Below are 66,983 nucleotides of genomic sequence, written 5' to 3'. Positions count from 1 at the left end.
GCTCGCCTCACTACGTGCGTAAAGCCCTCACCTTCAATATCCTTCATCCTCATGCCTTTATCGCCCCAAAGGTCGAAGTCCGAGGGAGTTCATAAGGGCTGTTAGATCTTGTCTAGGATTGAGGGCACTCTGTACAGGAACATTCACGTTTGACCGCGCTAGTACATTGGTCAATGAGAGGTGGGCTCTTCAAGACCATCTGCGGTACTCATGTGCTGGGATGCTCACCGGAGCGATTGTTGCCAGCTCGAAAACAGGAGCCGTCATCACAGTTAAAGCCGTCGAGATCTATGGAAGGACCAATACCCATGGCCCTACCGAGAAGCAACGAAAATCGTCAAGGGCCACCCTGTAGCCGCTTCTTTGCCTCTATCCACCGAAATCATGTACCACGACGTATGACCGATAACGTCAATGGGTATTGATAAAACGCAGCTGTTGGCTGGAGCGCAGCCATTCACCGCGCTCATCATCTCATCCATGCGCCTGGGCCAAGAGCAATGGTCCTCTCTCGGGAGGAAACACTGGAGCACTCCTTGGCCTAGACAAAAACACCGAGGAATCATTTAAGACGATCAATATGTTCTTACCAATTGTATGTAGCGACAAGCGAGAATAAATAGAATTGATCGAAGCATAAAAGGGCTACATTCTTGTAGGACTCTTCTGATGAATATCAAGCTTTTGAGCTTACTTACTCGAGTCAGAAATGATCTGACGCTTCATAGGTTGACTTACACTGTTCATTTTTTTTATCAACATCTCTGGGCTCGTTGCCTCTTCGATTCATTCCGGCTATTCCTCAGCGACCGCGTCCTTCATCGCCGATGACTATAGCAAAGTCTCCTCTACTGTTCCTTAGTAATCTCCTATTGTCATCGCCTCCAGGTCCTCCATCACCATCGCCCGAGGGAGTACCAGAAGTGGCATCAGAACCTTTAGACAACAATCGAATTCTCGCCGTCTTTGACAGCGCTGTGGAGTACTCCGGTCAGGTTAGGGCAATACGTGATACTTTTGGATTCGTATCGGTGATATATGGTCATGGTCGATATTCTTCATCATCACTCAGTGAGGGCCTCGAATCAGAAATGCTTTGAGCCGTCCGAAGATATGGGTATTTTGCATTCGTATTGATTATTGTAGGTGGGGCCGATATATTAATGCCCAAACAAGAAGCATATGATGTTGGGAACCCGCGTTTTACGGCTAGACATAGATCTCAATAACTATTCCAGGTTTTCCAGATCCAGATAAGCTGCCTGACTAATCTGTACATAATGAACTCCATCGCGGTACATTTGATGTGAAAAGGCGCCAGGATCGCTTTTGAATTCCATCCGCAGTCATTTCTAAAGCAGACCTTATCTGTTTATCTTGCGTGGATAACTTTTGTTATTCTAGGAGATCATGAAGAGCCCATACCCTTCATGAATCGTTCTACGATCTGATGCGCTGCAGCCCCAGACATGACTTCATTCCGAAGAACCTTGGCCTCAAGCTCGTCCGCCATCTCCCGGACATGAGCATCATCGTTCAGTCTGCAAAAATAAAAATAAGAATAAATATAAAACATGTGTGAGCAAGGAGCCGAAGTGAATCTGCATCTTATTAAATGTTTGAGCCACGGCGAAAAAGGAGACAACTTACAGATCCAGCAACTCTGACGAGACCTGTCGCCACATCCAAATCTTGCGCTGATTGCCTCGCTTCTTTTGCAGCTCCCCCGTCGACTATATCAGATAAAAATCAAGTAGGAAAGATTGTCAGCAAAGGGTTCATCCGGCCAAGAGTTCATGCGCAACAATGATAAAGCCCTGGATCTGCCACTTGCCTCCATGATATCAAAATACTCCTTCATGGTATTCCAGGCCTGCTCAATACCGCCTTCCGGTCCACCCATTGACGACACCCGGATCACCTTGGGCTTCCAATGAGCTGAGATGGCCTTGACAAATTTGAGTGCGCTGGTGTATTCGATCTGTGCGTTGCGTGCTGAGTCCACGAGCGCTCCGTCTGATTTGTTGACAATAACCAGATCCGAGAGTTCCATAATACCCTTTTTCATACCCTATTAACAGTGCGAAATACGACAGGAATGGCAAAGAGAGCAGGAATTCAGCAACCAAACATCCTTGGGACGCCCTGTTCTGTAGCAGCATCCATACATTCCGTGTTTGGCTACAGCGTCTGTGCTACCTGAAGTTCATCTCCGCCTGCTGGAGGTACAAGGAGAACAAACCTATGGTTATGAATATAAGACGGATCTTTGTCAGTATGTAAAGGTGCTTGCCGCCAACACGAAAGACATCATGTACACGATGAGAGTATCCTTACATGTCCACAATATCGGCAACCATCGTCTCGGACTGACCAACTCCGACAGTCTCCACAAGACAGATATCATATCCAGCGGCTATGTTGGGCGGGCGAAAATAATAATAATAATAAAGGGGGGGGGGGGGGAAAGAGGAGAAGGAGGAGGAAGAGGGAGTCAACATTGTGTGTTATTGCTACACTTTCTGAAATTGAATACACGCGATATGTACCTTCACACAAGGTGATGGCCTCCGTTGTGTTTCTTGCCACCTATGAACAACAAGAGTCGACGTCAATGTCCGCCGCGGATATTGTCCATGAGCCTCTGTTCAATTTTACCACACGCAGTTAATGATACATACACCACCTAGACAAAACACCCAAAAGTTTGCCTGTTAGTATCTAAGATGCATTTGATACTGAAGACGCGTTAAGAATAGTAAAACGGATCTAACGGCCACGTACCTAGCGTTCCACGACTTGGAGAAGGTCGTACATATGCCTTGGTATCGCGTGAAAGCTCTGTCATCCTAGTCTTGTCTCCCAAAATCGATCCTCCAGTCCTTGCTGAAGATGGATCTACAGCCTACAGAGTCGTCGCCACAAACAAGCGGTGTTAAGCGCAGAGTATCAAAGAAAAATAGCTTGCTGTGCATATCATCGCTGTCGATCGCCTGCCCTTCCCTACCAGGACCGAAACACGATGTCCCTTTGACAAGAGATACATTCCAAAGGCCTCGATGAATGTGGACTTCCCCACTCCAGGAGGACCAGACAGTCCAATCCTAAAACTTTTACCCAGCCTAATTGGCTGTTCCTGTTGCTGCTCCGACACCATCTGGGCTCCTGAACCGGATGTCGGCCGCGGTCCGTCTTGGGACCCTGTTGTCAACATTGTCGCGGTCGAACCCTCAATGGGTTTATCGAACGAAGGAGTCACATTGGCAAGGGAGGTGCTTTGCTGAGAGGCTAGATTAGACTCCCGTTCAAGAATCTTGGACAGTAGTTTTTGTGCCTGAACACGGTGCTTTGGATTTGAGGACTCAACTATCCAGATAGTATAGATAAGAAAGACGTGATTAGCAGCGCTATGAGAACCGTTCACAGTCATTATCCGTTGACCTTTTGTCTTTTTTTGACTTCTTCGGATCGGAGATCTCGATCTACCTGTATTTCTTATAACTGCCCACACTCATATTTTGTTGTTTTTCCTAATTTTCTCCCACGGTTCTTGTTGCCGTGGGTTTGGTGTGTGGGAGAGCGTGCACTTTATTCTGTCGTTGAAGTCATTTAAGAGTGAAACTAGACTTACCGAGTGTAATGGCCCTTGCCAATGCATATCGGTCGTCCTCGAGAAGACCCGCAAGGAGTCCCTCTACAGAATCATCGCGCTGCTTGACTGGCTGCCGCTGATCCTCGGACAGGGTTTCTGGTGAGGTGGTGACAAAGCTTCTTTGTGCGAGGGGTCGCGTGTCTGGACAAGAGAATGAAGGGGGTTGAGAGAGATAAACAGGTGTCAGAAACAAACAAGCCGGTGGATGCGTTTTTGTTGTTGTCGTCGCTATTGCTGCAGGGTCGAATCGAGGTTAGCAGACTCCCCGGAAGGTGTGCTGAAGTAAACTCACAGGTCAAGGGAGGTGTCGCAGGAAGGGGACGCAGGCGTCCTGCCAGGGTCAAGACAGGACCCCTGGGGAAAGTCATCCTGGCCCTGGCTGCTGAGGAGAGTGCCATGGTGATGGGATTGACTGGAGAGAGAGGAAGGATGCAAGTAATGAGAGATGGGGTATGATTCGAGGGAGGGAATCATAAGAAAAAAAGGAGAAAAAGAGAACCCGCAATTGCATGGCACCTTTGGACCGGGTGGGTGTGGGAGAAGGTGTTCACTTTTCCCCGCACTAAGAAGTTGCCACCAAAAGAGATTGAGGTTTTATTTCGACTCGTCCCTGTTTCTTCTCCTCACTCCTCTCCCTTCTCCTTCGACCTGTTTGCAGTGGTAGTTCTTCGAGCGACAGCAGCGTCCGTTTGCATGTACCTTTTCTGCCCTACGACATCCCCATCCCTCTCCTTCTTCTTCCATTCCTTCCTCCTACCCCATCCCTCTTCTTCTTTCTTTACTCCTGCCTCATGTCTGTTAATGCACTCCTCAGCACTGCCTCTGCTCCTTCCCATGCTCCGTCACCAACAACCAACCTCCCTCCTCGACCTTTGATGCCACTAGTCTCCGTCTCTATCTCTGTCCTCGGTCCAGATCCACACCTCAGTCTCGGGGGCCCTGTCCCTGGCCCTGTCATGTCTCCTTCTACTGCAAGCCACATGGAGGCTACTACCAACGATCGACAGCATCAGGACCAGTACCAGTATCACCAGCAGCAACAGAATCCATCTGGCGCCCTGGCTTCGTTAGTCTCGATACACAAGCAAGGCACACCCTTGCCACCAGATCAATTGCACCAACAGCATCAACTCCCTCACCATCACCAGGGGCATACAGCGGAGCCGGCTCTTTTCAGGGGATCACTCGAGGGCTCGGAGCCAAGCATACATTCCCTCTCCTCTTTGTCGTCCCTGTCCTCGGTAAATAAACCAGCCCTGAGTGTACATTGCATCCGCATCGTCCATTCAGACATATGTGCTATATGCCATCTGCTATCAATCGATCAAACAGCACATCGTTTGTTGTGTGCTATCGAGGTTGCATGGTTTCTGTCTGCATCGATTGTCTGCATAACACCTCTTCGAAAAAGAAAAATCTCTTCAAGGAGATGACAATCTAACCTGTTGGCTCTTTTTTATCTTTCTTACTCTTTCTTTCCTCTTTAAAAAAAACGGCTCTCTCTCTTATACCCGCGTCTATTCTCGTCTTTAGGAGAAACCGCCTCCATCACAGTCCCAGGGCCCAGTTCCACCCTGCGCCGCAATGGCCCCGACTGTCCATGATTATACCCATCCGCCATTGGCCTTGACTTCAGCGGAACCCCGCCTGTCAATGGACCACCAACAACACCCATATCTCTCAGCATCTCCAGACCCAGATACCCGTCGCATTCCCACGCCGTCGTCCTCGCCCTATCGCGGAGAACACCACCGCCAGCAGGATGATAGCGACCACTCAAGATCTTCACTAGACTACCAGCAGCATCAGCACTATCAACATCAACCACCTCCATACTCCTACTCTGCAGGGACTCACGGCTCCACGCTGATGGCGGTCGCACCACCTCCAACAGAAGAACATCTCTTCCAAATCCAAGAACTCCTCACACGTCCCAGCAATTTGACTGGATCGGCCGGTACTTCTGCTTCTTCTAACACAATAAGTAGCGCCTCGATCTCGAGTCAGCAGCAGACCTTCATTTGTGCAAACCCTATGCACGACCAACAATATCTCCTTCTAGGCTCCAATAACGCACTGCACTCCATCGACTTGACTCTCCCCTCCGACCAACAATCCATCCGGACTCATATCCAGGGCCTTGCCTTCAAGGAGATTCACTGCCTTGAGGATGTCGGGCTTGTTATCGTGATTGCAGGACGCAATTCCCGAGTACGATGCTACGACTACGACGCCATCAAACGACTCGTCTCGTATGGACATTCCAGGGAGGGTCAGGGTAGAGTCATCGAGGGCGGCAAACTTGGGGCCATGAAGAATATGATCCAGCTGCGCGTTGAGACCGCGTTCCTGAGAGAAGACAACAGCAGCAATCAGGGAACGACAGGAGGAAGAGCACTAGACGGTCCACAGTCAAGTCCTGGTCCTCAACTATCCATCGCAAGTCGGATCCTGAAGGTCTCTTCTCCATCCACACCACTGCCGACTCGCCCTCACCAACACCAGCATACCAGGAGCATCGATCGAGCGCTGTTGTCACCCCCTGTGCGCTCGGATAGTCCTCCGAAAAACCATGTTGTTGATACCATAGACGAGGCTTGCCAGGAGCATGATATACTGCCAACAATGTTTTCTGCACCAACTTCACCAACGAGCAAGAGAAGCAAGCAAAGGCCGTTGAGCTTCGCCGGTCTGGCTTCATTGGCGCATGAGCACGTCATGAAAAACAGGGGGCAACAGCAGCAACAGCAGCAAGCCCAAACTCAACCCCAGGTCCAGAACAGGACAGCACCTCTATCTCCCTTCTCAACACTGACCTCCCCGGGCTCCAGCAACTCAAACACTGCTAACTCCAATACTAACGCGAGCGGTGGCCTCAAAAGCAAGCGGCTCACACAAATGGCCTCGTACCTGAGCCAAGCAGCCGCCAACGCCAACATGGCCACTGCCGCTACCGCGCCCTCAGAAGAAGCTGTCGCCTGGGCATGGGAGTTCACGAAACTGAAGCAGACTAAGGACGTCCTCAGCCTCGACTTTCACTACACCATGACCACTGTCTTCATGACCATCCTCTCTAAGAACGGCATCGACATCTATTGCAGGTCACGATCTGCCCGTGGACGCAAACCTGGGACATTATCCCAGGCCTCTTCTTCAGAAAACAGCGAATTAAACGGAAGTCCTACGGCTGGTCCAGAGATCTCAGGACGATTGAATACGAGCACGATTGGAGGAATGGCCTCTGCAGCATTTCCCAGCAGTACCAACAGCGACATCGACAATAGTATGAGCAGCCTTTACGAATGGAAACCCTACAAACAGTTCTACCATCCCGAAGCGCCCAGCTTTATGACCGTTGTCAAAAGTCCCCAGGAAGTAACGGACATTATCCTCGGCAAGGGCTCTCGGGCGTGCATCATTAATGTTGAAACTATGTCTGTCACAGACCTTCATCGACCCGACCACACGGACGGCAGTAGTGGTAACAGTAGTGGCTCCAACCATAACAACAACAACAACAACAGCAACAACAACAACAGCAACAGCAACAGCAACAGCAATGGAAGCAGTAGCAGTAGTGGCAGCGGCAATGGCGTGATGCATGGACTCGGCAAGAAATTGGGCTTCAAGTATGGACCACTATGGCATTCTTTCGAAAAGATTCCCTTCGACGTCCCACCCCACATCCTCTACCCTGAAGCCGCGGCTGCATTGTTTGGCAACGGACGGGATCGGAAAGAACAATACTCGGGGCATCCACAACGGGACCAACCATCTCCTGTATACGTCGTCGATCCCCCGCAACTTGACGCGGGTGCCAGCAACAACCGACGCTCGCGCGACGACATTATCCAGCGGCCAGCGGATCAACAGAGCATACACCAGCAGGAACTCGAGGAACAGGACCGCGCTGAAGCTGAAGCTCTGGCCTTGAAACTCCAATGCCAAACACTCCGCCAAAGCAGCCTGCAAGTCCCCATGATCTCTTACTCCCCGGCCTCATCCTCATCTTCCTCGTCAATATCGTTACCCTCCACCACATCACCGCCTCAACCTCACCAGCATCAGCACTACCATCATCAAACCTCTTCTCACCACTCCATCAATAACAAGGCACCTACAACCCGCATGGTCACCTCGGAGGAGGTTCTGAACCAGGCCCTATGCCAGCGGACGGCCACCCGCCTCTTCCTCTCGACTAACGGCTCCCATTCCCGGATCGTGAACTTGCATGGCAAACCCCAATCACCACTCGTCCTTGACTGGGAGGCCTCCCCACCTCAAAAAGTTGAGTTCCTGAAGGCCCCCCAGGACATCTATGTTGTCGGGTTCCAGAAATCCTCTATAACGATCTTCTCACTCACAAGGGCTTGCAAGGTCAAACGTATCCTCAAGAAGGATCTTGTCCACGCTGCAGATGCATCTTTCTCGACTCTGACATCAACGTCAACTAAAATAGCCGCCGCAGCCGGAGGTAACGAAATCACCAACTCAGGAACCAGGACTTCTCTTGGCGACATCAGCGGCAACAACGCATCCGCGGCTTTGGCTATGACATCAATTTTGACTTCGACTTCAACTTTGACATCAACTTCAGCCTCACCCTCGAACATCGCTGGCCAAACACCATCACCGACCTCTTCGTCACTGTCGGCCCTAACAGCAAGCGCGATAGCTGCTGCTACCGCTGCAGCAAACAGCTCATCGATTAAATTCCTGGGACGTGACAACATTGCGGTCGACTCGCTCGGTATCTTTTTCAGCTACCTTCATCCACGTAACGGTACTTCGATCTGCAAATTGGGGATTGTTCCTCTCCCGCACGATGATCTCGAACTCGTCGGCTATTATCCATGACCCCAGCGTTCTACCATGTTATGCATCACTACATGTATACTAGTTAAAATAAATAACGTCAAACCTATAGCGATTACCTTCCAGTTTCAATCATATACAACGCAAAGATACACGAACGAATTGAAGCATGGAGAAAAAGAGGGACAAGAGGCATTACTATTGAAACAGCAATGTGATGAGGATGAATTGTATATGGAGATATATATGTTGCTACATATGCGCAAGAAAAGAAACGCAAAAATGGGGCAGAAAGCATGAGGTAAGATTACTTCTCCAAAACAATAATAATAATAATAATAATAATAATAATAATAATAAGACGAAGGAAGAGATGATGATGATGATGATGATGATGATGATGATGATGAAGGAAAAGAAAAAAAGGTAATAGCGACTCTTTGTTTTTTTCTTTTCCGTCGATGCTTCATCCACCACCAAAGACACTGACAAATCATGCTTTTTATCCTCGTCCCGCTTCGTCGCCTTCTTGCTTCCTTCTCAGTCTTGCCGCTTCCATTCTGCTCTTTTTTAATTTCCTCCACGAATCGAGCCATCGTGCAAGCCGCGTCCTGTTTTCGCGTGTGTATGGTTCGACGAGGTTTTCTGTTAGAGAATAATACAGCATCCGCTTTCCTGGGATTGATTTCCTTGCGTCAACGCTCCACGCGTCGCCGCCTCAAACACATCGTCAACTCCGTCGCCCGTCAATGCACTGCACTCCAAATGATTTCGCGCTCCAATCTCTTGTGCCACTCGCTCCGCCTAGGTCGTTTTCATAAATAAAAAGAACGGGCGGTAGTTTAGTATCTCAAAAATACAATAAAGAAATAATAATAAAAAAGCCTACGCTTTATCTTCTAATGGAGATGGGAGTGATGAAAAGAAGACATACCTCGGCTGTTGTTACGAAGCGGGCAACCTTCGGTTGTCCCGTCGATGATGCCTGATCATCCCTCAAATCCTTCTTCATTCCGACCAAGATCACAGGCGTATCAGGACAATGATCTTGAACCTCTTGAATCCACTACTCAGCAATATACATACCATTACACCAATTCAAAGAATCAGTCAGTCCTCATCTTCCAAAGGGCATTCAACAAATCTCCTCGAGTTAACTCGGTGCAGTACAAAGACATACCTTCGATGTAACGTTATCGAGGGAATCCGGTGTGTCGACAGAGTATCCGATCAGGATAACATGAGCCTTGGTATAAGAAAGTGGTCGAAGTCGCTAATTGATTCCCAATACAAGATGAAGAAGGAATTAAATAAGTATTTCAGTGTCAGCACCGATTTTCTTCCATGAATTTGCTCCGCAATATGTTAACAGTCGATCCATACCTCATATGCCTCCTGCCCACTATGCAAATTTTTTTTTTTAAAAAAAAAAAAAAAAAAAAAAAAAGTAAGTTAGCGCCATTAGCATTAAAAGTATGGACGCCTTTTCATCTTAACGTGAACTTCGTTCTGGCACGTACGCTGTATCCCATAGTGCGAGCTGCACAGGCTTGCCATCAATCTTGACATCCGTTACAAAGTTTTCAAACACCGTTGGGTTCTATAGTTATAGATAAAAAACAGAAATGCAATGGGCGCACAAAAAAAAAGGAATGAGAAAGAAAGAAGTCAGTATGGTGCAACAAGTATATGGACGTTATTACAGTGCAACATTCATCGTTACTTACATAGTCCTTGAGGCCACAAAATACGGCATCAGGTTCAAGTGGACAGGGGAGTTAATAAGGACGTTTATGCACACACACGCGAAAGCAGAAACCAGGTTTCCGAATCGACAACGTAGTGCGTTTGAATAAATGAGCAAAAAAAAACACAAACAAGGAGAGTAGGCACGGATCATGCGGTTAGTCAGTCGTCAATCGAGTACATATTTGGCCCAACCCATAAATGCAATCAAAATAAAGTCCCAATTTCGTCCATGAGTGCCATGTCCGTTTCGTTTTCGCGCACGCGTCCCGTCTGCAGCTCGATACAACAAATTTCTATAAATATGAATCCTGCACCGTGTATATATAGACACCCGCTCCCTCAATGGTTGTCGGTCCTTCGACTTGGATCCGTGGAACAGTCGAACAATCCGTTGCACAATCAAACGGAGGGATGGATCCGCCCACATGCACATCATATTCAACTTCAGACCCATCCCACACCAGCCGTTATCAATTGATCGTGAGTGGCCTAGGGGGAATATTGCTTTTTTTTTTTTTTTTTGGCTTGGGCTTACATAAACCCCCTCCTTCCCCCAACCGCATCACATTACGAAAAGGCATGGCAGAACACATGCCCTGCTCAGCCTGAGGAAAGCACCCTTTTTTTCTTTTCCCTTCGACGATTTCATCGGTGTATTTTATCGTCTTTATTTTTTTAGCCCACACATGCTCATGCCACTCCCTGTCGTTTGACCTGTTCATAAACTCCAAGAAAAAAAAAGATGGGGCGGTGCTCCAAACGGTTTGCAAGAAAAGAAAAGAAAAAATCGGTAAATTGACAACAGCCCAGTTTGCAGCACCGCCTTTTTTTTTTTGTCCTCATCTTCGTCTATTCCTGTAGCCTCTATGCGGTTCCACGACAGTACGCCCTTCCCTCCTAGGGCACACAAGGAAGCGGGGGACAAATGTCGTAAACGACTACCACATTAGGCGTTTATATTGCAAGTGCGGTCCATTACATCCAATCCAGCCTAATTCAATTCAACTCAATCCAGGCACAAACTCCATCTCCTGCGTATTGTTGTTTTTTGTTGTGCTTTTTTGTTCCGCGAGGTCGGTAGACTAGTTTCCATGTTGGCTGTTGGGCTGGATAATTAGGTCACCGGCGTGCCATCATAGAAAACACAATAATAACAACAATAATAACAGCAACAATACGAAACCATGCAAGATGCCATGTGCTAACGTACAAAGCAGAACAAGTACCGGAAAGCAGAAACAATACAAAGGAAAAGTAAGAAGTAAAAAGAAGGCAGCGACAGTAAAAAAAAAAAAAAAAGACGAACTCACCTTGGGAAAATAGCCAAGGGTGAAGACGGACAATAACGAGGTCTTTCCACAAGCTCCGTCGCCGACAATGACCAGCTTCCTGCGGACGATATCCTTGTCTTTGGTACTGGACATGACTGTGCTGTGCTGTGCTGTGCTGTGTGATTAGTGAGGCTGAAGTTGATTGCAGGTGCGAATGAGGGCGCTGTTCTTTGTTGAACGAAGAATGACGACCCAGTTGCAAAATAAATTCGGGACAGAAAAGAGCAAAATGAAGTGGGGAGAGAGAAGGAAGGAATCAGTTCATCCGTTCATCCGTTCATCAGCTGAGGTGTAAAAGCGACAGAGAGATGTGGTCTGCAAGTTTTGATCATGTGCGTATGCCGCTGCTGCAGTTGTGGGTGAGGGGGCGGGGGTAGGGACGCAGGTGTGAGAAAAGGGAGGGAGGAGCGAGCGGAGGCAATTGAAAGGAAAAGGATAGAGACGCACCGCTGACAGCCGCTCCTTTGGGAGGTTGATGAGATGAGTAGGTTGACAAGGAAAGGGATAGATGGGATGAAAGAGGAAGAAAGACTTGGTTGGGTCTGTTGTCACACTCTTTCATTCAAGGGTGTTGCCTCCCGATTATGGAAATGATAGAAACGATATGCGTATAAGTTATTGAATACTGGATGGAGCGAGGAAAAAGAAAAGAGAGGGAAAAGGGATCCTCCCCCCTCTCCCTTCTCTTCTGAACTGGTTACCCGCGTGTGGGACTACAGGTGGAATAGGACTACGCCCTCGGGGTGGGTATTGCAGCCTGGTGGCACCAGTTGCAAAATGGGTGTGAAAAAAGGGGTGTTGGTTAAAGCTGATTTGGCTACTGCTGTTTGTTGGTTTCATCCTGTGGGTGGGTGAGTAGGGGGAAGTGAGGTGACCAGACCAGTGCAGAGCAGTGTGTAATCCATTCATTTCCTCACCTTTTTCTGATGCTGTTGAAGAGGAAGGGTGCGTGGATTAAGAAAGGGGCGGGGTCAGATGGAAGATGAGGATGATACTGGTGATGAAGAGTGAGGAGTGAGGAGTGATGGTGACAAGTGAAGGGGTGAGAAAGAACGAATAGTCCGATGCGAGTTTGAGATGAGTTGAAAGGGATGTGATGTGTGCGTGTAGAGGAAAGATATCGGAAAGAAAGAAAGAAAGAAGAAAGAAAGAAGAAAAGACAGAAAAAAGAAAGGGAATCTTAGGCAGACAAAGACTGAAAGTCGCTTTTCAGCTGTGGACGTTGTGTAATGTTCACACTACTTATCGTTCCTACCCCGTCGAACCTTTACCTATCTATTCTTCTCCGTAGCATCATCCCTCAGGGATCAATTGCTTCTCTTTTCTTCGCTTCTATCTTTTGCTTCCTCCAGCTCTTTCCCTTCTTCCTTTCCTCTTAGCTCTATAACTCCACTCCTTTTTTTTATCATTCTTTCACCCCAATCCAAATGCTAAACACCGTAGCATACCTTTTCTTCTTCTTTGACTTCGTATTCTGCAACTCTCTACATGCGTAGAAAACAAACAAATTATCCATCCAAAAGGATTGCATATGGTATGCAGCTGCTGCAGCAAAAGTTGAGTGAAGAGAGTGGGATTTGAACCCACGCCTACGAATAGACCGCGGCCTTAACGCGGCGCCTTAGACCAACTCGGCCATCTCTCCAATTGAGATTCATATCAAAATATATTTATTATATATCTAGTATCTGGATTGCATGCTAGCTCTATAAGTGCACGTTCTTTAAGTGCACGGTCCTTATATATAGGCCCGATGGCTCAGTTAGCATACTGGTCAGGGCACCTCCCTTGTAACGCGAAGGGACCAGGTTCGAGCCCTGGTTAAAGCACAGTAATATGTGCTACGCATAGAAATTTATTTGGAGCATGAGTCGGGCGTACTACCCCACTTCAGTTATGTGGGTTTCCTTTCCCCGGCGACCCCCACATTGAGTGGCACTACCCCATGTAATCGTTGTGGGTTTCCTTTCCCCTTCCTTAACGCTCGACAAAATGCTCAGAATAAATTTCGCCCTTGCGCTAGCCTCCGGACTTCGAGAGGCGCTGGTTCAGAACTTCCCAGCTATACACCAGGGTGTACAAGTTATTCCACTGCACTGGCAGCATGCGTCTTAGCTACCCCTGCCGGGGTTACAGGTATAAGTTCAAAAAGTGAGTAGGCCCACTTTATAATAGGCTAATCTGAGCTCACATCCAGTGACCTCAGGTGGAGGAAAGACGGGACGAGGAGGAGGAGGAAATGTTACAATAGTAGAGGATTCGGCTCGCAAGCCAGTAGAACGGATTCCGTGCTCTCAAGAAACCAAGACCATCTCCCAGATGTACAGGTTGCAATTGGAGAGATGGTCTTGGCAGATTTGCAGGTGAGGAGCCTGCCAGCTAGCCGAGCGGATCGCAGGAGAAAGACCTCGGGACGCTTAGGGAGGTTACAGTGAAAGTTGTTGGAGATGGTGCGACTGCCACACTAGAAGATTTAGGGCCAGATAGACACAAGTCTCAGAGACTATTCACTAGGAAACCAGCACTGATTGTTCTCTCTCGGAGGCCATGTTGAATAAAAAAAAAAAAAAAAAAAAAAAGCACGGTCCTTATATGCAGGCCCGATGGCTCAGTTAGCATACTGGTCAGGGCGCCTCCCTTGTAACGCGAAGGGACCAGGTTCGAGCCCTGGTTAAAGCACAGTAATATGTGCTACGCATAGAAATTTATTTGGAGCATGAGTCGGGCGTACTACCCCACTTCAGTTATGTGGGTTTCCTTTCCCCGGCGACCCCCACATTGAGTGGCACTACCCCATGTAATCGTTGTGGGTTTCCTTTCCCCTTCCTTAACGCTTGACAAAATGCTCAGAATAAATTTCGCCCTTGCGCTAGCCTCCGGACTTCGAGAGGCGCTGGTTCAGAACTTCCCAGCTATACACCAGGGTGTACAAGTTATTCCACTGCACTGGCAGCATGCGTCTTAGCTACCCCTGCCGGGGTTACAGGTATAAGTTCAAAAGTGAGTAGGCCCACTTTATAATAGGCTAATCTGAGCTCACATCCAGTGACCTCAGGTGGAGGAAAGACGGGACGAGGAGGAGGAGGAAATGTTACAATAGTAGAGGAGTCGGCTCGCAAGCCAGTAGAACGGATTCCGTGCTCTCAAGAAACCAAGACCATCTCCCAGATGTACAGGTTACAATTGGAGAGATGGTCTTGGCAGATTTGCAGGTGAGGAGCCTGCCAGCTAGCCGAGCGGATCGCAGGAGAAAGACCTCGGGACGCTTAGGGAGGTTACAGTGAAAGTTGTTGGAGATGGTGCGACTGCCACACTAGAAGATTTAGGGCCAGATAGACACAAGTCTCAGAGACTATTCACTAGGAAACCAGCACTGATTGTTCTCTCTCGGAGGCCATGTTGAATAAAAAAAAAAAAAATTAAGTGCATATGGCAGCACCCACATCCGAGGTCTATCCTGTATCGCCGGGACCCGATCAATGCTCAAAGGCGACGAGTATTATGACCGCTCTCCGGATCTGACCTGGAGCATCAGCGATTTATGCCGTGGCATCACACCCGTCAGCCTTATCAAGGAGTGGGGCAGTCTATTTACCTCGCCATCGTCGATTGCGCGCCAGGCCATTCACAAGTTCGTCGGCTTTATTGAGGAGAAAGCTACGGAGCTGATCTGGAAACCACGCTGCAAGGCCACCATTGCTCGAGAGCGAGAATGGGGGATCACAGCCAAGATGAAACGAACTCCATACAAGGGACCGAGAGGGGACTGGAGTGATGGGTATGGATACATTAGCGACTGAGATATTTTTGGGATTCAGAATAAGTGAGAAAGAGATGTGGCTCCACACACCACACCGATTAGGTATTTATTTGTATTAAATATAATAGTGAGCTGGAGGTACACTTGTTAAACTAAATATACAGTGAACTCTGGTGAAATATGCGACAGCGACGATGACCAATGTCCGTGTGGTGCATTACTCGCTGACCATGTAAACGGGAGCTGCCCTGGCCCCGTGCTTGACCCAGACGCAGCGGATCGGACGCTGCTGGATTGCCTGCAAGGGAGGAGGCGGTTGACAACTATGGAGGGGATGGGGAAGATACCCTTCTTGTAACAAGGTGTTTTCAGCTTTTAACACACTGATGAGGTGTGGCAATTGTTGCGCAGGCCCTAGGGGCAGGCCCGGGGAATGTGACCTGTCAACTGGCGACTGTGGATCGGTTGCAATGTGGACTTATGTTAATAAAAAAAAAAGACTGTGGATCGGTTCCGTTTTGGTGGTGAGGACAGCGATAGTAGACCATTGCTAGTTAGTCTGATAGATTCGCAGAGTCAATTGACTCGAGGGACAGATCGTTATAAAAAAGGATCTTTATATGCACGTGCTTGGGCCAGGTAGACGCTGTTCCCTCTCGGAGGCCATGTTCTTTTTTCTAATACCACCTTCCCTGGGTTTGTTTGCCCTCATTCCGTCTTCCTCTTCTTTTTCGATATCTCTTAATATCTTTTGCTCCATCCTCCGTTGCGTCGATTAATAAGTATGTCGAACTTTCGCGGCATATTCGTACACATATAAGCATGATCAATGAGTTTGCATTTTTTTCGCAAAAAGGAGTGTAGGCACTTTCCTGATTCAGTAGTTGCTTCGCCCAGTTGGGTGTGTAGTGGCATTTGTACTAAGACCTCATTGTATTTAGCATTAATTCCATTCATTAACGATTAACCTGTACTTTTTCTGCTGCCCTACTCGTTTTATTTCTTCATCTTATCTTCATGCTCTCTAATCCGACTTCAGGACGAATAGGAATTTATATTTCAGTTACCAGTGGAGTGAACCCAAAAGACATCATTTATACATCGGTTTTGCAGACTGTCAACAATGGTATTTTGACGTGCGTCCCATGCCAGTGAATAAAGCCAATAGTCTCAACCTTATTCTTAGCAGTGCATCCCTTGGCCTCGTGGCTCCACGGTTCCTCCCGTAAACTCCTCCTCGCTAGATAGGCCAAGGCGTACAGACAGTGGCGGTGCTACATGCAGACATATTTTTCAATTAAACTTATTCAACTTTCACTAGAAAGACTGGACTGGAGAAGAAACCAGGGTTCCCCAGTTCTCAGGGATAATGGATGTTGTAAGGGCGTTGGTAACCGTAAATGGCGACTCCTGTTGCTATTTCAATGAAAGGTGATTTCCCGCGTTGTGCGAGTGCGTTTTTTCAGGTACACAACACCGTTGAGGAAGTCGATTCAGAGTAAAAAGAGCTTCCTCTAGTCCCTCTAACATACTTTCCAGGTATGAAGTCGTGCCTCCACATCTTTTTCTCGTTGATTCCGCCGCTACATCCGGTTTACCGTGCGGATGAGCCCCTAGCTTTTGTATTGGTTTATTTGTAACGACCAGTCTAGAAAGTGTACCATGACTCTAATCGACTGTAGTACGCGATATAGTGACATCGTCGGCTACTGAGAGCCAATTGTACGGCAAGAAAAACAAGGTCCCTTGCTCTGAGCAAAACATCTGGAGTGTCCTAGAAGGCACCGCCTTAACACATGTGGGCTATGGCCACCCACTCATCTCATGCATTGGGTTTCACAAAAAGGGGCTACATCTACTCTTAACGCTATTAAGCGCTCAATTCACAGTTTTTTGTTCCTGTCGTCTTGAGGTTTTTTTTTTTTGCTGAACCAAATGGAGATCTTGGGTCTAGAACGCATAGAGCGCAGCTGGACGTCCAATGAGTGTTACATACCATATCATCGCCACATTTGCAGTGCATCAAGCTGTATTCGCCTCTCATAAGGATGTTACTTTATTGCTGCTCCTGTTGTCCTGTTGTTATGCTACTACTGCTGCTGCTCAGCACATATGCCAGCCTTCAGTCCGAGATGGCGAATATCCATCATATGGATTTTACTGTCGTCGGTTCTTTAGCACAGCTCCAAAGACAACACCGAGAATAAATACAGTGGGGGTCAGTGCGACACAGAGGACACATATTATCATCACACAGCGTCTCTTCCTCATAGTCGCGGCAGCTTCAGTATCGATAGCGGAAGCATGAACTATTTGGACAGCCGCTTGATCATTGCTTGTTGTGGCCGTCGAGTCGACGGCCCCAGAGCTGTAGTGCACGGCTTAGAGCTGTCCAGGGTTCTGAGACGCGGCAGCGATGATCGTTACAGGGTTGACAAACTGTATTTCAGGTTTCAATGGCGTCTCTGAGGGCACTGGGTGTAGATGAGAGCTTTGAACATATGGCTGTTGATAAGACACAGGGATGATGTAGGGACTGGTGCCGCCATTGTCCGCTGAGTATTCTGTGCCCGAGGGTCGCCCATCATTTGAGTCTGCTGGGGTCCCATAGCTGATGTGTGAGTGAATATGTGCGTTGCCGTCGGAGGTTATGAAAGTGCAGTGTTTGGGACGATGTTCGTCTCTACTAAGGTAGGTTGTTTGGGCGGATATAGAGATGCATGAAAAACGAATAGCAAAGCTAGAGGATAACAAGGAAGGACGCTTCCTTGTGATAAAGAATTAGAAGAGTAAATATATCTGACGAAGGTATCGCCGGCTGCCTTTGATGGCGCATTACTGCACTTGGAAGGACTGGATTGTAATTTATAGTGCGTACAATCTTCAGACGCATGTTTATGTCGGCAGGATATGAAGCCATGAACAAAAATTATAGAGGCCTGTTTTTTTGTCTCCTTCGGTTGGTGTGAGCGCGTATGGCACCATTTCCTATCGACATGGATCGAAGCGAGCAGCACGCGTGTCGTCTTCAAGCATTCTGCACCCGCATACATTATCCGCGACTACAGTATCGTGTCTGGTATTCTATGTGTGTTAGCCCCTAAACCTGCTACAATTCGGTGTCAGTTGTCTTTTGAAAGTATCATGCCCCTGAATTACTACCTGTTGGTTCTAGTCTCCTCTCTTATGTCGCGTCGCATCGCATCGCAATGACTACAACGCGTGCTTGCTCGGGTGCACACTGATTTAACTGATCTCATTCCAAACTTCACTACCTCTGCCCCCCATACACAGACATGGATGTTCGACGTTGTATGTTCAGGATCGGTCACGCCTTAAGGCCATTGCATTAATCGAATCGGCGTACCAGGAAGAGATCCTGAACGCCTAAGATGTATCATAATTGCTGACGAACCCAGTTTTTGATGCATGAAGCAAGAGTCGGCGGTGCAAGAAGCAAGAATACAAAAGTACTGCACAATAAAACTATTTTACCAAACTGTGAACCATATTATCCACACTATAAGACTGAATAAGTTGAAGGCAAAGTATTTTCCCATGTCATGAAGATTAGCATTAAGCACACCCCTAATGGATTTACGCTTCGCACTGTATCCTCACTCTCTTTTTCTCTAGATCCCGGTAGCCTAAATATGTATACGTTCTTTCTCTCTGTCGCATGCTCGCTTGTCTCTCTGTCGCATGCTCGCTTGTCTCTCTGTCGCATGCTCGCTTGTCTCTCTTTCCTTCAAACCTTAAACTTTAAATAATGTGGAGATCTGCACGTCCATATCGGTAGTAAAATACCTCCTGACCGAGCCAACATGGCTATCGCTCCCGAGAATGGCGATGCCTCGAAAGACGTGGACGAAATCCTAGAATTCCGCAATTCTAGATACATATTTGCAATTCCAGATGCATATCCGCCTGTGAGGCTCTCTTGAGGATTTTTTGCCTCCCCACTGCAAGGTCACGCCTCAAACATCGTACGATTGCAGGTTCACGTTGAGGACAGGCACAATATTATTTTCAACGGTCGGCAGCCTCCAGCGACAATATTGGAGGAAAGAAACAACGGTACGAGCCTCATGGCATGGTTTAAGTTGAACAGGTGCCATTCGGAGGCCAGACAGTGCTTCTACTCCGAGATCTCCAAGCACTACACATGGGGTAATAGCGGTCATGCTTGGATCGCCAGATGAAACGGAGTCTCGAATACTATCGGCTGACTGCACTATGCGACCCCGAACTTCGCGAATAAAGTCGATCGCGGTCGGTACTGCTTACGCCTTTTGCTCCTGCACGTTAGCACGTTAGAGGAGCAACCAGTTCCAAAAATCTTCGCAAGAACCTGTACACAGGAGAGATTTACGCCACTTACTGGGGGGCCGCCAATGCGCGTGGGTTGCTGGAGGATGGTTTAGAATGGCGCCGATGCCCTGAGGAGGCTGCAGGTCACCAAAGTCCGGCGGCGTTGCGATGTCTTTTTACCATGATTTTGCATCTTTGCAGCCCGTCCAACCCTCTTGAACTGTGGCAAGCTTTTGCCAAAGACCTTCCTGAGGGTTCTCTGTATCATGCTGGGGATCGCCCGAACGGTGAAGAGGACGCCAGGAGTACTGCACTGTTTCACGTCAACAGGGTTTTGAAAGGAGCTGGGACCAGTCTGGCTGTATACAAAGAGATGCCTCGAGACTTTCGCAACCTCATCAATCGCCAACCCAACAATGACGAGCTTGGATAATATGCAGAAATCGACACTGAGGCACTTGCAACTAAGGCGGCTCATGACTTGGACCTCTGCAACGACGATCAATAGGCGCTGTACGCTGCAATCACAGCAGCGCTGGGTAACAAGGACGAAGGTGCGATAAAGATGTTCTTTATTGATAGACCATGAAGGACGGGCAAGTCTTTTTTGTGCAACATTTTGATTGCCTGCATTCGAGGAAGGCGCGAGAAGGACGTGATCGTAGTTGCCCTCATGTGGAATTGCTGCTCAGGTCCTGACAGGAAGTCACGCAGCCCGCTCGACTTTCAAAATCCCGTTCCAGATCATGGAAAGCTCAACGTGCAGTATTCCTGTGGAGTCAAGAATGGCAAAAAGGATTCAAAAAGCAGAAGCCATCTTTTGAGAGGAGGCGCCGATGCACCACCGACATATCCTCGAAGTAATGGATGCCACATTCCGAGACATCATGCGGAAGCTAACCATCCCATTTGGTGGCAAAGTCATTGTGTTTGGAGGAGACTTTCTTCAAGTCTTGCCTGTAGTACCTCGAAGAATCCTTAGCCAAATCGAAGATGCCTGCTTCAAGAGCTTTCGAAAGATCTGGTCGCACGTACAGACATTGTCCCTTAGAGAGAACATGCGAGTAGGGGGATATCCGCTCAACCAGCCTTTTGCACAATGGCTGCTCAACATTGGCAATGGCACGGAGTCAACAGTGACTCCAGGACTCTACGATGATTTGGTCATGATTCCAGACCAGTTTGTCTTCAACCCACCCGGCCCCGTCACCAAGGACAACCCTCCCGAAAAGCAGTTCATCAGGGAGATTTACCTCGACAGTGAGACCGCCCCCTTGCAGCCAGCCCTTTTGGAAGGTCGGGCTATACTGACGACACTGAATGCCAACGTTGACAGAGTCAATGCCATGGCAACCCAGATGGTTTTTAGTGGGGGTCAAGGGGAGAGACAGGTTTACCGCAGCCAGGATAAAGTAGCGGATGATGTCAACGGCGCCGCGTATCCTGTAGAATACCTGGATTCTCTCAATCCTCCAGGTATGCCTCCCCACGAGTTGCTGTTAAAGGTGGACCAGCCTATCATTCTCCTTCGAACCATGGACGGCAAATCCGGTCTCTGCAATGGGGCCCGTCTGATTGTTCGAGCACTCCATCGGAAATACATCAATGCCGGGATTCTTAAGGGTGACTTCAAGAATCGAACGGTGCTTATTCCGCACATACCTCTCACAACCCTGGGCGACGGATCTACGCCAATCAAGTTCATTAGGATCCAGTTTCTTGTCAAGCCTGCGTTTGCCATGACCATTAACAAGGCGCGAGGACAAACACTTGACCACGTTGGTGTTTACCTTCCTCAGCACGACTTTGGCGCCGGGCAGCTGTATGTCAGCTTCTCGCGTTGCAAACACCGAGACAACCTCAAGGTTTTGGTCGAAAATGGATTTTTCGTCTCGGACCCGTGACGTATGCCACGCGCAGTTCTGCTAGTTAGTTCTATTTACAATAGAAGATATCACGCGAATAGGACTTCGGCGAGGGCGTGCTTCGGTCACTTACTGGTTCGCTGTGCAGGGTCCTTTAGATCGGAATGTATTAACACAAAAGTAAAATAAACTAGACGAAAATGGAAGGAAATAAATATGAGGATCTGTTTAGCTAAATGGGGCATTTTTGGAGACAATTTTATTTATGAAGGTTGCTCCTTAACCTCTCTTATTCACGATATTTGCCCTCTGTTATCACTTCTGAGTGCAAAAGAGAGGGATCAGAATGAGGAATTTGCCCATCTTTGTTTTTTGTGGGTTCCGACAACATTGTCACTAATCCCACGCTTGAATGAGTGGGAGGCGTCTGAATTGATGAGACATTTTTCATTGTTGCATCCACTTAATGCGAATGATGAAGGGATGGGGAAAAAAGTAGATGTCGATAACGATCTCCGTCTAGTTTCTCTTTTTCATGTTAACAGGGGGGAGGGGGGTCAACATCAATGTTTTTTTTTGTAAATAAGGAGAGAAAGGTGTTTTCGTACTATTCACGTATAAATTTAGACCACATTTTTGCCCGGTTTACAGAGTAAGGGATAATGCCGTTTGACGATGGTACGCCGATGACGGATGCTCAATGAGACGACGGGGGGTCGGGGAAACGTTGCAATTGACAGTGCAAAGGTGGCGAATAATCAAGCTTGGCAGTCCCTGTTGATTGTATCTCGTTGTGTGGGTTGCTGACGACGGTAGTCAATACCTGTCGATAATGCGGTGTTACCCGGACAATCTGGACGAATGCAAGATGCGATACAAGATATATATGTGAAGAAGAAACTGGTTCGAACCAGACCGTTTATTCTTTTATTCTGGGGCGATGCTTTTCCCCGTAATTTAATAGCAATTTTACGAGACCAGCTAAATGATTCAAGTTTACCATATCACAATCCCAGACCACCATCGAGCAAAAGTTTCCATAGGCTTTAGTCCTTCAAACTTTGAAGGTTGACCGCACTACCTGACTGGTTTCCCTACCCTCCATTGCATCCCTAGCGACCTATCTGGATTTGCGCCTGCCTCGCGTACGTTGGAAACAGCGATGATGGCGATGTGGGTGAACATCTGTGTCAGGCCGTGGCAAAGCTACTTGTACAACACTGATCGCGCTTCGTGTCAAGCAACCAACATCCATCAGTGCGATGGCTCTTTATCAAAGCATTTTTTATTGTGGTAAAGCCTTTTTTTATTGTAGTAAAGCCATTTTTTATTGTAGTAAAGCCTTTTTTTATTGTAGTAAAGCCTTTTTTTATTGTGGTAAATCCTTTTTTATTGTGGAAAGCAGATATTGCTTCTCGCCTATAAGTATTCTGCCACACACTTCACAGTTCTCTTCGCCACACTTTTCTTTCACCTTTTCAGCCTGCCACACAGTTCACAACCATCTTCTCGCACCTTTTCCTACCTTTTTCTACCTTTCGTTCATCATCCTTTCTCCTCATCGCTCTTCGCCCGCAGTTCGCCATCCATATACACCTTCACACTAGATACCATACGTCTGTAGAAAAGGTAATGTACCCTCCAAGCCTATCCTTCCATATCTTCAGCGTCCTTACGAGAGAGCTTCACTAACACTGCTAAGCTATCAACCCACCATAGTGATCACAGCATGGGCATAAGAGGCTTTTACAGTACTCTGAAGAAGCGCGGTTTGGATCCAGTTGCCGCGGATCCTCAAGATTACCAGAACCAAGCTATTGAGGTTGACCTCTTCGGCGCGTTTTATGGATCCCTCGTTCGCCAGATCACGGATGATTACGACCCAAGCAAGGTCCGAACTGTCGGTCTCGCAGTGGCAGCGCATTTGGCAAAGGACTTTACCCTTGCGCAATGTACGATTCACATCGATGGTGCTCCATCCCAGCAGAAGCCATCACAGCAGAAGCGGAGCGAGCACATCAGGCGAAAGAACAGACTGACAGCGGACTTCAAGAAGTTGCAGGCGAACTTGAAAGTCATGAGCACGAAGTCGTCGAACCGCCAATGGACCTCGAAGAGCGTGGTAACGAAGATCAAGAAGGGCCTCCGTGATTTATATAGATTTGATAAGGCTGCCAAGCTGACACTCCGGGATGCCTTACAAGAAAAAGGGTTTTATGTCTGCACTTGCAGGACCGAGGCCGACACCTGCATTGCACTTTTTTTTTTTTTTTTATTGACGCCAGATCCCCCCAGGCGTGCAGGCGTGCCACAGGCTGCATTGTCCAAGCCTCGGCTTGGACTGTCAGCCGGCCGATAGTTACCTAAAGATAGCTATCAAGAGGCCCCCACTAAACTAATGTAAAATGAGGAACCATATACCTATGGTGCACATTCTGAGTCGTATGGTTTCTAATACTTGAGCCGGGGCCCAAAACCGCTACGCAACCTGTCGGGTCCGATGGGTCCTCTCCTAGTCAAGATCACGGGCCAATATGAATTTTATCCTCCTTCCTCTCTCCATCTCGTTCAACACCACCTTTCCCTGGAGATGGTCCACCAAGCGGCTGTCTGCTCTCCTCCTCGCCGCTGTCGTAACCTCCTCTTGGGGCTGTTGTCTCACAAAGCCCTGGGCCTCACCTCCTACCTGGACCCCGGCTTTCTTCATCCTCGTGCATATGCCCTCGGACTTTTCCCATGCCACTGTGGCACTACATCGCTCTTTCCATAACTCCTCTCGGCCAAAAGCCTCAACTCGTTCTACAAAACGTCCAACCAGGTAAGCCGCGATGCTCTTCGACGTCTTCAAGAGTAGCGCCCAATCCGTTGTCAGGAACTTTGGTACGAGCCCGTGGTATATGTCTGTCGTTGTCCATAGCCTGGTAGGCGGTGCTGCCTGCTGTACGTTTTCTTGACTGCTCACTCCTTCTCCTTCTTCCTCATGGACATTCTCTCTGTCCTCGCCACCATTGTCCCTGTCTCGCCGCTCCTCCAGCAGCCTTATCCAGTCATCATCTCGCGTATCCACCATCGTTTCCACTCCCCGGATATCACGCAGACTCCACCAAAGGGTGTCTAACTCGCACGGGGTAAAACTCGGTTCGGTGCGTGTGAATTGTCGACCATCCTTGATTGCCTCCTCCATGTCGCACAACCACTTTTTCCTCGCCTTATCTACCAAGGTGCGTCCAAGACTTAGAACCCCATCTAGTGTCTTTCTTCATTCTTCCTGTCGTCTGTTCTGTGTGACTCTGCAGACCCAGAGGTGCTGGGCATCCTCCACCATGGTAAGGCACACTTGGCATCTGTCTGTGGTATACAGATTCGGCTTCCACCTGTGCATGTACTGCATGGTTGGCAGCATACCATGGATTTTCTTGATCCTGTGGGATCGATGGTTGCAATCCGCAAGGCTGGTGAAAAAACTCCCTGGCGGATTTTTCTCATGTATTATAGCAAGGCTGGATCGCCACTCCACTTCTTCCCACTGCTGAATAAATTGTTTCGTTCGTTGTTGACAAGTCCATGCATGATGGTTTCTGGCTGCAGACTGATGCTTGATCAATTGTCGAATGTCGTCCTCCGCTGGCTGACCACAGAAAGTCGTATGTGTCTTCATGCTCGTGAAATATTGTGTGTTCAGTTGCCATGGCCGTCGCCCACTGTCGTGTGCGTTGTCCGCCAGTTCGTCGGCGGCCTCATTTCCAGTATCGCCACTGTGTCCTTTAACCCACTGAACATTTACTTTGCTGCCCTGCTGCGCGTACGCCTCGTAGATCACAGCCCACCAGTTGGCATATGCTGCTCTCAACCGCCGTCGTGGAGTAGTTGTATGTCGATTCTTAACTAACGCCGCAAACTGTTGGACCGCTGCTCTATTGTCGATATGAATAATGGCGTTGCGATCCCGGGGACAGCACAGAATTGTCGCGAGCAGACCCACCAGTTCTGCTTTGGTGGATGATGCGTAATCCGTCGTTGTACCACAGATAGCCGTCTGAAATGAGCCGTCGACGCATCTATAGGCACTACCGAACGATTGGCTGACTGTGTCCGAGCCAGCGTTCTTCACTGATCCATCCGAATAAAGGACAATTGCCTCCAGCCCAGGCGGGATCCTCCATCGAGTCTCACGGATCGTTTGCCATGTCTCCTGGTCAATATCAACCCATGGGAAATCGATCATTTGTGCTGGTGGAGCCAAGGACGCGAGCGCTGCCGCATCCTGAATGGTAGTTGGCTGTGAATCCATGTCCTTGAGTGCTGCTTTTTCCATTTCATGTACCTTCTGGTCCTCATCCATGCCATTATATTTTTCACGTCGCTGTCGCTGTCTATATTCCTTGAGTCGGACCGCGATATTGTACGTATGCAAAGCATCCTCAGCAGTACGCCTCGCTTGTCTGTCCTCGGTCTCCGTGAGGGGCCCTATCACCTCTCGCAGGATTTCTTGTTGTGGCGGGGGTACAACTTGGTCAACACAGCGAGGGCAGTCGTGTGCGCACTCGCCTATCCTGCATCGTTCTGCTGCAATCCACTGGCTGATAAAGCTACGCCGGTGATCGTCGCCTGTGATCCAGGACTGGAAATCATGAAACCATTGTCTGGATGGCCCTTTGACTCGTTGCTGCTTGCGAAGGAAGGACCACGACCGCACCTCCAATCCTTCACCCATGATCTGATCTGTTGAAAAAAGACCAACACTCGCAAATCCTCGTGCGATTTCCCCTGACGGCTGCGTGCGCCAGTCCATGATGCTCCGTGCTGTCGGAGGGACGCCGAGAGCGTCAGCATGCCGACACCTGCATTGCACTGTCAGAGTTTAGCTCTGATTGGTATTGTCATGTGACGCTAGACGCGTCTAAGAAAGGATCAACGTCGCCCTCATCACAGAAAGCTCCATGATGTAAAGATGAGCAAAGGCAGCACCGAAACGTCTAGAACCATGGATCACTAATCAGGACCTTTATTCGTCTGATGTATATAAGGAAGGACAGACTATGTAGTTGAACCCCAGTTCATATACTCACAACAGTCTAGTCAATAAACAATCGTCTTCATACATTCGTCTTTGTTGACTCACCTTGTTCACTCGTCTCCCCTCGTTTCCACCTCGTTGTTCCTCGCTCTCCCACAAGTCTTACACTGACCATGGCAACCGGTCACTTCGTGGTGTCAGCCGATTCCGATCTATTGATATATCCGTCGATCACCAAGGTTTTGCGGCCGATCTTCCACGGCCTGGCCTATGCGTTGTACACCAAGGAGAGTGTTACCAATGCACGTCAGGTTCCCAGTGCAGACTATGTGACATTGCTGGGCATCGTGTCCAAGAATGACTATACCGAGAACATTCCCGGCCTTGGAATAATTCGCAACCTGGAGACCATCCACGCTCTTCGTCAGTCGCCCGATATCCGCCAGATGCTCAGTGCTTACAGATTCATGGCAGCCATCAAACCCCGCGAGACTATGGACCAGTCTCGATTCAAGCCATCGGAAGACACTTTTTTGGATCTCAAGGAGAAAGTGCTTCAACTGCAGCCAGGAGATGAGGCCGCCGATGAGGACATGCTCGGCTTTGATTTCAACATTGCATTGCCGCAGTTCTGGCACGTCAAGGTGCAACGATTTGCCGCCGCTGCATATCAGCATGCGAGTAGAAGGTAATTCAAGTGCAACACCGCTTCATTCACGCACGTGCTGTACAAACAACACGTTCTCTAACACCTTTTGCATGGCGATACATGCGTGTACTTATTAGTGCGGTTCCCTTCTACGTTGTGAGGAACTCAAAGCGCAACCAGTTCCGGCCGATCTTTTCAGACAAGAAATTGATCCTACCACGACAATCAATTGACTTCTCGACTACCGTATCTCACGGTCGCCCGCAGTCAAAAGCAAAACCCCCCGTCAAGGCTCAGAAGGCGGTCGTGAAGAAGAAGAGCAAGAAAAAGAAGAAGAAGGGGACACTGCCGAGGAAACGGAAAGGAGTGGGCTCCGCCGACCCATCGAACCCAAGGCCCACTTCTGCAACCGCAGCGGACCGTCGCCTCCGCAAGCTGCATATAACCAAGGCACTCACTGTGGGGAGTATCCAGGCCAACATAAAGCGAATGGATCAGACCTCGGTTGCAGAAAGCAAGCTCCTTTCAGACAGGCTACGTTTAGCGGTTACGATCCTTAGCGCGATCCAGATACATATGTACGAGGCCATTGCACTGGATATCGCGCGGCTTGTTAGTTCTAAAGACATAGCGACAGATATGGCACAGCGGAAGGAGGACATTGCAGACATCCTCGACAGCAAGGCTTTCTACTTTGCACTCAACATACTCTTGTGCAGCGGTCAAGAAGGACGAGGTTCCCAGGCTATTCAAGTATCGATTGCCCCTGCGCGCAGGATGAGCACTCGAAATACGCCATTGGTATCTGGTGCCCCGCAACCGCAAGCACAGGCACAAGCACAAGCATAACCAACAGGCACCCATGCCCGACGTGCCTTTGATGCGTACATAACGCTCACTGGATTTGTCCCCTTTCGCCAACAAGAACCAGAGATGTTCCCTTCGACGGTCTCGAGGCTTGCTGTTGCGGCAGTCTACAATGCAGTGCGATTCCATTACTATGGGGCAAAGGTATATTAGATAGTGTGCAAGATATAGCCGTTATGTTCCTTGCTTTTCGGAGCACTAGTGTTGACCATTAGCTCTTCAAATTTCTTTAATAGTTTTCCGAGAACGAAGAGCGCCCCGAAGCTGTCAATCCGATTGACTACTTCTTCGAAAAGAATACCGAGAAGCGCATGTTTGCACACTTTGTCAAGGCAAAGTTTGCAGCTGGCTTCGTGTTCTTATCAGAGGCAGACCTTGTCCATTTATTCTATACAGGCGATAAGACACGGCCGATTATAGTCCGATTGCTGAGCGATATAGCAGCCCACACTGCGGAAGCCAAGATCGTCGGCAAGGAAGGGATCCTCATCGAGAAGCTGCTATACAGACTGGACCCGGCGACGCGCTTTGACGGGTATTACAGGAAGGTTTCGCTTCAGAGTGACAGACAGCACCACACAAGGTTCAAGCTTCGGGACATCATCTGCACGAACGGACTGGTGTTGCATCTTCTTGCGCATGACACAACGACAGCGCGACGCCGAGCACCCCGTCAAAGCATCAGGGGCGATGGCGACGAGGATTTGACCCTGTTCCACGATGTTGACGGTGACTATGACCTCGACGACGCGTTTCTTGAAAGTGGAGGGGACGAAACTGGCACAGATCCGGTCGCAGCAGCGGCAGGACCCGCCAAGGAGAAATGCATCACGCTCCCATCTTCGACGCCAGAAAGTTCAAAGCGGCAGAGACTGCCGATACACCAACTGCCACCCGCAGACCCTACTACGGCTGCTTCGTCCTCATCCAGCTCACAAGCCTCATCTGGTCCAACGTCGGGCGCAGATACGATCGATGTCACACGCAACACCATTAACTGGAAGCGAAGTTCAAAGATTCTAAAAAAGGTGGAGGTGCGCTTCAACTCTCCTGGTACTTGTCCACCTGGCGATACTGTGGTCATCGGTATTGACCCGGGTGAGGTTTACACAATGACAGCGACAAGAATTGACCCCGCCTTACCTACGAAAAGAGAATCTTTACGAATCCGCAGGGCATTCCTCTACAGGCCTTACATGCTCTTCAAGCGTCCCCTAGAAAAGCAGAAAGCCGCAGCACACATTGATGTTCTTGAGGCAAGACTGCCCTCATTTGCCGCGGAGAAGATCGAGGAATATCTGGAGGCGTCTGGCACGGATGGCACCGCCGCGCCCACCACGAGAGTCCACCTTTTTAGCTTTTACAACAGTCAGTGGATGCTAAGGAAGCGCTGGGATCTTCAAAAGGCTCAACAGGCAATGTATGACTACGCAGCTGCGGCCTTGCTTGACCTTGCCGTTAGCAAGGACTTTGTTGGCCAGCCGCTGAGCTCGCAGGATGGTGTAAAAGTGGTGTTTGCGATAAGATTGGGCTCTTTTGATTCGCAAACTGGCCTGCCAAGCAAGCATAGCGCACTCGAGAAAAAATTTGTCGGCAAGGTAAGAAGAAAAAAAAAAAGGGCGGTATACCATCTCTCATCCGCACTGCAACTTTTTCTCATCTGTTTATTTGTTCCTTGACGCTGCTGATAGGCAAAGGCTATGGGACACACTATGGTCGGGGTGCACGAGTACTACGCCAGTGCTCGATGCCCTCGTGACCAGTGTATGGCATTCTTGGAGTCCGACAAGAGGCGGTCAAAGTACTGCCGAAGCTGTCAAATGTACTTTGATCGCGATATTGTCGGTTCTGAGAACATTGCCACCGTGTGTCTGTTGTAGATCCAGAACCAGTGCCGGCCTGCCAAGTTCATGCCATCAACATAATCATAGGGGGTCGGAGCCTTCTTTTAAAATTTGTAAGTTCAACATGCAAAAATGGCGTGCATGAACATCCAACCTATTCTGAATTCTAACCAGTAGACATATACCGTAGTCGTATGTTCACCAGAGTCTGTATCTCAACACATTCTTCAACTGCAAGGTCACGCACAGGCCAATATAAGTGAGCATTTGCGCGTCGTGCTCTCCAACCCTTTTGGCTCTATTAGGGGGTTTCAAACCCTGACATTTTGCGGCGCGTAATAAATTTTTTGTGGGCACGTGGCGCGTTTGTGACCAAAACGCGTTTGCAAAACACATCACCTCGGGAGCGTCCCTCATTTTACATTAGTTTAGTGGGGGCCTTTTGTTAGCTATCTTTCGGTAACTATCGGCCGGCTGGCAGTCCAAGCCGAGGCTTGGACAATGCAGCCTGTGGCACGCCTGCGCGTCTGGGGGGATCTGGCGTCAATAAAAAAAAAAAAACACATCACCTCGGGAGCTAAAAATGATGGGCACAATCAAGACGAGCGAAGTCAACTATCAACCCGATCCCCATGCCATTCAAGTTAGAACACTAACAGCTACTATCCGACCTGGAGCAGCTCATCATTCTCACGATCCTCAGCGATGACGATGAAGTAACAGAGGATGCAATCGCAAAGCTGAAAAATCAGAAGAGCACGCGCATACTATTTGTGGGCAAATGCGCCGCAGAGGCAAATGAAATCTGCCATAGTGACGAGGTTTGAAAGGGCGGGTTATATGGCGCGTTTGTGTGCTGCATGTTTGACTAATGAGTACGCGTTTGATTTTCGAATGTCAAAGTTTGAAGTCCCCTAATCGTTGCAGCCACCCTCCGCATCTTCATCCCCTCCGTCTTCTATTCTAGTGCTGAAGTAGCCCCATTATTTCTAAACAGCCTCCATACTCCACACTCTCTGTCCTCATTGGATTCGTAAAGGCGACAACCATTTCATCATGCGCAACCAATGTCAATATAGCACAGCACAATTCTACAGTCGTGGAATAGACCGCAGTTTAAGGACAACCGGTTACCTCCTCTTCCTTTCCGCCCTCTCCTCTTTCACCGTCTTTTGCTCCTTCTCGCATTCCACTCCCTTCTGTAATCCGCCTTTGTCCAGCTTTGCATCCAATAAGGCGTATACTGCTTACAAGGACTCGAAAGTCAAGAGCGAAATATGAGGCTAGTGGACAGCAGATTATGACCAAAAGCATTAAAGAAGCTAGAGTTCAGGTACTCGAAAAGGTTATGAAGACCCAATAAAAACTCGTGTGGTCCAGCGATAGTGGGTCGGCTTCGCCATGCGAAGACAAGATGAAGCGCATTTAAACTGGAAGAAAGAGCATAGTGATCGACAATTCAAAATAATAACGCGCGTATGACAGAGCTCATGTGTACCAGTAGGAAGCCGATGAGTCTTTCAATCAATGGCAACGAGAAATTAGGGCGAACCAGATGAAAGCACGTCAAGTATTGATGAAATTGCAAAGGGTGAACTGCAAACCTGCGCGGGAGCAGTGTCAGAAGTAGTCATTGCAGCATTGAGTACTTAGTACAATCATCCTCTTCACAACTGCAACAAAAAAAACGATATGTGGGACACGGTGCCTGACCACCTCCATGTTGTGCGCCCTGAAAATCCAGGTGTAACGACCTAAACTGCCGAAGAGTTTTACAACCGGTCAAGTGGGCCAGTAAACGAACAAGCAAGCAGCCAAGCAGCAATGTGTCACTATGACTGAAGGACGGCAGGATCGATAGGACCGGTTGAATAAGCACTACATTATAAAATAAATCCATATCTGCTGTCAGGATTGAAAGCCCTCAAAATGAATACTGGTAATGTGATGAGAGGACAAGATGATGAAATGAGGGAATTAAAGTAGCTGCAGCACGACAACGAAAGATATCGTGGAGTGTATTTGTATCATTGGTTGCGCCCAAATGAAAAGTACTCACGACTACGGCGACAGTATCTCTTTTATGATCATAGCAGCGCAAGCAACCGTTCGACAGACCTGAGCAAACGCGCTGACCTGCTATTCCTTACAACTTCTAACACGATTTATGCCACGACTTTCACGATACGAGCATTCGCTGAGCCATTATTCTGTTTTGCTTGCAAAGGCGCTGGATGACAAAGAGGACGCGTCTTGGTGATTGTGTGCCTGAGATTGTCTGCTCGCTGAGTTGAGCTCAATAAGAAATAAGGATATTTACGACACGTCCCCTTTTGCTATAGTTACAAAGAGCGCGTCAAGGATTGCCTACAATGTGGGGTGCAGAGTGCTTGAAGTCGACACGCATGCTGCTCGTTTCAATCCATGTCGAGAGGGAATGGTATCGCGTGTGCGCTTCGAAACCCATCAGAACTAGCAAATAAAGAAGAAAGAGGGCGCGAGGGCATGGGGGCGGCGTTCAGCTGCGGTAACCATCGAAGGCTCATACCTTATGAGCATTGATGAACATTGAGTGAGTGAGCCTTGCTTTCTTGCGGTAATCATCAAAGAAAGCCAGCAAATATCTTTGGCTGATCTTTTTATTTATCTCACTGAGAAAACACTCTTTCTTTTCCTACCTACGATCACTCATACTTCCATTTCCTTTGAACTTCTTCACTTCGGCGACATGGACTACTCTTCGCACTCCTCACCCTCACAAACGCCCCGCGGCAACCCACATACTCTCAGTCCCATCTGCTACGAGTCCTTCTCGGCAGAATCCACAGATGGGCGGCTCCCGCATACAACAGGCCCCAATGGCCGGTCTCCTCACACCACGAGTACCGATAGCCGTGGACCCCACACAACGGCCGTCTTCCCATCCGCAAATGAAGATGCCTATGCCGAATTCTGTCCAAGACAGCAGCAGCAGGAACTTCTGCAAGAGATGAGAACCAGCATCCAGACACCTTATGACACGAACACATTGGTTCCAGCACCAGCATACACACCATGCCCATACTCATACCCATATCCAGCCAATGACGGCACCACTAATCTACACATCGCCTCCCTGTCCTACCAGCAACCATATGTTCGACCCCCTTCAACTTTACAGCCATATCCAGTGCCCTCAACGACGCTATTGCAATCCAGCACCACGCTCACCAATCCTATAACAGCGATCACGCCCTCACTCCACCACCCTGAACAATTCCAAGCCGTAAACTATGGTCCCAACATTACCGGCTCATCGCCTACGACCAACAATGGTAAACCTGCCGTCGATACCGTCTATGCTTCCACGACCAGCACCAATGCCATCGCTTACGTGAAATCTCCGGGCCAGAAGCGTCGCCGAGCGTTCTGGGGATGCTGCATCTGTGTCGTCCTTATCGCCATTATCCTCGGTGTTGTATTGGGCGTGGTCGTCAAGAACAAGGACCAAAGCGAGACCGATAACTCTACATTCACTTTTGGACCCAAGACCGCATCCACCGCTAAACCTAGCCTCTCTAGCAGCACCAGCAGCAGTAGCGGCGCAACAGCAACCCCAACAACGACCTCGAGCTCAGCCTCAATCTCGATCTCGACAGCGACACAGCCCCCACCCTCACCGACTCCTGATGCAGCAACATGTATGCGCAACTGCAGCACCAAGTTTTCCAAATGCTTGGATGGATGCACGGCCGAGGAGAATGCCTGCGAGAACAAGTGTGGAGACAACTTTTCGTGCAAGGTCGACTGTGGATTTGCGAGAAGCAAATGCACCAATCCCTGTTTCTCCGCTTCTCGACTCTGTACATGTTAGACAGGCTCTCTCCTAATAAACATAAATTTGATGCGGGCTGCAAGTAGCATGTGTTGCGACAATAAATCGAATGAACCGGCATGTGGGCGTCCTCTTCCTGGGAAATTCAAAAGGCCCCGGGCGGAGATTAAACGCTTTGGAAATAACTGGATCCCCATGTTTTTCTTTTTTGTGCAACCGACATAAGAGGGCAGTGAGAGCAATCGGAGCTGTGGCGTATTGTATAGCCGATGATCATAGTTTACAGTTTGATGCCGTTTATTGATCTACCGATTGATCTACTCTTCCCTCGCAGCGATGCTTTCTTATCTAATAGTACGTTGCGCTCAGCGAGCCTGGATGTCTTTTAGTGCGATATGGCATATAGTGATGATACACCTTACTACAGAATGATCACCGGCCTTTTGCACTCTACAAATATGAAATATCGCATTCTTTGGGTCCTTCATTCTACGAAATCATTTGTATCCTATACTGCAGCATCGAAAAAAGACACTATTGATACCTCCCTCCAGGAGCAGTGAACACAGCAACTGGGACTATGGACCACAGGCGCATTCCTGGTTAACAGGTATTGAAATCAGGTGGTGATGGATCTTCACGACAAGCCAAGATGCCAAACGACCTCAAGAAGCTCGAATCTCGCATTATGTATTTTAATAATAGTAATAATAATCATAATAAAGAAAAACCAGATGCAAGTGCTTGTCGCCCTATGTTATGTTTACATGTGTAAAAAAATGTCTATGTGCCTTTTTTTAAGAAAAAGGGATGCTATGCTTTGATGGACTTTGAATGAAACAAAAGAAAAGAAAAGGAAAGAACAGAAATGCGATGGATTATGTGCAGCTGGATGTAAAAAAAGACGGAGAGCGATATTAGAGGAACGTATAGGAATGTTTAGGGCTTGTTAAAGGAACTCTTCGGGGGTGGCAAGAAGTTCAGACTGGGGCGATCCGTATTGACATTGCCAGTGATCATTCGCAGGAGCCAGGCCGGCGTGAAGCGAAGGACGATATTCCTCGCCATATCTGCCTTGAAACCCTGTTATTCACAAAATTTACAAAAAGATGAACATGGAACACGGATTGGAATGACAATACGGCACAAAGGCAGTGGAATCAAAGGTCTTCTTACCTGTTCATAAATAAGGTCGGCAAACTCTCGGGAGCTGTCCGAGGCAACTCTGGCGGTCTCGGATCGCATGTCGACATACTTTTCGAAGACGTTTGCCAGGTCCTGTACCGCGAAAGACTGCAGCTCGTTGAGCATGTTGACAAGACATGCGCAGTCAAGAATTGCCTGAGAGGCACCCTGGCCAAAGAAAGGGACGATCTAATGATGAACAAGGTACATTTGCAGTGGTTAGGAAGCTGCCGATTTTCACCGATTGTAGTCTTCAAATTACAATAAAAAAAAAAGGAAATATAAACATACCTTGTGGCAGGCTATGACACGGCAAGGATGGGCAGAAAAGAAAACGGGAGAAATAAGAGCTGTGAGTACCAAATGCACATAGTACAATGACGCATACATCCCGCGAGTAGCGCTCCCAAAACCATTATTGTGCTTACCATCGCCAACTAACACAACGCGTCCATTGTACCAGGTACGGTACATTTTTTCTTCAAGCAGCACCTTCGACACTAGTCCCTTGGGCGTGGCCTCAATCAGATCCATGACCGATCCTCCATAGGGACACTTGAAGTTACGCACGTCCTCGCAGATCTCGACCGCTGTCTCAGGGTACCAATCGCGACCTCGGGAGCTGTGGCTACCATCGCTATCATGGTCCTCGTCATTGTGGATGAGATGAGGATCAGGACCTCCGACACACCAGGCCATCCTATTGCCCTGCAAAGGAAGGATCCACATCTATGGGAGACGTACACAAACAACAAGTAAACAAACAAACAAAAGGTTTTTTTTGTTAAAGAATGAGGTGCGGTGATTCTTATGGTTAAGGTTGAGTTCTACTGGATTGATATGTGTTGCTGTGTTTGCAGTTATGGATGCTGGCACAAAACCCATGCCACTATTGCGATGACTTCTTGGCCGGAACATGGCACCTCAGCTCCTGCTCAGCATGTCAGACGAGTCGGCGTACGTCTGAGCAACGAGGGGATTTCTTTTCTTTTTTGTCAGACAAAATGACACAAAAAAAGCCGTTGGGTGGATCCCCGAGAAGAAACAAATGCACCGCACAAACACAATGATATAATGTGCGTAATGGACTGTTTTAAGCACATCCGATTACAGGTCTGGGGAACAAGTAGGACGTGCAAAAGAAAGTTCACTAAACGATGAGGGAGGCAAAGCTCACTTACAGACGTGTGCTGGTCCTTGCCAAGGAGCACCTTGACCTCACACGACTCATCCTGGAGGACCGGATACTTTGCGGGGTCCAAGGGACATGTCATTCCTAAAAATGATCGGCAAAAATACCACACCAGCATCAGTGCATCGCATAACAAGAGCAATTCAGGGTCATACGTGAACAAACAAATCGAAGCGAAACGAAACGAAACACGTTACCGACAACGCACTGCTTGTCAAAGTGCAGCGGCATCTTATCTGACTCGGGGAGGAGCCCCTGATCGGTCAGCCTCTGGTAGATGATCTGGCGAGTGGCACTGTAGGCGCCGTCGGCACCAACAACTAGATGACCGGCGTAGGTGGTCTCATCCATACAGGTCACCGTCACATCTGATTGGGTCTCGCTAATATCTATGACGCGCTTGCCGGTCGTCAGCTTCCCGGCTGGGATCTTCGACAGCAGAAATTCGTGTAGATCCGGTCTAGGGTTTGGTTTGAGTCAAGTTGTAACGGAAGCAGAGGCGATAGGGTACGACGTAGATGGACACGGCATGGTTAGAGACCTGGGGAACCCATTCAGCTGGGTCAAGAGCACTAGACAGAAAAAAACCCCTTTCTTTGATGTATTTACCTGCTCATCACCATCGCTTGGTGTCCGTTCCTGAAAAAAGGCGCCGCAAAGATCATTGATTAGCATGCAAACCTTTTTTTATTTTTATTTTTCCTGATCCTAGTTGCCTGAAATGGGTACATGGTAACTTACTTTCGCTTGTTGCTTCGGGCATCAATGCGGCCCTTTTTCCGTCCATTTGCGGAGAGGACAGTGATCCCCCGGAGGGGTTTTGACATCTTTCTCATGCCCTCGAGCAAGCCCAGTTGATCCATGATATCCACGATGACTGGGTGAAGGGAGATCGAGGTGCCGAGGGGTCGCAGCCTCGAGGCCTGTTCAAGAATGTGGTAGTCGATCCCGGCCCGGTCGAGCATGATGCCCATCACTAAGCCAGCCAGGCCACCTCCGATGATGATAACGCGCAGGTTCTGAGGTTGAGACATATCGGGAGGGGGAGGGGAGGAGGAGGGTGTGGGGAGTAGTGGGTAGTGAGAAGGTGTGAGCGTGTACAGGGGAGTGGAAGTTGAGTGTGGGATATGAGGAGAGGGATGTTTGGGCGAAGACCCTTGTGTTCAGTTACAGGATTGAGGTGGTTGTGTGTTAATTGCTAATTGACGATGGTGAAGTAAAGAGATGCTTTTTCAAAATGAGCGAAGTGGTTTGAATACAACGACGAGAAAGGGAAGGAGGAGGGGAAGAAGGAAGAGAAGTAGTGGTGGTGGTGGTAGTGGTGAGCAGCAGCGCGGGAGGAGGAGTGTGATATAAGTAAGAGTTACCAAGGAAGAAGGAAGAATGCTCTGTCATGTCTCTCTTTATGAGGATTTGAGCTGCATTATTATTGTGCATGTGTGAGTAGTTTAGGGGTGCCATCAACGGCCAAAGGGGACGATCCGCAAAGTGCCGCATGGAGAGGAGAGACAAAAACGGTAAAACGTATACGAACACTGTCCACGAATCAGAATGCGAGTGGGATTATTATTATTATCATACAAGGATAAGAGAATAAGAATAGAATGGGCATAGAATACGAGCAACATTGATGAGATGAATTCCATCTGTGTGTTATCCCCCCTGCCTCCGTTATCCCCTATTTCATACTTCCATTGGTGCTCTTTTACATGCTGCTGCTGCGAAAGTAATTATATATCGGACATGCTGCACCTCGAAATCGATTTAATGGCAGCATTAGCATATCGATCTGTGGATTTCGAATTTGCATTTGGAATTTGGATTTGGATTTGAGCCGTTGAGCCATTACAGCCATTGCAACCATTGCAGCAACCTTCTCGTTTGTATTTGTTTGACCATGTGTACCCATATCACATCATGTCTTTGTTCAAGGTTCTGGTCGGCCACGCTTGCTTGCTACACCAACGCATAATTCGAACGTCCTTTTTTTTCGCACCCAGATAAACACAGCGACCATCATGCATACATGATTTGTTATTCCATTTCATTACCACCACATCCGGATTCAGGTACAGGTACAGTTTGTTGTTTGTGTTCACCATTGCGCTTTTGCAGGGTTCGTTCGCTTTGCGAAGCGGGAATGACCACACAGTGCATGCCCCACTTTACCATGTTTACTCTCTTCACTATCTCCATCGTGTTCACCGTGTTTACTCTGTTGCCTTCACCAGGCTAGTGCAAGAAAGTGTTCCTTGACAACGTTAGTGGTGGAGTGATGCATGCTGGGCACGTCTTTTTACGCCATTTGCAATAAACGATATGTCCATGTCCATGTCCCTGTTCCTGTTCGCGTTCGTATTCCTGTCTGTGTTTAACATTTATCGATGTAAGAACAATACTGAAGATCTGCCCCAGACAATCGGTTGAAAGGGGTACCAGACAGGGAAAAAGTCTACCTGCCATCTCTGTACGCCGCTTACCCGCCTGCGATCCATCAAGGTTCTATTCAATCCTGTTCCTGTACCTGCACCTGCATCTGTTCCTGCCCCATACTCATCACCTTTACTATTCTTTACGCCGAAACTTCCTTCCTCCCCTCCCCTGTCTTCTCTATATCACCTTGGGTAAAAATGCAGCCTGTGGAAATAGATCTCGATTAAATCGGCCTGCAATGATCCAATGCAGCAGAAACTGGGGCACATAACCCAGGACTATGTACCGCACAACCTTCCCGATCCAGTCCTGCCGACTCAGCAGTTCCCCAAGCCGATGTGATCCTGCGACTGCTGCCCTGGCCTTGGCGCGCCGCTCGGTTTCGTACGAGCGGAGTCTTGCGGCCATGCCATCATTAATCCCTTGCTGAAACCAATTCAAAACTTGTGTTCCTGCCTGCGTCTGTGTCCCCTGTCCGAGTCTATGCGCATGGGCGTGGGCGTAGAGTGCGTTGGCGAGCTTGACCGCATCGTAGCCAGCTTGAGCAAACGGCTGACCGCCATATGGTAGTGCCTATCGATATTTCGATATGGAATTTTTTTTTAGGTGCCCACATTTGCCCATGGAGATACATCCATATGTACACATGGCATAGCATCAGAAAGAGAGCGAAGAAAAAAGTATAAGCGCAGATTCAATTGAAAGAAAGGTTCCATGTCGGAGATTTGGGCTTTTGTTTAATCAAGGGGAGGAGCCATGGAAGAGAATGAACCTTACCTTATGACACGCTACCATCATCCATTCCCCGATCGGGTGAGCAAAAAAAAAAAAAAAACCGCGCGGGGTCAGTCTTTCTACACATTGCACACACATTTCGTACATAGTCTACAGCGCACATGTACAGTGAGCAACCTCGAAGGTATCCTCGGATAGACGCACTCATTCTTCAGAGCCAGATCTATACTCCTTACCATCACCCATGAGTGCAATCTTGCCATAGGTCCACCTTGAAAAGAAGCCCTCCTCGCGTGGGATCGACAGCATGGTCCCCTCGGGCGTCCATTCAAACAATTCGCCCAATAGCGTTCCCTCCAACGGAGACTGCATCATTCGGTGCCGATTACACGTGTCAGTGATCGTCTGTACCATGAAGCTCCAGTCCTCGACCTCTGGACAGTCATGGTACTCTGCCAAGGGCTCGTCCAGCATCCAGCACAGCCTATTCTCCGTCATGGGAACACACCATAACTAGAGAACCCGACACGAAAAACGCCCATATGAACCAATCCTGGTTAATATCCATAACAAGAACTCCTCCTCTCCTGTCCTCGGTGCCAAGATGAAAATGAAAATGAGCTGCGCATGCAATTACACGCATCATATACACCCATTTTATATGATACTCAGTTCATCGCCCACCGTGTGCTTACCGTAAAGGCATGCCCGCCCCCATCAGAGACCAGCACCCTCACCTCCGAATGCTCTTTCCGAAGCCACGCGAACCTCTCCGGGTCCAAGGGTCGAGTCATCCCCACGAGGGCCTGGGATGCAAACCTCATCGGCTCACGATCCTGCGCAGTTAGCATGTTCCGGTCTTTCAATTGCCGGTACAGACTCCGGCGCACGCTGCTGTAAGCGCCATCAGCGCCGATGATGATCCCTTCGTACGTCGACCCGTCCGTGCAGACACACGCAGCTGCTTTGGAGATATCTTCGTCATGCTCCTGGAAATGTCGAAAGGATACGTCAGCGACCTGTTTCCCGAGATGGAGTTTTGAAGGAGGGATGTGGGATATGAGAGAGTTATAGAGCTCTGGACGGGAGATCGCCAGTGCGTCGTAACCGAATCTACGAGGAAAGAAACGATTTCAAAGCAGCATTTGAGACCTCAACCATCTTTTTCCTGTTCAACTTTTTTTTTAAACTTTGGTTCGCCATTTACCTTGAACACAAGAACCCGCTCTCGATCTCACCAAGAACTTCCGGCTGCATGCCTCGCCCCTGCTCAATCGCCAAAACCGTGATACGATTGACCGGTTTGGCCAATTGCTTCAATTGATCCAAAAGACCTAACTGCCGCAGAAGCGGTTGGATTTGCGGGGTCATAAAGATCACCCCACCGCCCTCGAGCGGCATCTTTGCGACGGGCATGCTTTCGAGGATCACATAGTCTATGGACGCCCTCTCTAGTAGGATCCCGAGTAGTACTCCGCCGAGACCTGCCCCGACAATAACAACTTTCTCCATGGACATATGTTTTGGTTGAAGTGTTGAGGGGCTTGGGGGGGTGATGATGAATGGTGGAGAGGATGAATGAGTGAGCGTGCTCGATGGATGCGATGGTGATGTTGCTCATGTGTGAATTTTTTTTCGTCGTCGTCGTCGCAAAGTCTTTGTTGTGCAAATCAATTAAACGCTCGCGCAATCGCGTGTTCTACAGCTCCTTTTCGTCTTCAGCTACTTCGCACCCACCCCATCTCCTCCACAGGAAATCTCTTTCAATACACGTTTCGCGAGCTGCAAACAGCAGCTGTTACAGAAACCAAAAAACGCGCTGTTTTTTTTATTTCTTATCTAGATCGCCTTTATCATATATAAAAATATAAACTCGTCTAGTTCCTATCCAGCTCTAGACCGGCGCGGCACAAGACGCTTTGCCAGATCCTGCTTCACCAGGTCCTGCAGCATAAACGGTGTCCTCGAGTTCACAATCACCGTGCCTGAACTCGCACTCGACGACAACGGGGCACTAATCACCGCCCCCGCCATCGTCGTCGTCATCGCCTTCTTCTTCGACCCCTGTCGAAACAGTTGCTTAATGAACCCCAATCCGTCTCTCGAGTGCTCCCCCTTCGCATCATCATCCCGCAAGAACATTTTCTGCCGCTCCTCGTACTGCTGGTACTCGATCAGTTTCTGGTTCTTCCCGCTCGCTGTCGATGAAGACGAAACAGAAGATCCTGACCCTGAAATTACAAAACTCACACTCGATGGCAGCGTCGGCTGTGGTTTCGTCGTCAGGGCCGATGAATGATACGGCGATATCGATAGCTGTGTCATCGCCCGCGGATACGACATCTCCTGTTGCTCCTGCCGCTGTCTTTGCTGCTGTTCCTCCTCAGCCGACTGGGTATAGGGTGGTGGTGGCAGCGAACGCGTATATTTCGATGACACCGGGACTACTGGTGGTGCCGTCGCCAGATAGAGTTGCTCCTCTTCTTGACCCAGTGACAAACACCCAGTCGACTTCTCGGGTGGGTATGCTTCCGATCCCGATCTTAATAGTGCGGACGAATTATTTGAAGGCGAGGGCGAAAGCAAAGGGAAGGGTGCAAGTGGTCCTGCCGCTGCAATCGCAATTGGTGCAGAGCAGTATGGCTTCGTCGTCGGTGGCAGCGGAAAATCCGATGAAACTGGGTCATGGTTAATTGGTCCCACATATGTTGATGTCGATCCTTCTCCTCTTGATACCGCTATCAGCTGTTGCTGCAGAGTCTGCAGTGGTTCCGACTTAGGGTATCGACTCGATCGACAGACCGGAACAGGATAACCTCTTTCATTACTATTAATGCTGCTGCTGCTGCCTGTGCTCGCACTACTGCTCTGCGGTTGGTTGATGCCGGTTGGATAATTGTGAATATGGATATGAATATGATTATGAATATGCGTCTGAGATTCCTGTCCCTGATCGTAGTGTCCATTGTCCTGACCATGGTTGTGCGCCTGAGAATGAGCAGAGGTATAGGCGGTAGATGGTAAAGGCACAGGTGAAAGTCGAGCCGGTTTCCCTGATGGTACCTGGCAGTACTGTTTTTGTTGAACTGTATTATCAGGTCCAGCCTGATGACGGTGATAGCCATGATTGCCGTCTTGGTTCTGTGGAGAAGAGATGTTGTTGTCGCCTTCATCGTACTCGGTTTTGCCATATCTGCTTAGACCCCATCCATTTGCGTTGTCCGGTCCCTCGGGCGTCTGATACATCTGAGGCTGATGATGACTGTTGTTCTTTCCTGCCTGTGTTCTCCAGGCTCGGTCCTGAGAAAAAGAGTTGCCCGCAGAGACTGGTGGAACAGATGACAAAGCCGAGGCGGCTGGCGCTGGCGAGCGCAAGGGCGAGTGCGATCCTGGTTTAGCCGTGTACAACGAATCCTCTGTGCTAGACAATCCGACGGACCAGTTGACATCAAAGACTGTTGAGAGGTAGGACTGTAACGCTACGGGCAGATCCATCGAGACCGGGCGCGGAAGTGGTACGTTGCTGGACCGTAGAGACTGGGGCCTCCGTCGTGAAGTGACAACCGAGGCAGCCGCTGCAGCTGCTGGCGATAGAATGGGTTCATCAGGTCCTCCTCGACCAGTGCTGTGGATGCTGTGCTCTGAGGGGCTGTAGTTGCCATGGCCATAATAATCGTATTCGCATTCCTGATTAAAATTGCATTTCACGCAAGGTTAATTATGGTGTGTTGCAGATGCGTGGCAATTGGGTATGGAACAAACTCAATGCGAGAGCTGTGTGCTGAAGTACTATAGAGTTCGCTTACCTGAGCAGAGGAGGAGGCCTCTGCCTGGCCCTCAATCCCCGCCGCAGAGAGTGTCTGCTCCATCCATTCGTCTTGGTCATCCACGGGGCTCTCCTCGATCCATTCGATCGGATGCATCTGGTAGAGTGCCGTCAGGAAGTTCTTGATCAGAATCCGTCGCTCGATCGACAGGGACCGTGAAGAGAAGATCTGGGCATTCAGTTTTAGGTTCGAGATGTGGACTAGGTGCATCGGGGTTTGAGATCCGAGACCCAGACTGGGCTGCATTAATGACGGTGGCACTGTGTCGGGGGTCATTGTGTGATGCGTCAGTATCCTTTGTGTGGGAGGGGAAGGGTTCGTGAAAGGGCGATAGTGGTGCAGCAGTGTGATGTATCGTGTCAAGCGGTCGGGGCTGTCCGGTTGAGTTGGAGGGGGTGGGTGTGTGAGGAAGCGGGAGGAAGATGCTGATGTCTGCTGAAAAAAGGAAGGAAGTGAAATGGTGGGATATGGTGGAGATAACAAAGTCGACTGTGGTTGGGTATGAGAGGGAAAAGGACAGTAAAGGGAAAGGACAGTAGAGGGAGAGGAAGGGTGCAGTTACAATTCGCGCTCGCTGTGTCTCTCGGGAGTGAAGAGCAGTGGGTTGAGAAGAGAGCGGGAGTGTGAGTGTGGTATGCCAAAGCGAGAATGAAGAAATGAAGAAATGAAGAAATGAAGAATGACGAAGGGGGATGGACTCAAAGGATCATGACTTGAATCGGTTCCTCCGTTGAAAGAGAGTGAGAGTGAGAGTGAGAGTGAAAGTGAGAGTGAGAGTGAGAGTGAGAATGGGAATGGGAGTGAGAATGAAGAGAGATGAGTGAATGTAAAGAGATGGATGGGGTCAGTTCGCTGTCTAAGGAGGAAGCAAGACGAATAAGGGTGTGCCAAATAGAAAACGGGAGTGTGAGGTGTGCGTCCAGGGGTAGGTTCATGAAGGAAGAGCTATCAGCGCCACGCCGTTGAGGAGAAACATGAAGAATGAGAGGATGCACAAAAGGTGTCTGTGCAACCAGAGATATATTGCATCTCTTTCTTTCGGGAAACCACTCAGTTGGAACCCACTCTTATTGCTCTCATCCAAACAGCTGCACCAAACCATCAACACGCATAGTCTACCTCTGTGTACTCCACACACATCCAGAGGTACACGGTCTATATCCATACATTGACATGGAGATGGACACGGAATGGGATGGAGTCAAAGACTAGGATCGACGTGGTGGAAAAAGACGCTCTTTCACTCCTTCTTCGGACATAAACACAAGCACTTACTACATAGACTAGTCCAATGCACACCACAGGAGCCAACCCATTCAACCCCTGGCGAACAGTATATACATATGTATATATGTATATACGATGACAGGAACAGCGCAGGCCGGAAGGGCCGTACTGGAGCGAGGACTGAGGTCGACACTTAGGTCGGCACTGGGTGCAGCAGTGCCTGGTAGGCTACCTGCCAGAACAAAGGCCAGAAAGAGACAGAAAAGTCGTCACATAAGATGGGGTTTTATGATATGGAATGGCACATGCGATCTTTTTATGCGATATCGTATCAAGATGCGATCTCGGAGTATCACCTCAAGGAACTCCCATAAAGGGTCTTTCTAGTCCGAACAACCCACTCCCTCTTCTTCTTTCTTCTTCTTTCTTCTTCTTTCTTCTTCTTTTTCTTCTTCACATCCCCTTCTTCCTTCGCTTTCCCCGCTCTCTTCCTAAACTGCCGCTGACGATCACTTCGCTTCCCACCATCTCAACTTCAGGACGGCCTTTGTTACTATGCTGAGGATCAACGCACACAATATCCTGAGGAGCTCCTCCTCAGCCCCAGGAATCCGCTCAAGGACAGCCTCCTTCTACAACACCTACACCAACAGCAACAGTCTGATCTACAGGAGGATGCTCGCCACAACCACCGCTTTCCTGCCCCAGAACATGATCGAAAAGATTGCCCAGCGTTATGCAGTCGATCTCGCCCCAAACCACACGGTCAAGAGTGGCGACTTTGTCACCATCCGTCCCGAACACGTCCTCACCCATGACAACACCGGTGCTGTCATCTCCAAGTAAGAAAGCCATCGCAACAGCTATTTGTTTGATGAAAACAGATCTACGATCAATCGATTGCTAACTCGCTCGATCTCTTTTGCTGGAAACATTGCCTCTCAAATAGATTCAAGAGCATCGGTGCCGCACAGTTCAAGAACCCCACTCAACCAGTCTTTGCATTGGATCATGATGTCCAGAACAAGACCGAAAAGGTGCAAACGATCGCCAACTCATTAATGCGCACAAAGAGATCCACATCTATAGATTATCATGACTAAACTCGCTTTATTACTTTCGCATGAGTACAGAACCTTACAAAGTACGCCACGATCGAGGCATTTGCAGACGAGAACAAGGTCGACTTTTACCCTGCAGGCCGCGGCATTGGACACCAGGTCATGGTCGAGGAGGGCTACGCATTCCCAGGAACTCTCACCGTTGCCTCGGACTCCCACTCCAACATGTACGGCGGCATCGGAGCCCTCGGCACACCGATCGTCAGAACCGATGCAGCCGCGATCTGGGCCACGGGCCAGACCTGGTGGCAAGTCCCACCAGTTGTCAAGGTCGAGCTTAAGAACAAGCTGGCCCCCGGTGTCACCGGAAAGGACGTCATCATCACCCTCTGCTCCGTCTTCAACAAGGACGAGGTCCTCAACACCGCCATCGAATTCACAGGCGAAGGTGTCAAATCCCTCGGAATCGAGGACCGACTCGCCATCGCCAACATGACCACGGAATGGGGCGCTCTTGCAGGTGTCTTCCCCATCGACGAGGAGACCCGCGCCTATTATGAAAAGCGCATCAAGGTTCTGGAGCGCACACGGTTTACGAACAAGAACCTGAAGAAGGTCCCTGTTGGCCAGGAGTTTGTTCACCCTCGCGTCAACGGGGAGAGGATCGAACAGGTTCTGAAGAATGAGGTCGCCCCTGACGAAGGTGCATTCTATCACAAGCACCTGACCCTCGATCTGGCCACGGTTTCCCCGTACATCTCTGGACCCAACTCTGTCAAGGTTGCGCAGTCAGTCCAGGACCTAAAGGATGTCAAGATCAACAAGGCCTATCTGGTCTCTTGTGTCAACTCGCGCGCAAGTGACCTGCGCCAGGCTGCAGCTGTCGTGCGCGGAAAGAAGATTGCAGACGGAGTTCAATTCTACGTTGCTGCTGCCAGTAGCGAAGTTCAGGCCGAGGTTGAGCAAACCGGCGATTGGCAAGCTCTCATGGACGCCGGTGCCACCCCCCTGCCCGCCGGCTGTGGACCATGTGTTGGTAAGAGTTGAGAATGAGTCGTCTCTCTGGCTAAACAAGCACCATTTTGTCGCATCGAAGCACCCTCTGACTCTCTTTCTCTTGCTACTTCTTTGCTTTGGCGAATTAGGTCTGGGTACAGGACTATTGGAGGATGGTGAGATTGGTATTTCTGCCACGAACCGCAACTTCAAGGGCCGTATGGGTTCTCCCAAGGCCCTCGCCTACCTTGCTTCTCCAGCCGTCGTTGCTGCCTCAGCTATCTCGGGCAAGATTGTCTCTCCTGGATCCATGACCCTTGGCTCTGTGCTGACCCCTGTTACCAGCATCACTACGGCTCAGGGCGGTCAGACCCAGTCCTCTGACGATAATGCAGCCTCGGACGAGACAATCCCCAACTTTCCTTCCCAGATGACTGGCGAGCTCTTGTTCTGCCCCGCCGACAACCTGAACACAGATGGTATCTATCCCGGCAAGTACACATACCAGGACGACATCGGACCTGAGACCATGCGCAAGGTCGTGATGGAGAACTACGACACCAACTTTGCTAGCATTGTCCGTCCCAGCGACATCCTGATCGGAGGATTCAACTTTGGCACAGGATCAAGTCGTGAGCAGGCTGCGACCGCACTGCTGTCTGCAGGCATCAAGCTGTTGATCGCAGGATCGTTCTCGGAGACATTCAAGCGCAACTCGATTAACAATGGACTCTTGCTGATGGAGAGTCCAGAGTTGGTCCACGACCTGGCCAAAGAGCGTGGGAAGGACCAGTTGACGGATCGCACGGGCTGGAAGGCGACTGTGTCTTTGGCGAGCGGCAAGGTCGTTGTGAGTCGTGAGGGAAAGGAGGATCGCATGTATAGGGTTGGCGGTTTGGGCAAGAGTATCCAGGAGCTGTGGGTCGCCGGTGGTCTGGAAGGCTGGGTTAAGGAGCGTATCCGCCAGGGCTGATTATATTTTATAGTATCCATATCTAACCCATGCATTCATTCATTATCTAAATTATCTAATAAACACGTTTCCATGTATTCTATGCCATGTCCCCTCGCAATTATCATTTTTACTGCCTACCTGCACAGTAGTAAGATTCCATGGTGAAGAGAATGCCATCGTCAACACTATTCGAGATGGATAGGAAAATTGCTATTGATAATCCACCAAAGAGTAAGCTATGCGTTATGTCGCAGCTTCAGTTTGGTCCGCTGTCCATAGGGAGTGGGTGCTCCTACTTGTGAAGAGAGTATAAGCAACAAGACCTTGTTGGTTTCACTCAGCCCGCCCAATCACGACCCTTGTTTCTTCTGCTTGCAGTGTATAGAAAATATCCAAAGGAGCCAGGATGGCTACTCCATGGTTGTCGTATGGTTATCGATATCCCGTCAGCGTACTTCTTCATAGGACAAGTCTTCCTGATAACAATGGGACGAATATTCCATTCGCCTGAATATTACCCCGACAGCGGAGTACACCTCAGGAACGTGCTCCTTGGTCCCTGCCTGGTGCTCCATCCTTATTGGTCAATTGGTCTATTACTACACCTTCTCCCCTTCCTTCTCCCCTCCTTCTCATCATCACCATCTTCATCCTTCGCACTCGTCCTCTGACCTTTCTTCTCTACAGCCAATCAAGACACCCTCTCTCCAGGCATCTAGACACCTTCTTTCATTCCATCAGCATCAAGACAAATACACAGCCATGTCCTCGGTAGGTCAAGCAGAGGTCTTGCCTCTGCACAGACACGGACATCCAGCAAGCGGATCCATAGCACAATGGACAAGCACACTGCGCTCGTACCTCCGAAACCTCACCCGGCGGATCTCGCCCTCGCGTGCCATCCTCGCCTTCCTCTCAATTGTTGCCTTCTATGTCGTCGCCAACTCGCTCTCGTCCTCGTCCGATTCAAAATCATCCAGCGGGAACAGGAGTGGCAGCAATTTCAGCAACAACAATGAAGATCCGTCTATGCTAGGGCTGTCATTGAAGGAGAGAAAGATCCAGCAGGAACGGGAGCGGATGATGCTCGAGTGGGACTCGCGCGCCAACTACCGGACAGATCTCTCAGAAGTCGGACCCGGCCGCATCAGCTCATACCCAGCCAGTCTCTTCAATTCCTTGTCATCATCAGATCAACCCTCGACATCAAAGTACGTTCCTGTCACGGCCGTGATCCTCTCCTGGAAGCGCAAGGAGGGCACGAAGGCGGTCGTCGCCCACCTGCGACGATACCCCTTCATCCAAGAGATCCTTATCTGGAACAACAACCCCGAGATCGAACTCTATGCCGCCGACTTTGCGGATCACGACAGCAACCTCAACACGACCAAGAACGTCTGGCCATCCGTAACCGTCTTCAACTCGGTCGCGAACCTCCACGACTTCTCAAAGTACACGACCTGCTCTCTCGCCAAGTATGACTACTGCTATCTCCAGGACGACGACTGGATCAACCTCTCGCTCGACTCGCTCTACACCGTCTTTGTGGACCAACCCGAGAGTCTCGTCACCAGCACCGTCCCGGCCATGTACGCACAGCAACGGACCTGGATGTTCCAGAACCCACAGTTTGATCTCCACACAGGATTCTCTTGGCTCGGCGCTGGCTCGTTCATGCCTAAGAAGGCCATTTTCAAGTTTCTAATGCAACTTGGTGGAAGCAATCTGTGGAAGGAGCGTGTTCAGCTCTCGGATCTGTTCTTCTCGCTATGGAGGAACCAGTATCCCGTCGTTCTCAGTCATGCTCTTGCACCACTAGATCAGAGTTCGAGCTGGAGTGGCAGGATCGATCAATGGAGCGTCGTCTATGAGCACATGGTATGAAGCGCGAGCGAGCCTCTGTTGCTCTCAAATGCTTGGACGCTATACTAACTGACCTTTTTTTTGAAATCGGTATTTTTTTTTTCTGGCCTTTTGGAATAGACGGATGCGATGGTCCGTATCACCACGGTATTGTCTGGACTGGGATTGGTACAGGGATCGCCTCACCGAGCCGGGGCCAAGGCTGACTTTGCTGCAGAGGAAGAAAAACCACTCTTCAAGGATCGCCACACCAGGTCAGTCTCCTTGACCTCTTTCTCGCACTGTTACTCTCGCGGTCGGGGAGGCAGCTATTGAGCACTCAATATCTAATCATTACTCTTGGATCGTTATTTTTTATTATTTTATACAGGTCGAGCTGTACAAACGACAAGTGCCTGTTCCAGACAGATGTGGACATGTTCCCAGCACCGGACTCGGTCAAATGGCCGGCAGATCCTTACGGCCGGGACATCCACGCACATGAGGCCCGCTTCAGAGCGTTGGACTACCCAAGCGCCGAATTCGTGGCCATGCATACCTATCACTACGCAGTTGATCAGGATCTCTCGACCTGCTGGCGCAGCTACCTTGCCCTGGGCAAGAGTAATTACTTTGGCGTACAGTTTGTGCTTCCAGTCCTCGACTTGGGCGTGAACACCAAGTCGATTGAAATCTGGTCGACCCTGGCCTCGACACTTCAGGTTCTCCAAAACAGTGTGGTCATTAAGGCCAGTGTCGATGGCGATGCATGGGTAAGTGGTTGCTTTTTGTCCCTTTTCTCGCTTATGTGATTCGATTTTGAATGCGAACTTGACGCGTTTGTGAATGCTGTACTATCTTAGATGACATGTTCAGGAGAGGCGGAACGGACACAGGGTTCGGTACGGTTTACGGATGTAAATTGCGCGGATGAGGGAAAGAAGGTCGGACTCCAGCTAGATACGCGGGGGATCCAGTTTCTTCGTTTCGAGGTGATCGAAAAGGCCGCCTCGCCGATCGAAATTTGCGGCATGCGCATCGGGGATATGTTGCTGTAGTTGCTGCATACAGATCACCATGCTCCACCGCCCTCACTCATCCTCACTCACCTTCTATACATACATCCGACCACATCTGCCATCTTAAGAGAATCTCCAACAGTGCATTGGAAATATATATACTATATAATATAGACAACAATCGCGGACAATGTGATATGATGCTTTAGTTCGATTTTAAATACAACTAGTTAGAAAGTCAAATATTATGTACATAGACTACAAACTACGGCTGGTTTCTAGTCACTCATCTGTCAAGTTTTTTGTTTCCTAGAATGAAGAGAAAAAAACGGCGATGGTGGCACCGACGGTCGAGAGTACGGTCAAGACCTGGACAACATTCAGACTGGGTCCATGGTTGGAGAAGCTACTGATAGAAGGCGAGCCATTGACCTGACCCGGGTGAGTCAAGTTGTCGTTGGTACCATCGTTACCATTGTTGTTGTTTTCGCCGTCTCCATCGTCTCCACCATTTGAGCCATTGTTGTTGTTATTATTATTGCTGTTGCTATTGTTGTCATTGTTGTTGTTGCTGCTGCTGCTGCTGTCGTTGTTGTTGTCGTTGTTGTTGTTGTTGTTGTTGTTGTTGTTGTTGTTGTTGTTGTTGTTGCTATTATTATTATTATTACTACTATTGCCAAGGCCGATGACACCGGCACCATTGAAGGCCAGGAGGTTCGTGCTCGAAGGGCCCTTAAAATTCCTGACGACATTCCTGGTACCGAGCTGCAAGATCTTGTTCCCAATATTTCTGGGTGACCACGAGCCATCGGCACGATCGCCACGCTCGGCGGCCATGATCAACGCCGCAATGCCCGCGACGTTTGGGGCTGAGAAGGAGGTGCCGCTATCGGTATAGACTTCTCTGTTCGTGGGTCCGATCCAGGTCGATCGAACACGCTCACCGGGCGCGTAGATATTCACGCAGGATCCGTAATTCGAAAATGACGACATCTGGTCATTAATATTCGTCGACCCGACCGTGAAGGCCGTCGGAGTCGAGGCCGGAGAATAATTGCATGCGTTCTGGCCTATGTTCTTCTCATTCCCGTTCCCGGCGGCCGCGATAATAAACATCCCGGACTGGACCAAGGTATCGACGGCAGAGTTCAAGACCTTGGAATAACCTGCTCCAAGGGAGAGGTTGACGACGTTTCGATGGTTTGGGGATTGGGCGTTCTGTTTGATGACCCAGTCCAGTGCCGCGAGGATCTGGGAGAGGGTGCTGGTGCCCTCACGGTTGAGACCCTTGACGGCGATGAGGTTCACCTTCTTGGCGACGCCGAAGGTTCGGGAACCGATCACGCCTGCGACGAAGGTGCCGTGGCCGTTGTCGTCGGTGTTGGGCGCCCCCGGGACGGTGTTCGTGCCCCAGCGCGCACGGCCCTCGAAATCAACGTGGTTGATGTTGATGCCCGTGTCGATCACGTAGACATCCACGCCCGTGCCCGCTGAGGTCGGGTAGTTGTAGTCAGTGACTAGCGGCAGTTTGCGCTGCGAGACCCTAGACAGGCCCTGTGAAGAATGAAGGTGGGGAAGGTTGGTAAGGTGATATGATATATACTGAACCAGCTCTTTTTTTTTTTTTTGTCTCAGTGCCAGTTTTTCGCACAATTCTAACACACAGCCTGCGATGGGGCCACCAATGAAACTTACCCAGCTGGGTGCGTGCTGCTGGATCATGTACGCACCGCTCGGTCCCGGAAGATCGCTTGCCGTCACCGGGGACACATACTCCTTGGCCTCATGAGTCTTCTTGCCACTCTCATGGGGCGGCGTACCATCCTTGCCCTGCCCGCCCTCGTCCTCGCTCTCGTCCTGTTCATCGTCCGTTGAGTGCGGGATACTGACCTCATCCTCCACAAGCTCCTTCCTCTTGATCTTACTCCCAGTCTTGAGTCCGATCTCCTGTGGGCCCAGCTGCTCAAATGCCTGTTCGAGTGTCAAGGTTCTGGCTGTCACATTTGCATACCTCTCGAGCTCCGCGAACCGGATCTCGATATCCTTCTCCATTAACTCCACACCGACATCATCCACCAACAACTCAGCCTCCTCCTCCGAAAAATCTCCATGCCACACATGGAACTGAGAGTCGTCAAACGTGAACCAACGTCCCTTTGACTTGATCTCCATCTTAGCTCCTTGCTGCTGCTGCTGTTGCGCTCCTTCTTCGCTTTTGGTCTCAGAGGTCTCAACCTGGGCCTTGGATTTGCCATGGTGGGCTTTGTGATGTGGTTCCGCTAGGGCCTTGGCCTGGGAGAGCGACAGGACCGTAAGCGAGAGCTCCTTGGCATCGTAATCGAATTTTGGGTGCGCACTATTATCCTGAGAATGGATGGATTGGATCCGAGAGACACCTTCGGGGGAACTGGTAGTGGTGGTGGAGATGGGGCCTTCCTTGAAGCGGACGAGGTAGTCGGCTGCATGGGTAAAGGGGACGAGCAGGAGGGGGAGTGGCAAGAGGCAGGCGACTTTCATTGCTGCGAAGGGAAGGGAAGGGTGGAAGGAGGGAAGGGTGTGTGTGAAGGATGGACTGTTGAGGGTAGTTTATTTCTGCTGGGATATTTGCTTAGCCTGGGCGTGAGTGGTAGATTAAAAGGAGGAGGAGAAAATAGAAGAAGAGGAGTCAAGAGAATGAAAGTGGATCGGACGGAGGGAGAGACACTGCCGTTAATGTCATACATAATGAGACGTTTAACAGTATTTTTTCCTCCTTAGAAACCTGGTCTGCAAGCTGTCCTCCTCACCTCTTTTCTCCTCCCTTTCTCTTTTTCATTTTTTCTGTCTTTGTTCTGTTCGAAATTCCAACACACACGGGACCAGAGATCCGAAAAGGATGAAAATGAAAACATGAAGTGCTGCAGCGGATCTGCGTGGGGCAAAAGAGGGGGACAATGGTCAAACCACGCTCCCTTTCTTTTCGTGGACGAAACAAAACGAAAGAGTCTTTTGTATGAATGTCTGCAGTGTGGGAGTGAGAGATGGATCACAGCAAGAATAATTTATGTGTGGTGCATGGCTGCTTAATTCAGCATATCATATCCTGCATCCACGTTTCCATTAGTCCTTGGATGCAGAGGATGCGTTGCGCAGATGCACGGGTAGGATGGACATCATCTACGGGTGGCCGTTCATCGATCGACGTCCTGTACTCTCTCTTCCTCCCCATGTGAACAGGGACAATGAGATTGTACGCCGCTCTCCAGAAGGTGTGTCACCATGTATCCATTCATCTGTACTCATTTGCATGCAAATCCCTCTCTTGTGCTAATCTCACTTTTTCTCACCTTTGTTTACCTGGATAGGACTCCCATAAATACTTCTGCAATAAGAGTTCTTCCCTCTTCTTCTTATCTCTATAACACCCTTCCTCCTTCGTCACCAATGTCCACGGAGCAGGAAAAAGAACACAAATTTGATCGCGAGACAGCAACAGCCATGGGACCGTACCTAGTCTCAGAGGATCCGCCTCACTACCTCTCCGCCGTCGATCTCAGCGACATTCCCGAGATGGTCAGGGTTCTCAACATCAATAAAGATATCTACAATGGCACTGCTACCTTCCAATATCCCTACCTCGAATCCCATGCCCACGCCCGCATCTCCCGCGCCGTTGACTATACCACCCAACGTGGCTACAACACCCATTGGGCCATGCGCACCTCTCCTGATGGACCTCTCATAGGCTGGGTCCACGCCTATATCCTTCCGGACCCCCAAGAAGTCCACCCCGAAACCGGTCGAGAACTCAAGGTCGCCGAGATCGGGTACTGGGTCAGTCCCGAGTATGTCGGCAAAGGATACGCAGTTCGTTCTGCAAAGTTCGTGACCCACGAGATCTTGTTCAAGGAGTTTGGATGCGATATCGTGCGTGCGGAGGCCTATGTCGAGAACCGGTCAAGTCGAAAGATCATGGAGGCGACGGGGATGCGATGTGAGGTCGAGGCCACAACGGCGTTTATCCCAAAGTTGCAGCAGCATCGCATTGTTTGTTGTTATGCGGTTCATAGAGATCAATCCACGTACAGTGTTGTCTCCAAAGGACATTCATGAATGACAATAGTAGATAAGATTGATACAATACATAACATAGCGCGCATTCTTTTGTTATTATTATTATGAGTGGTAAGTACAATACATATACAAGGCATGGAGGAAAAAGCCTAGGTTAACAACCAGTCGTCCCTAGTTCTTCCGCCTTGGACGCTTGGGGAGGCTGGTCAACCGAAGAGCCTTGCACAACTCGCGATCGTGTGCCGTCGCCAGTCTCACGTTCTTCAAATTGACCGCCTTTGCCGACTTTGACAGCTCATGTTCCGTCATATCCATATACACCTCTTCCTCATCGCTCTTTTCTTCCTCGGATCCGCCCTCGACCACATCATAAAGCGAAGGCGCAGTTGCAGTCGAAGTCTTGGGTCTCCGATGCTGTGAAGAGGGACCTTGACGCTGTTTCTTCGAGACTTTGACAACCCAGGTATCTGGCCGTGCAGATACCGCGATGGAGCTGTTGATGCTCGCTGCCGTCATGGTCTTGGAAATGTTTGTGAATCCGTCGCTGAGGGCCGAGACTGTGAGGGGGGCGAGGTGGCTAGCAGAGACGTCGATGTAGATCTCATCATTGACCATGTCGTCGTCGTCGTCATCGGAGGCGTAGGTCGAGTTGACGACGGACCAAGAGGAGACACTGAGTCGGTCGAAATCGTCGTCGCTCATGGCCCGAATGAGAAGGGCCTTTGAGGCGGTGTAGACATGGCAGATGTCGGTGGTTGAGTCTTGCTGCTCTGGTTCGAGGAGGACAGAGTACGGGTTGCGCAGCTCGAGTGGGTTATGGGGGAGGATGATCGACATGGATGTGGGTCGTTTGTGGTGAGTGAATGTGTATTTTGAAGGTGGGAAGTGGTTGTTGGTGTGTAATCGAGGATGCGGGGAAAGGGATGTGTTATTTATGTCTCTGACGAGTGGGCGCAGTAGTTGGTGTGGGGCACCATCCATTATGTCAGATATTTAATTAGGATCATGGCCGCGTAGACTAGTAATACCTCGTGCTCCTGTCCCTTTTTTTGTCGTCATTGGATGTGTGAGGTAACATCCTGGGCCCCTTCGTCCTCCTCCTTGAACCTGAAATGTATGTGCGCCGTAGTAGTTTGTTTTCATCCTCCTCTTCCTCTTCTGCATGACGACAAAAACAAAAGCAGCTGAGTAACTGCGGCCTGGCCTGAATGAGAATGTAGGAAGTACCTTCTTCACTTTACATGCTGCAGCGCTCCTGTATTTGTACTCCACTTAAGATGCCAGGAACGGTTGAAATGACGGCACATCCACTTGAGCAGAAAGCTGCTTCCCCATCCTGGTTGTCTAGAACCCTATGGTTCTTATCATGAAAGAAGAGTTATCTCCGTTATCAAGTCTCATCTCCAAGGGTTGGGTAGTTTGCCCCCGTCCCTCACACAGACCCTTCCTGCTCTGCCGCAGCAGTGGGCTTTTCTTTCTTTTTTTTACCTACTGCGGACTGCAGACATGGCATTCATGCAAGCGCCCATATCCAACCAACGAAAATGACCAACGGAGACAAGTATTATCGCTCCATCGCTGTTTCCAATCTTTTGTTCTCTCGGTCTCGTGAATTTTATTAATGGCTTCCATCTAAGTCTATTCGGTCGTTCTGGGATAAGCCAATTCGGATACATACGAGAATCCCGGGCATTTCGAAGATGAAAGGATGGGGGGGCTTCCTGTCATTAGATCTCTGTGAGAGCGCAATGACGATATAGGCTCTCTGGAGCTACTTGACAACACCTGGGAGCTTCTTCTTGATACCCTCCCCCTGAATGTAACCGTATGAGGGAGAACAGGATAAGCCACAGAAATGACCTTTTCGGTGCACTGAACTGAAGGTGTCCCCCACACACAGCCCCAACTCGCGCGGACGGACGATCAACCAGATAACTCAAATCAACCATGGGAGACGCAGGATTCTTCAAGGTACCACAGCCAAGGACGTACATTCATCCGATCAGGATGGAAACACCAATGGAACATAGCGAATCTAATCATCACCATGGACTTGTTTTCTTTTATTCTTTTCGCAGGGCACAAGTGCCGATCAGGATGCACGTTTCAGCGACAAGCAAAAGAAACTACTTCGGTCGATGAACTTTCCATCAGAGTTTAGCCAAAAGGTACGCATCTTGACTGGGGTCTGATCTATTTTGTGGGGACAGGAGGAGCAGTTGAAGATGGACAACCTTTCTAACGTCCTTTGTCGACTAATGCTTACGTCCTGTTTTCTGAAACTAGGTGGATATGAAAAAGGTCAACATGAAAGTCATTAAGGGATGGATGGCCCAGCGCGTCAGTCAATTGCTCGGCATCGAGGACGAAGTCGTCGTAGAATACGCCTTTGGCATGCTGGAAGAACCTGTAAGTCCTAGAAACTCTTGTTCTCTTTCTGGTCGCAAAAGCATGGTACTGCCGAACATCTACCCTTCAATCTTACAAACAACTTTCTACGCATTCTCTCACTTAAAGTTACCAGACCCAAAGATGATGCAGATCAACCTCCAGGGATTCCTCGACAAGAATTCTCAGGTTTTCATGCTTGAACTCTGGAAACTCTTGCTTAGCGCACAAAACAGCCTTGGGGGAATCCCACAGCAATTCCTGGACCAGACAAAGGAAGAGCTCCTGCAGGCCAAGGTACCATCATCATGAACCAGTCTTCATCTGTCAACTAAAAGTGCCATTGTATAGAAAGCGCATGCTCACAACGCGGTTTCTTTCGTTACACTTTCATTCATAGCGTCTCAAAGAGGGCGAGTTGGCCAAGGTCAGGGAGCAGGAAGAAAAGGAGCGTGCAGTTTTGGAGGAGGTCCGAAAGAAGGCACAGGCGATCCGTGATGCTACGCGCCCCAAAGCGTCATCGTTTGAAAATTCCGCAGACGGCAAAGCGCCACTGCAGGACAGACCACGCGAAGATCGTCATTCCAAAGACTATGATTCAAGACGGGATAGACGCCGCCCTCGTTCCAGAAGCAGAGATGCACCGCCATATGATAGCGGCAGGAGACATGAAGCCAGTAGACGATATGATGACCGACGTCGAAGAGATCGCAGCAGCGATCGTCGCGATCATTATAAGCAGGATGACCATTACCAACGGACGACCAGCTCTCGTCGTCGCAGTCGCAGTCGCAGTCGCAGTCGAAGCCGTAACCGCGGCTCTCGCAGGGACTACAGTCGGGACCGAAAAAGTCATCGCCAAGAGCACTATGGACGAGAGGACAGGAGTAAGGGTCGGGACAGGGAGAATTATCAGGATCGCGACAGGGAGAATTATCAGGATCGCGACAATGCACGGAATCGTGACGAGACCAAGCGGAGACGTTTGCGTTCGACGAGCCGATCTAGGAGTCGATCCAGAAGTAAGTCTGCAGACCGATCAAGGATTGAATCCGTCAATGCAAAGTCAAGATCGACGAGCCCAGTGGAGAGGACTGCGGATAGAAATGGACGTGATCCCAAGGATAGCAAAGATGTGAAGGACAAGGCCAGGAACGCGGCTGCAGCAGAGGCAACCTCCGCTCCTGCTCCTGCTCCTGCTTCAGCTGCAGTTGATTCGAGGACATTGGAGAATGAATTGCGTGAAAAGCTACTTCGGGAACGTGTGCTCAAATCCGTCAAGGAAAAGAATGCGTCGTAAAAAGGGTCAGTCTGTAATGCAAATAAAAAAAGTGTATCCATGGCCGACAAATACTAGGGCTTTCCACAATTTTGTTATTCTGTCCGCCAACCCCTTCTCGAGCATTGCATTCTCGTTTTCCCATTTTCTTTGTTTCTTTCCCTCGTGGGCATAAATAGTGCACGAGATGACCAACCCTTTTCTAGGTCTCATCAGTACATCGAACCCTTCGCCATATAAATACTCGTGTCCTTGGGTGAGTCGCCAGCGCAGGGTCGAGTCTTCCGATATTTTTGTTTCAGAGTCGTAGTCGCTTAAATAATTAGAAGCGTCGGCATGATCTTCAATACGGAGGTTCAGCGCCTCATTTTATAATTGTCTTAATAATAGAAGACAATTCCATCTCATCTTAATTCCAGCTGGATGTCTGGGTCCAATAGCACTCAATAGTAAACTCTTTCTTTCCGCTTTAAGTCAACAGTCTAGCATGATTCGGCATTTTTGCTGCTTGTACAGTAATACTAATGCATAGACACCTTCTGTGCGCGTCTTCATGCTGAGGATCAAAATTCGTAACGGCCCAATGGCCTTGCTAGATTAAGTCATTTGGAAGGGGCCTATAATTCTTTATTGAATTTAAATAGAGGGTTCTAGTCTTGATGTATCTTCTCTACTAGTCAAAAATATAGAAAATTGTTACAGTGATATTCAAGCCGCAAGTTCAAAGTCGAGTCAACTAACTCTGAAAAAAAATTAACGAGAACCCTCAAAGACATGGGATTTATAACTGCGGTCTGAAGGAAACCTACAGGTGGGACAGAAAACAAACAGCAAGCTGCCCGCTCCGACTATGTCGCAACGGATCCATATAACATAATCAATGACCGCATGAGTCGTGAACCGATGGCCCCTGCTTCCTACGTGGTCTGTTGTGCGCGAAAGTCATCCTTTAGCCACGGTCCTCCGACATTTTAAGAGATTGACATCCTCCTAATCGCTCCATCACATCGAGTCTCAGCTGTCCCAGATAGTGCCCTTGCACCCGTTCATCTGCAGCGTCGTTGATCTCTTTCACATCGGGTACTTGTCGTTGCCTCAGGGTAGATCCCATAAAATCATTACTGCTACGTCTATGCTCTCCAACACAGTTGCGCCCCCGAGCGCGTTCGCTCACAGCAGTGATCCCATGTTCTCGTTCCCAGTCGACGGTGACTTTACGCCTTCTGTTCCAGATCTCTGTTCTGCCGGTCTCCTCAATGGCCTTCACAAAGCGGCTGATCATGTATGTTTCGATCCGTTCTGTAGTGTTAAAAACGCGTCTCCAAGACTAAGCCATGCACTTGGGTGTTAGACCGTGGTCCAGATCCTGCCGCTACCTCTCCCCGTCGTATTTCTCCCATGCCCCTGACTGTGACCTCAAGCGCGTCCCAAATTGCGTCCAACCTGGCCTTTTTGAACGTCGGTGATTTGCGTTTGCTGATGTCGCGTCCCTTCTCTTTCTCTTTCTTTGTCTCCTCTTCCCAAGTCTCCCTTGCGCTCCTCCATGCTCGTCCTCCAACTGCATTCACTTCCTCGATCGTTCCTGATCACAGTTCCTGCTGCGTCTCCATTTTTGCTGGACAGTGCCACAAATGTCGAGTATCCTCACGTTCCTGTTCACACATCCTACACACATCCGTCTGATACAGGTGCGGAAGCCAGCCCCTCATGTATGGCAGCGTAGGTAGCATGCCATGCGCTTTCTTGATCTCTCTTCCAATGGTCCGCAGGGCTGGTGAAATAGCCTTTCGGTGCGTTACAACTGTGAATGATGTCGAGTGAAGGCCGTCATTCAACCTGGCACTGCATGTCGTTGTGCTGGTTCGGTCGGAGTTCCCATAGCGTACCAGTGTGGCCTGACTTGGCCTCCTTGTCCGCTGCTTCGTTCCCTTTGTTCCCTGCGTGGCCTCTTATCTATTCCACTGTGATTTACTCTCCTGTTGAACATAGGCGTTGTGGACAGCCGCCCACCACACTACGTACGGTGACCTGAGCCTCTGTGTCTCGGTGCAATCCGACCGTCGCTTCACCAGTGCGTTAAACTGAGTGACCACAGCTGAGTTGTCGATCTTAATGGTCATTGGTTTGTCTCGTGGACTGACTAGAATGCTTGTCAGCAAACCCGCCAGCTCCGCCTTCGTTGGTGATGCGTAACCCGAGACTTTTCCCTTGATGACGCTCCGGTATGATCCTGCTGGCTTCTAGACTACCACTCCAAATGCTATACTAACCGTTCCTGTTCCTGCTTCCATCAAGGAGCCATAAGAGTACAATGTAACGGTAGCCTGACCAAAGTATTGCCCCCTCTGGTCGTAAATGTACTGGAGCGTCTCCTGTGAGAGATTAAGCCCGTTCGTGTCGATGACTGGATTTCTCTGACGTGGCAGTGGCGTCCTCCTCGGCGTCTGGCGTTTGTCCATCTCCTTTCTGGCCTCTATTCTCATGCGAATGTCAATTTCGCCTTTGCTCTCACTCTCCTTCGCTTCTCGGCTCGCTTCCGTTTCGCTTGATCCCTCTTCCTCCAGCGCCTTTCCGCGTCCTGCTGAAGTCGTCTCCGCGTCCCGTTGCGTGCCTGCACTGCCGCCCCTGCTTGATCCATGAGCTCTCGAGTTCTTCGCCGCCGGGCTATCTGTCTTGCTTGGGTCGCTTGACGTCTCCTGATTGTCATTATTTTTCCCTGAGCCTTTTGGATTCGCTGAACTTGCTTCTGCTCCTTTACTAGCCACTCTTTGTCCTTCTGTTTCTCGGCACGTTCGAACTCGACCTCCCAGCGCTCGCGTTCCACATCTCGCTGTACTGGATGGTTGCTAACGGTCCTCAAGGCGGCATCCACAAATGTTTTTTTTTTTTTTTTTTTTTTCGTTGCCGACGCTCTTCCACTGTTTCCTCCAGTCTAGGGCGTACGATGATTGATGGGGGAGGTGCAATTTGTTCGTTTGGCACCCTCTCATCGTCTTCTCCGCTTTTCACTTGAGGAGCCAGTGCTGCTTCTTCGTCTGCAATCATCGCCTCTTCGTCCTCTGTCTCGCCTTCGACAGGGCAGAGGTAGTTCTCCTCCGCACCGTCGACAGCACCATCACTCTCGTTGTCCAAGGTAGCCCGACGACCCTTGCACCACTTGTCAATATACCTATCAGTATAATGTGAATATCATTAAATCATGCAGGAGGTAGTAATGGGTCAGTGCGTTTCGAAAATCACTCCATGGAATCAGATCCGATGTATGCGAGAATAATTGATCATTGTAAAAGAGTTGTTCTCTTGACCAGCTCCCTCCAGACTTGAGCATCTGTATCTCTTATGAACCACTCTCGGGTGCTGATAGTATTGTCTGGTAACCCAAAGTCGCCTGCGAGCTGTATGTCAAACGATATGTTACGTTCCTCCATGAGTTGGCATACGTCGGAGGTAAAATTTTGTCGACGCCGTTTCACTCGTCCTGGGTCCAGAGTGGGCACAATCTCCATGACGCACCTTCGTTGCAACATCAATATCCGTGCTCGGCATGCTGTCCCTAATAGTCCCTTGTAGTTCAGTTGTAAGTAGCGTGTCGAGATCTACGCCTTAGCTTGAGCGTCTGTCAAACTTTTGACCGCATAAAGCCGATGGTGATGCATGATACTATTGGGTGTTGTTGATGGCATCTAGCATTTCATCTTCCACAGTCTCAAATATTTTCCTGTCATTCTGCGTACAGAAGTTGGCGACATAATTTGTGCTGAGATTCTGTATACCACTTTCGGGATGAGGACGTTGTTGATGGCATAAATGACTTGTCGGTCTGTCACGGCTTTCGGTTTGAGGATGCTGCAAATAGTGTCGACCTCCCGTTCCAGTGATTGTGTTGGCGTTGATGTTCCTCTTTCGTTAACCCAGACGCCGAGAATCCGCACCTCCTCGTTCTTTTCGACCGGCCTGATTTCCTCCGCGGGTGTTCCAAACATGAGGGTCTCCTGCCCTGTACGTTTGCTGTTGTGTGTAATGACTTTGGTCTTTTTGGCATTGATCTCGACTCCGCTCAAGATAAAGAAAAACGTCACTACGTCCAGGATGTCCTGCATGTTCTGTTTTGACCCAGCGAGCCATGTTGTGTCATCCACAAAAGCCAGCATTCCTATTTTCGGCATCCCTGGTGGTCCTTGCATCATATAGCCTTCCATGTTGTCCATGATTTCGCAAAGTAGTGCGTCGTATGCGACCCGCCACATTAACGGACATTCCACTCCGCCCTGATCTAGTCCGCACTATGGGTGGTATTCTTCCGTGGTCCCATACTCTGTGATGACCTTTTTGACCTTGCTTACCGCGATATTCTCGCATAGACGGATGAACGCTTCTGGAACTCGGAGCCGACGCAGGCCTCGTGATAACATGCTGTCCGGAGTGCAATTAACTGAGTCGAAGCATCTCTTCATGTCCTGGAAGGCAATTTATTGTTCCTTTTTAAATTACATAGCATCATCCATGGCAGCCTGTAAAATGTGAAATGGGTCCTTCGTGGTGGTGCCCTTGAGCGCTGAGAAGTTCGGACCCCTCAAGATGCTATGCCGGCTGAGGATCGCGCTGAGTCTGTTCGTGAGGATCGCAAACATAGTTTTTCGTGCATGTTCCAAAAGCGCAATTGGTCGAACTTCTGCCATGTTACCCGGCCATTCTGGTGCCTTTGGGATACAGTAAAGGAGCCCTGTGCTCCAGTCCTTGGGTACCTCCTCCTGAATGATAGCTGCACCTACGATCTGGAAAAGGATGTGACTTCCTAGTGGTCCTTGATGTTTCAGCATGTTGTTTGTGATCCTGGATACCCCTGGAGCCTTTAGCTTGGGTGCATCTGAGATGCATTTCGCAAGTTCTTCCTTGGTCGGTGGATCCATTATGCCGTCATACCATTTCTCCCTGATCCAGCTCCGCGGCTCGTGCTGTCTCTCCCATCTCGACCCTGGCTCCAGCGGTTTTGAAGGCCGAGGTATCCGTACCATTCATCGAACCAACCACGGACATGCTTCTTGATCTCACCCAGTTCCAGAATGTTGACTGACCTACCGTCGACTTCTCTCTGGATCCTACCGATTACCATCTTGCCGCTTCCTCGTCCCAGAATCTTATCCAACATTATCCTTGGTTGCATCGCCAGCTGACTGCACCTTTTTTCAATCAGCTGCAACAGGATTACCACTCGGTTACCAAGCTGCACGGTTACGGCACGCAGAACCAGGATGGAACCCGGCACCATGACAACACCGTCACGACACTGTACAATAGGCCACAGACACGAATATGTAGACCCCGCTTATGACCATTAAGCAGCATTCATTTATACGCATTCCTAACTGACCACTGCCCTTGATCCCTTGACTTTGCTGCTACTGCACTTAGAATAGATCAAACCAATTTTCAAAGAAACGAAATAATATCTTTCTGCTGAGCTATACGCGCGTGACTGTTGGCCTACAAAAAAGGATATGATAGTTGTATGATCGCACACTTCTTGACTAAACCTGTCTGAACTCTTGGTGTGCACTATGGTATCCGTAATCGATTGGAGCGGTTGTCTGGCACTGCTCTGATTCACTAGCAGATCGCTCACATGCCCTTGAATACTGTAAGCGCGTCTAAGAGCGTTAAATAAGACGCACCACGTTTTTGCTGTGCTACACACGCATACACGCGTTTAAGGTTCTTTAGATCCAAAGAAAGAGTAAGACAATATTCTAGAAAAGGAAGAAGTTTATATTTGAGTTATATGTATGTGGCTATTAAGTAATCTATTATAGGTTGGCCCAGGCGGATTATGAGACTAGTCTTTAAGTTCTAAGGCCAGACTTCAATTTCAAATCCTAATCTATGCGACAACGTGTTTGGCACAGACCATATAACGTATAAGTGAGACAGTCGTAAGCGTTGTACATATTACCTTATAAGTGCACAAGTCCAGGGCTTCCATTGACGCGCATTTGATTTCAGGGCGTTCTGGATACGGAGGGAACTGAATGTGGGGTAATAAAGTTTAGAGTTAAGGCTTGGATTTGCGGTGTTGCGCTTGGAGATAGTTCTTTTACAGTTGTATGGAGTAAGGAAACTCCCAATCTGAATGCTCGAATAATTTGTGTTCCACACTGAATACAAGGGCCTAACGCACAACTACGCACACTGTAGCGAGTGATCAGCACAACGGTCTTCTTGTTCAACTGGAACAAGGAACAAAAGACCCCTGGCTTCAATCCTCCTTTTATACAGGCACAACCCCAAAACCTAATACAGTCCGTGTTCGCATCCTCTGAAATTTTTCAGACGATGCGAACCTCATATGTAATCCTGCATTTTTATTGGTCAATTCTGCTTTCTGCTCTTTTTCCCTATTCATTCCTCAACCTCCGTAAAATCACAAGGGGGCAGATATCAACCGCGCTTTCTGCCTGGGATGTATGACTCGACTTTCTCTTTTTCCTCGGCCAGTTTCATTTTTTCCATTCGGCGTTTTTCACGAATCTGGGCCCGTTTTAACTGATGGTCCGCGAGTATCTTAGCCTGGATGCCGATGAACTTCTTGAAGTATGAGTTACTGGCGGCATCTGTGTAGTCTTGAGTCAACAACGAATCGGCAAGTAGGTCGATGGTGTTCACTGCGTCACTTGATGGCTGTGGAAGCATTCCCATCAGCTTGGCTGCGTCCATCAGCTTTTCGTGGATTTGGCCTCGAATAAAGTGCTCCGTTGATGAGTCCATCGTGTTCGCGGTTTTTTTGTCTTTGGAATCAGTTCCAGAATCGCAAGACGACTCTGCAAGAATGAGTCTGGCTTCAAAGCTCAAGGCTCTGGTCGACCTGAAAACGTCCTGTTTTAGGGGGGACCCTCTTTTGCTTGTCAGAAAAAGATGTGCCTTGAGTGGCGATGCAACGTAGTCCTCGTCGCTACTATCATCCTCAGGGAGGTCATCCGAATCCAAGACCAGCGACCCTGACTTTACTGCTTTGAACTTTCGTGCAAAAAACGGGTCGCCTTCGCTTTCCTTGAGGACCACCTTCTCCAAGTAGGGCATGCCATCAAGCATTTTCGAGATTAGGAAGGATAGGTGACTTGGAGTGCGCTGGCGACTTCTGCATTATGGCCAAGGCTGTCGAGTAGAATCTTTTGGTCTTTGCTGATGATTGGAACGTGGTGGAAACAGTGGCGAATAGATTCTTCCTTGACAGTGCCCCAGGCTTTAACGACATATTTCCAGCCTTCGAGGTTGTTGATTTTGGTTGGTGCCTTTTTTTTTTCGGTCCTGACGCTTTTTTTGGTGCTTTGCCTTTGGAAAATTGTGCTTGCGGCTGTTCTTCAGAATCGTCGGCATCATCGGCATCGTCGGCATCGTGGGTATCATCGGCATCGTCGACGTCATTGCAGAGGAACTTGGTTACCAGATTCACTGTAAGGAGCTCCTTGTGGCGCATTTTAAAAACAGCAATGATTCCAGCATCGAGTGGCTGCGTTACTGACGTCGAGTTCTTGGGCAGATAATCGACGGTGATGTTGGGAATGTGACCTTTACTCTTTGCAATATCCGCTGCTTTTTGATGGCAGGAGCAATTATCCACGAGCAACAGGACTTGCCGCAGGGGATCCTTTGCGACGATGTGCTTCTGGAACAGGAGGATCCAATAGTACATAGGTGGATCTTGCTCGACGGCCCCCATGTCAGTCAACAATAGTGTGCTTGATTGTGTCGGTGTTTGCGTGAAGAAATTTTCTGCGGGGTCAATGTCCGTGCGCAGCGCAGCGTGCACAGGCTGCTTTCCTTTGTCTTTTTTCACAAACAAACAAACCTCCTCATCACCTCCGTTACTGTCATAGCATGCAGAAATGGCACTAGGAGGTTTAGAAAAATTGTTTTCCTCTGCGCCAGCAGCAGCCACTCGGGCCTGGGCTTCTGCGCGTCGCCTAGCTCGGGGGTCAACAAGAGGCTCATCCTCGGACCCACTGCTGGGAGTAATAGACAAGTATGACCGAGGGATATCGTCCGATAGCACACCAGCAGCTGCATTCTCGCCAGGTTGCGTTTGAATGTTGTCGGAGTCATCAGTGTATTCGTCCGAGTTCTCTTCAACACCAGTACTCGGCGTATCGTCGACAGGTGGAACACAGGCATGGCGTCTCAGTGCGACGTACCACTGACGCTGCCGACCTTTGATGTGCAGACGCCGGCATAGCTCGTCCCAGCTTGCCAGTTCAGTACCATCTGCAGCGGTGACATCTCGCAGACGTGACACATTGTCCTTCGCGGGTTGGCGGCGACTTGCGGTACACCTTTGGTGGCAGAAGGAGGGCCACCAATGGGTTGGACGCAGTAGCGGCGGATGGTTCACGGAAGGCGATCTGCCGCTTGTGCATAAGGCGACACACATGGCCGAGAAAGTTGTGTTTGGAGAACTGGGCTCCAATAGCAGGGACTTGACACGGCGGAATCGGCAAGCGGCACTTAGCCTGGTGTGCATCTGATCTAGCGGTCATGACTTGACCCACCAGACCTGGGTCGCTGAATCGTAGCAACGCAGTGATATCTGCTCTTCCTCTTGCACATCTCCAAGTGCCGGAGCCTAAAGCCGACAATGAAAAAGGATGCTGTTAGGCGTGCCTTTCGCCAGACCCACCTTCTGTCGAACCGTCCCGGTATACTGACCGATGGTCCTGATAATCTCTTGGTCAGTAAGAATGGTTGTCGCGAGGCAGTACAGAATGCGAAGGATGAGCATGTTATTAGCGATGAAAATTGCCTGTTTATCTGTAATAGCTCTCCTGGCCAGCAGAGAGTAAATGGACTTAATTTCCTGTTGTATCAGCTGGCGAGTGTGGGCGCCCTTGCCGTCGGCAAAGAGCCAAGCTCCGAGCACCCGGGCAGCCGTCGCTGACGGGAGTGCCCCAATGGTGTCGCCACCAAGCATGACGCTGCGATTCTCGGAGGCGGGGTTAATGACCAGGAGTTCTATCTTTCTTGGGTTGATCTCGATAGAATTCAGTGAAAAAAAACTCCCCGCAATATCAATGATCTCTTGTAAACATTCTCAGTTAGGCGCCAGCCAAGTGGTATCGTCGACAAACG

The 66,983-nt window shown here is 49.3% G+C and overlaps 18 protein-coding genes, 1 non-coding gene and 2 pseudogenes across 21 annotated transcripts; 9 read left to right on the top strand and 12 right to left on the bottom strand.

The window, feature by feature from the left end:
* Positions 1-802: 802 nt before the first annotated feature.
* On the bottom strand, positions 803-4,203 carry BC939DRAFT_497353 (ArgK protein-domain-containing protein; the record flags this gene model as incomplete). The annotated part of the gene is made up of 11 exons (XM_051559719.1): positions 3,945-4,203; positions 3,632-3,793; positions 3,008-3,366; positions 2,783-2,905; positions 2,550-2,589; positions 2,338-2,416; positions 2,200-2,242; positions 1,835-2,071; positions 1,651-1,733; positions 1,426-1,541; positions 803-936 (listed from the first exon to the last, which is right to left on the bottom strand). The coding sequence occupies exons 1-11, from the start codon at positions 4,048-4,050 to the stop codon at positions 803-805; spliced, it is 1,482 nt and encodes a 493-aa protein (XP_051406595.1). The 5' UTR covers positions 4,051-4,203.
* A 2,985-nt stretch (positions 4,204-7,188) lies between these two features.
* BC939DRAFT_468870 (uncharacterized protein) lies at positions 7,189-8,827 on the top strand. Its single transcript, XM_051557955.1, has one exon. The coding sequence runs from the start codon at positions 7,250-7,252 to the stop codon at positions 8,507-8,509; it is 1,260 nt and encodes a 419-aa protein (XP_051406594.1). The 5' UTR covers positions 7,189-7,249; the 3' UTR covers positions 8,510-8,827.
* Positions 8,828-9,115: 288 nt separating this feature from the next.
* On the bottom strand, positions 9,116-11,640 carry BC939DRAFT_403700 (small GTPase superfamily; the record flags this gene model as incomplete). Its single annotated transcript, XM_051552760.1, has 6 exons — positions 9,116-9,271; positions 9,402-9,533; positions 9,648-9,740; positions 9,851-9,869; positions 9,988-10,067; positions 11,527-11,640. The coding sequence occupies 6 exons, from the start codon at positions 11,638-11,640 to the stop codon at positions 9,116-9,118; spliced, it is 594 nt and encodes a 197-aa protein (XP_051406593.1).
* Positions 11,641-13,109: 1,469 nt separating this feature from the next.
* On the bottom strand, positions 13,110-13,192 carry BC939DRAFT_t182. The gene has a single exon. It is a non-coding gene; the product is annotated as a tRNA-Leu (tRNA).
* Positions 13,193-13,303: 111 nt separating this feature from the next.
* On the top strand, positions 13,304-13,376 carry BC939DRAFT_t184 (annotated as a pseudogene). Its single transcript has one exon. The product of its transcript is annotated as a tRNA-OTHER (tRNA).
* A 777-nt stretch (positions 13,377-14,153) lies between these two features.
* On the top strand, positions 14,154-14,226 carry BC939DRAFT_t185 (annotated as a pseudogene). The gene has a single exon. The product of its transcript is annotated as a tRNA-OTHER (tRNA).
* Positions 14,227-23,212: 8,986 nt separating this feature from the next.
* On the top strand, positions 23,213-23,634 carry BC939DRAFT_481955 (uncharacterized protein; the record flags this gene model as incomplete). The annotated part of the gene is made up of 2 exons (XM_051559074.1): positions 23,213-23,435; positions 23,468-23,634. 2 exons carry the CDS (start codon positions 23,213-23,215, stop codon positions 23,632-23,634), a joined length of 390 nt encoding a protein of 129 aa, XP_051406592.1.
* Positions 23,635-32,520: 8,886 nt separating this feature from the next.
* BC939DRAFT_510915 (uncharacterized protein) lies at positions 32,521-33,713 on the top strand (the record flags this gene model as incomplete). Its single annotated transcript, XM_051561096.1, has 1 exon — positions 32,521-33,713. The coding sequence occupies exon 1, from the start codon at positions 32,589-32,591 to the stop codon at positions 33,711-33,713; it is 1,125 nt and encodes a 374-aa protein (XP_051406591.1). The 5' UTR covers positions 32,521-32,588.
* A 605-nt stretch (positions 33,714-34,318) lies between these two features.
* BC939DRAFT_468811 (uncharacterized protein) lies at positions 34,319-37,417 on the bottom strand. Its single transcript, XM_051557954.1, has 7 exons — positions 36,793-37,417; positions 36,661-36,690; positions 36,249-36,511; positions 36,041-36,135; positions 35,151-35,588; positions 34,851-35,048; positions 34,319-34,757 (listed from the first exon to the last, which is right to left on the bottom strand). The coding sequence occupies exons 1-7, from the start codon at positions 37,083-37,085 to the stop codon at positions 34,614-34,616; spliced, it is 1,461 nt and encodes a 486-aa protein (XP_051406590.1). The 5' UTR covers positions 37,086-37,417; the 3' UTR covers positions 34,319-34,613.
* Positions 37,418-38,661: 1,244 nt separating this feature from the next.
* Positions 38,662-40,737, bottom strand: BC939DRAFT_508225 (uncharacterized protein; the record flags this gene model as incomplete). The annotated part of the gene is made up of 5 exons (XM_051560974.1): positions 38,662-39,057; positions 39,262-39,272; positions 39,456-39,732; positions 39,915-40,332; positions 40,427-40,737. The coding sequence occupies 5 exons, from the start codon at positions 40,735-40,737 to the stop codon at positions 38,662-38,664; spliced, it is 1,413 nt and encodes a 470-aa protein (XP_051406589.1).
* Positions 40,738-41,103: 366 nt separating this feature from the next.
* Positions 41,104-43,322, bottom strand: BC939DRAFT_508224 (uncharacterized protein; the record flags this gene model as incomplete). The annotated part of the gene is made up of 2 exons (XM_051560973.1): positions 41,104-42,906; positions 43,026-43,322. 2 exons carry the CDS (start codon positions 43,320-43,322, stop codon positions 41,104-41,106), a joined length of 2,100 nt encoding a protein of 699 aa, XP_051406588.1.
* Positions 42,982-43,725, bottom strand: BC939DRAFT_497345 (uncharacterized protein; the record flags this gene model as incomplete). The annotated part of the gene is made up of 2 exons (XM_051559718.1): positions 42,982-42,993; positions 43,026-43,725. A coding segment is annotated over one exon (320 nt), but the record flags the coding sequence as incomplete, so codon positions are not given.
* BC939DRAFT_468800 (uncharacterized protein) lies at positions 43,700-44,056 on the bottom strand. The gene has a single exon (XM_051557953.1). It carries the CDS (start codon positions 43,979-43,981, stop codon positions 43,745-43,747), a length of 237 nt encoding a protein of 78 aa, XP_051406586.1. The 5' UTR covers positions 43,982-44,056; the 3' UTR covers positions 43,700-43,744.
* A 928-nt stretch (positions 44,057-44,984) lies between these two features.
* On the top strand, positions 44,985-47,303 carry BC939DRAFT_481948 (uncharacterized protein; the record flags this gene model as incomplete). The annotated part of the gene is made up of 4 exons (XM_051559073.1): positions 44,985-45,115; positions 45,223-45,310; positions 45,407-46,370; positions 46,480-47,303. The coding sequence occupies 4 exons, from the start codon at positions 44,985-44,987 to the stop codon at positions 47,301-47,303; spliced, it is 2,007 nt and encodes a 668-aa protein (XP_051406585.1).
* A 744-nt stretch (positions 47,304-48,047) lies between these two features.
* On the top strand, positions 48,048-50,185 carry BC939DRAFT_481947 (uncharacterized protein; the record flags this gene model as incomplete). The annotated part of the gene is made up of 4 exons (XM_051559072.1): positions 48,048-49,163; positions 49,269-49,402; positions 49,519-49,900; positions 49,991-50,185. 4 exons carry the CDS (start codon positions 48,048-48,050, stop codon positions 50,183-50,185), a joined length of 1,827 nt encoding a protein of 608 aa, XP_051406584.1.
* Positions 50,186-50,455: 270 nt separating this feature from the next.
* Positions 50,456-51,868, bottom strand: BC939DRAFT_403705 (peptidase S8/S53 domain-containing protein; the record flags this gene model as incomplete). The annotated part of the gene is made up of 2 exons (XM_051552762.1): positions 50,456-51,700; positions 51,842-51,868. 2 exons carry the CDS (start codon positions 51,866-51,868, stop codon positions 50,456-50,458), a joined length of 1,272 nt encoding a protein of 423 aa, XP_051406583.1.
* A 1,701-nt stretch (positions 51,869-53,569) lies between these two features.
* On the top strand, positions 53,570-54,238 carry BC939DRAFT_481945 (acyl-CoA N-acyltransferase; the record flags this gene model as incomplete). Its single annotated transcript, XM_051559071.1, has 1 exon — positions 53,570-54,238. The coding sequence occupies one exon, from the start codon at positions 53,570-53,572 to the stop codon at positions 54,236-54,238; it is 669 nt and encodes a 222-aa protein (XP_051406582.1).
* Positions 54,239-54,304: 66 nt separating this feature from the next.
* Positions 54,305-55,239, bottom strand: BC939DRAFT_42050 (uncharacterized protein). Its single transcript, XM_051553076.1, has one exon. It carries the CDS (start codon positions 55,178-55,180, stop codon positions 54,371-54,373), a length of 810 nt encoding a protein of 269 aa, XP_051406581.1. The 5' UTR covers positions 55,181-55,239; the 3' UTR covers positions 54,305-54,370.
* A 907-nt stretch (positions 55,240-56,146) lies between these two features.
* Positions 56,147-56,899, top strand: BC939DRAFT_403704 (PWI domain-containing protein; the record flags this gene model as incomplete). The annotated part of the gene is made up of 4 exons (XM_051552761.1): positions 56,147-56,170; positions 56,278-56,367; positions 56,486-56,608; positions 56,717-56,899. 4 exons carry the CDS (start codon positions 56,147-56,149, stop codon positions 56,897-56,899), a joined length of 420 nt encoding a protein of 139 aa, XP_051406580.1.
* A 5,454-nt stretch (positions 56,900-62,353) lies between these two features.
* Positions 62,354-63,324, bottom strand: BC939DRAFT_533488 (uncharacterized protein; the record flags this gene model as incomplete). Its single annotated transcript, XM_051561700.1, has 2 exons — positions 62,841-63,324; positions 62,354-62,733 (listed from the first exon to the last, which is right to left on the bottom strand). Exons 1-2 carry the CDS (start codon positions 63,133-63,135, stop codon positions 62,354-62,356), a joined length of 675 nt encoding a protein of 224 aa, XP_051406579.1. The 5' UTR covers positions 63,136-63,324.
* A 1,636-nt stretch (positions 63,325-64,960) lies between these two features.
* Positions 64,961-66,155, bottom strand: BC939DRAFT_481942 (uncharacterized protein; the record flags this gene model as incomplete). The annotated part of the gene is made up of 3 exons (XM_051559070.1): positions 64,961-65,152; positions 65,710-66,060; positions 66,120-66,155. 3 exons carry the CDS (start codon positions 66,153-66,155, stop codon positions 64,961-64,963), a joined length of 579 nt encoding a protein of 192 aa, XP_051406578.1.
* Between the last annotated feature and the right edge of the window lie 828 nt (positions 66,156-66,983).

Source organism: Gamsiella multidivaricata, assembly GCF_025024155.1.
Source record: "Gamsiella multidivaricata strain RSA 2152 chromosome Unknown BC939scaffold_122, whole genome shotgun sequence".
Lineage (NCBI taxonomy): Eukaryota > Fungi > Mortierellomycota > Mortierellomycetes > Mortierellales > Mortierellaceae > Gamsiella > Gamsiella multidivaricata.
This window is presented reverse-complemented; position numbering and strand designations above follow the sequence as displayed.

Excerpts from the sequence above, each read along its gene's own strand:
- BC939DRAFT_468870 (XM_051557955.1), top strand. The coding sequence starts at position 7,250 with ATGCATGGACTCGGCAAGAAATTGGGCTTCAAGTATGGACCACTATGG.
- BC939DRAFT_468811 (XM_051557954.1), bottom strand. The coding sequence starts at position 37,085 with ATGTCTCAACCTCAGAACCTGCGCGTTATCATCATCGGAGGTGGCCTG. Across the intron at positions 36,691-36,792 it reads GCCCGAAGCAACAAGCGAAA|GAACGGACACCAAGCGATGG; the intron begins GTAAGTTACCAT and ends GCCTTTTTTCAG. Across the intron at positions 35,589-36,040 it reads GCAAGGACCAGCACACGTCT|ATGTGGATCCTTCCTTTGCA; the intron begins GTAAGTGAGCTT and ends CGTCTCCCATAG.
- BC939DRAFT_468800 (XM_051557953.1), bottom strand. The coding sequence starts at position 43,981 with ATGAACCTACCCCTGGACGCACACCTCACACTCCCGTTTTCTATTTGG.
- BC939DRAFT_42050 (XM_051553076.1), bottom strand. The coding sequence starts at position 55,180 with ATGGATGGTGCCCCACACCAACTACTGCGCCCACTCGTCAGAGACATA.